Source organism: Sycon ciliatum, chromosome 8 (genome assembly GCF_964019385.1).
Source record: "Sycon ciliatum chromosome 8, ocSycCili1.1, whole genome shotgun sequence".
In the NCBI taxonomy this organism is placed as follows: Eukaryota; Metazoa; Porifera; class Calcarea; order Leucosolenida; family Sycettidae; genus Sycon; species Sycon ciliatum.
Genome location: NC_088650.1, coordinates 13,704,961 through 13,760,569, shown reverse-complemented (window position 1 = coordinate 13,760,569; position 55,609 = coordinate 13,704,961). Strand labels below are relative to the sequence as shown.

Sequence of the window (55,609 nt, the reverse complement as noted above, 5' to 3'; positions counted from 1 at the left end):
CTGGACCCGCGGAAAGCTTTGAAGGGCATTCACCTGGAACACTACCAGTACGGTGTGAAGCGCAAACGAGCCTATGCATTCGAAACGAATGATGTGAATGGTGATGACTTTGACGACACTGCTGATGACTTTAAAGTAAAAAGAAGACCTCAGGTGCTCCTTTCTGAAACGCAGGCATTCAGCAACACCGTGCAGGAGAACATCGTGCGCACGCAATCCGGGCGGTTCCAGTACAAGATGCGTCCTTTCCTTCCATTCTTCAACGTGGATGACTCTTGGTTGCCACCCGGCACACAGGTGAAGATTAAGCTTGATCTACCTCAGGCCGAACTATCTCGATACTTGATCGTCACGGATAAGGGGGGAGGTGCCAACAGTGTGGATAGCGTTGGTGACATCACCATCGAGCTCACCCAGCTTGATTTTGTCGTACCTACGTATCGCATGGATCGTGCGTACGTCGATCAGATGCGCCTCTCCAAGCAGTTGTATTTCCACACGTGGTGTGCGCGACAGATCCAAAAGAGCATCACGGACGACGCTGGAACCATCGAACTCCTACACAACGCAGACATTCCACGCAAGTTCATCATTTACTTTGAAGATTTGAAATCCCGAGATCAGCCGGCTTTCGGTACGGGTGCTGTCACCCACTCCCACAACCGTCTGGCCATGATTCATGCAGGTTTATCGCAGCTTCGCATCATGATCAACGACGAGACGCTCTTCGACAGCCCTCTCAAGTTCGAGTGGACTTGCACCGAGAACGAGGATGATGGGACTTACTTCTACGACTATAACAAGTCATCGTACCTGCGTGGTTACAATCTAGTTCGAGAGTTCCTGGGCAAAACGTATGGTATGGAGATCCCCATCAATGCAAGTGACTATTGCAACCATTTCTTCATGATACCAATCAACTTGAACCTGGATCGACAGGTGGACAATCAAAAAGCTCGAGGTAATCTCACGATTGACTATCAGTTCAGCGCGGTGACCAACTCGCCCATCAGACTACCCAGTCATGCCGACACCTCGATCAAGATCAACATGCTCTGTATGGATCAGTACGTGTACACCATGGATAAGGAGAGGGGGATCAAGAGCGAAGTAGTTTGAAGAATTTCTCTGTGTTAAGATAAAGATACGGTGCACATGGAGATGTCTGTGAGACATGGATGGTGGTGATTTAGCTACGCATCAGCGATTCGCTACTGGTGGTGACTTGAGCACAGTTCAGCGCCAGAGTGGTAGTGGTTTCATTAGCTGGCTCGGTAATCTGATTGGACTCGGACCTGAGTTGCAGAAGCACATGTCCCAACCTGCAAAGCGTGAGCTGTCGATGCAACGTGGTGGATTTCCCTGGGCCCTAGCTGGACTCTCTCTACTACCGATGCTGCTGGGAAAAGGTAAAAATGGTGAGGGTGGTGGCAACATCATCGTGAGACAGATGAAGTCGATGCGTGACCCCATCATGCAACGTGGTGGTCTGTCCATACCCCCTGGTCTCTTGGCCAAGGGTCTGTCACTGTTGAAATCCATGGGCATCCCATTGGCCATGGGTGCACTTGCTTCTGTGGGTGACAACGTGGTGGATAAGGTCTTTGGTGATGGAAAGGCAAAGCAGAAGAAAGCACGCACGCATCATACTATGCGAAAAGGCAATCGGAAGACATCTCGCAACTCATCGCGAGTCTCAGGGAGAAGAGCCCACCCCACAGTGCGAGGTGCGACACGTGGGAAAAGAACAACAAGGTCTAGGAAGAAGCGTACAGCGAACCTGGTGAGTGAGCAACTTCAATCCACCGGAAGACGCTTGTTTCAAAAAATCAAGTCGAAGGCCAAATCCAGAGTGAAATCCAACATCCATGCAAGACTGTCGAGGAAATCATCTCCGAGACGACGTGCCACCACCACCACCACCACTAATACACACAGCTCACCATTCGCAAGTAAGATCAGAGAGAATCTGAACAGAGCAAGCAGCAGCAACACCAGCAACTCGGCACACATTGCACCCACATTCAACATTTGATCACATATTTCTCCTCCTAGAAGTAGTAAGCAATGGACTTCAAATCACTGTTCGCACCTAGTCGAGGGGCTGTAACTTCTACAGCGACGAGGCGTCATGCTACCCACCATCGTCATCACTCTCCTCCCCCTCCTGCTCCACCCGTAATCCAACCGGCGAGGGTGCATCGAGATTCTCACGCACCACCACCCATATCGGGATTGGAGTACAAACGAAAGGGGTGGTTCGAAGAAATCCTACCCGCTCTCCGCGGGTGGGGTCAGAATGTGTTGTTCCTGGGTCAGAGCAACATGGGCAAGACATACTTCCTGAAAAAGCTTCTGAACAAAGTTCAACCGGAGCGACTGGTGATCATCAGCAACACACCTGCAGAGCAGTATCGTCTGGAGGGGGTGAAGAGCTTCAAGCACTACAGCACCCTCCCTGAGAACATCGAGGAAATGAACATCGAGCCGCACACGTATGTGATCATTGATGATATTCGGGTCATGTCACTCAAGCACGGTGATCAGCGTGAGTGTCTCTACAAGTTCTTCACCATGTACAGTCATCACTACAAGCTGAACGTATTCTTTCTCTCACAGAGCTTTGATAATATCAAGGATATGAAGATCAATGCCAACTTTCTCTATCTATTTCGCTTTACCGACAAGAGCAACATCAAGCGCTACCTGAACACTCTGTTTGGTGGGCAGTGCATCAAGTCTGGTCTCGTGTTTAGACTGTACGAAAAGCTTCTCACTGCATGCCAACGCCCTATACTAGCCATTCACTGCTCACGCAACGAGTATTCCACCTATTGCAATGATGATACATACAAGGTTCTGTTTGAATAGTAGATTCTCTGAAGCCAAACGTACGTGTGATAGTTAACATTGCCGATTGATGAATTATTTTCTACATCTGCGATTGTGTAAAATACACCTTCCTAACCCACCGCCCCATCCTTGTCAAATTTGGTGTGTGTTTACCTCGCATGTGAAATGTAAGGGTGATTTTGGGGTGTGTGTGAATAGACTGGTGAACAAAGCAGAAGGGGATTGATTTTTGAATAATAATAAATTCTCCTTCTAGTTAGGGTAATCATGGAGCGCCTCACCGTTCGATTCAGTAAGGGTCTCCCGAAGAGTATCACCCGTACTGGAGGATCTGACGAGAGTGCTTTCATGATCCCGAAAACGAAACGATTGAAGACCCTCGAATACATGCAACGACACTCGCAGTACATTGTCAAAAGAAGAAAATCATCATGGGATGTTGTGGGTACACTACCATCATCATCATCAACCCGACGCCGTCGCGGTGTGTTTGAGGGTCGTGGTGGCGGTAGCAGCTATGGTGACTTTTTGAGAAATGCCAAGAAGGCATTGGAGTACATACCGGATCACACGTTGGTTAGACTATCACGCGGGGAGCTTCAAAAGCACCCACACATCAAGAGCCTGTATGAGCGTCACTTCAAGAACAACCCCGACCTCATCAGCTATGATTCCGTTCTGAATGTGATTGCGTCTGATCTTCTCAACTACGATGCAAGCACTGGGGCGGTTCGAGAGTCCATCGCCGATGTGAGGTTGAAGAAGAAGATGCCCACCTCTACTCTCTCGTTAAGCATCACCAAGGACTCCGACTTTGATCGCATCCTTCTACAGAGTCTCTCAGATGAACTAGCACGGCGAAACATTCCCATGGTGTTTGTGAAAAGCAGCTACTTCACCGCTCGTGCGCAACTGCAACAGCTTTTCCAAGACAACCCAGCCACGTTTGCAGGTGCTTTGGAGTCTGCACGACAACGTGTGGAGGCCGTGATCAGGAGAGATTACATGACGCTGGTGAATGAAACGAATCGCATCTATTTGTCAAAGTATCCTTTCGAGAGGATTGCCCTGCGTGATATCGGACTCTCTACACTCATGCCCGGCTTCTCCAGCTTCCAACCCAAGCTGCAGACTATCATTCAACTATCTCTCGCAACCCCTGGATCGGCAGGTCACAAGTTCAAAGGATTGGAAGAAATGTGGCAGACATATGCCGCCACACTGGAAGCACAGCTTATGAATCCGGACCACTTCATGCATGGTCTGCACAAGGTGTTCACTAACGATACAGATTTTGTGATCTCAGTCTTGAAAAACAGTAGCCGCTCCCTGGCTAAAGTCTCCAATATACTCAAAGGAAATTCCTTGTAATAGCAATAATAGGAGCACACCCAACCTCGTGGAATGGATGTACCGCTGAGCAATGTGCACATCGAGGATTGCCTGCGACATGTGAGTGGTTTTCGAGGAGTGTCCAGCTACGATCTTCTCCCTCACGCTCTCCAGGATGGAGAGTTTTGCATTGTCAACACAGACAACGTTATACCCGTGTATGACCCACCTCAGGGTGGACACCACTGGTTGACAGTATGCCGAGAGCGAGATCGCGTGCTCGTGTTTGACAGTTTTGGACGCACGCTGAAAAGAATGTCAAGTGGAAAGGCTATCCGGATAAGTTCAACACATGGATCAGCACCAATCAATGGGAAAAACTCTAAAGAAAACTACTTGCTGATTATTCTAACAAATAATTCATTGGATATTCTAACATGGAGATTCATTGCATCATCATCACTATCTCAATATGTATGGCTATAGCTGTATGAAAATCAAGTCAAAATCTCAATGCTCAGTTCATTGTTTACTGTAACGCGTGCGAGGGTTCAATGCGGCGATGACCGTATGCCAGCGTGGATACACCATCGGGCTGAATGTATCTTTTACTGTCGAATGGCGAGAGTGAGGTCTTCGTAACTGTTTCGGTGAAGATGCGATGATCGTGGCTTCTCAGCGCAGTCATAGGGTGAGCAGAGGTGCGTCTTTCTGTTAGACAACGCTCGTAGTCGCGGATGGTGAACTTCTTCGTCACGCTTCTTTTGACGCCCTTGGCCCGCTGTCCGCTTTCCTCACCGTTGTATGAGTAAATCTTGGAGCGTAAAGCTACGAATTCACTCATCATTTTTCCGCCTAGCTCGTCTTTAAATTTACCTACTTTCTTCTTATTCACCTGGCTGTATAGCGGGTGATCTGTGGGGTAGTTGCTGGTGTCGTACGCATCCAAGTCGCTCATCATGTCCGCGTACAAGTCATCCGTTTCCAACTGGAGGATGAGGGAATCCGTATCGGTGTACAGCAGTCGCACACGCTCGGCATAGTGAGACTTGTGATTGAAATAGTAGTAGCGATACATCAACTCCTTGCTGAGATCTAGTACACTCATTCCGATGTACACGGGCTTGTTGAGGGAGACGCGGATTTTTCTGTTTTCAACGCCGACGAGGTCATTGTCAAACATGACGTGTCTAACATACGTCGGCTTGGCTACGGCTGTGAGGATCCTGTCCTCATCATCGTCTGCTCGCAGCAAGCGGATGTTCACTCTCCTTCGCACATTCTCCATAGTTTTGCCAAATACGGCATTGTTCATCAGCTTGAAATAGTCTCTTTCAAAGTCGTTGGCAGCTTGTTTGCGAAGCTCTGTGTTTAGCTCGATGTACGGCTTCATCCAAGCTTCCTGCTTGAAGCGTAGTACACGGTGTACACAGTCGATGGTTAGTCCAAGTTTGGAATAAAGCTGTAGGTTGCGATAGTGGAGCACATACCGTTGCTTGCGCATGAGATGAGGGACCAGTTTAGGTGAGGATAGTCCGGTGATCGACATACTCTTCATCAGGTCGCGTTGGTATGGGGAGAGCATCTCCTCGCTGATGGTCATCTTCTCCGGTGCTGGTGGGTAGTCGTTGAGCAGGTCGTGCAAGTGATCTGGTACGGTGAGATCGCATTCAATCATGTAGCCTAGCGAGGCATCGTCCGCTTGAGTGAGGATGCTATCCAGGAGCTCGCGTGTCGGTGGGCACCACTCAAAGTGCGATACTGGTAGATGCTGTGACATCGCCCAGCCATAAAGATTATTGGCATCTAAATACTGGAGATAGGTGGATGGTTTGGTCTCATCATAACTCTTCATGTACCTGTTGCATGTGGGGGGTATAAATACGCATGCACGCACACATACACATACAGACAGATAGACACATAATGAATATACACACAATGTAGAAGAATGACTCAACTGACTACACACACATACTTTACAAAAACACATACATGTAGCCGATTGTTGCGAAAAATCAGCGATTTCCCGATATTATCCACTGTGCAGCTCGTAATGCCACTCAAACCTTACATAATGCTCCTTTTGTTCCAATCTAATGCTCCATAATGCTCTGGTGCTCGGATACTCTAAGTCTCGTAGTGCCGAATATAATGCCGCCATTATCCGCTGGACCCTACTCGATAGCCTCCCGCACGTAATCATTTCGAGCTGTGCGCGATCTCTGTGCCATCCGTGTTATCCCTCGATTGATATAAAAAGCCAAAGTGGGCTCAATATCTTCATTTCCAGTTTACTTTCGGATGAGGAAAGTTGGGATTTCATTTCTTCTTGCATTAGAATACCTACAATTCAAGCTGTAGTGAGACGTCCGTGGATGATGGCGACATCTGGGCACAGTTCTATCTTGGGGAACCTTCATTGGCTACCGCCCGGTGCTGAATTATCGTTCTCTCAGCAATCTACGCAACTACCAGCATCGGCTTCAAATTTCCAGAATCTTGGAGGCGGACATTCTCCAGGCAGGGATCAGCGAGAGCCACTGTCAGCAACACAGACGACCGGTTCTTATGAATGTTTCGACAAACACTGCGATGCCATATTTCAGAGTGCGGATGAGCTAAAGCGTCATGTCCGAGGAGTACATGCAGAACGGATACACCATTGTGAGTCGTGCCCGTTTAGTTGCACCCGAAAAGACAACCTAGTAACCCACAAGCGTTCTCATACGGGCGAGAAACCCTACCCCTGTGGTGAATGTGAGAAGTCTTTCGCACGGAGTGACAAACGGGCGCGGCACTGGAGGAGTCACTCTCGACAACGTATTGCTATGTCGGCGAACGAACATCTGACCACCCCACTGTCAATGCAAGCGGGTAATACGGGCGGCAGCGCACGATCCCAAACCTTTTCACAAGGTGTGTCTTTTCACCCTTTCCTGGGCGTAATGTCAGTGAATCAAAGTGCAGGGATCAACGGTGAACTCTTCCATGGTTATGAAGGCGGAATCTGTCCCACAAGTTTTGCCTTCCATCCACAAATCTGTCAACACACAGCCTGGATCACATCCCTCACAATGTAGGAGAAAGTGGCTAAGGTAGTCCCTCAGCTGTGCAACGATGGGTACTCACGGCCCATGACCAAGCGGCGATAGCAGGTACATGCATGGAGCACTGTAGCTTGGACTTAAATGCCGAGCTTGTGAACCACTTACACAAAGAGTGCCAAAGTCCGAGGATGAAGGCTGATGAGAGCAGTGTCTTAGCTGTTTGCTCGGCAGTCTCGGCCTTGGTGAATCCATTTGTTGTGGATGATGGTACATACTCAAGCCTGATAAGCATTTCATCGTGTGTCGAAGCCTCCGATAAAGCTGCTAAAGATCTGCTGAGTGCGATGGCTATTGGCGAGGAGTCATTCAGGCTGTTTCTTCATGAGCGTCTGACCTCCAATCCACCACTCAAGTTCTTTCGTAATCCCGCCAAGAAGTTGAGTCTGTCAACCTTCACCATTGAGAAGAAGAAATCGAGCGGAAAAGCTACAAAGAAAGCGGCTGACTTGCAAGTCCTCCAAGCTGATCATTCGGTATTCAGCCGCATCGCCCTCATTGCGCAGACACGTCAGATGGATCTACGAGAAGTCCTCAGGTATCCTCTTGGATCTCTCCCTTGGTCTTTAGCAACGCAAAGCGGTGCCCTTAATAAGACGAACAAGGCAACAATGATGCATCGATGCAAGTTCCATTAACTGTGATGCGCTGAGTTCGATCGGAGAGATAACTAGTTATCCAGGCGAGTAGGGAGCCGGAGACACCGTGAGCACGAAGTTTGGCGATGAGGCCCTTGTGCCACATGGTGTCAAAGGCCTTGGAGAGGTCAAAGAAACAGATGCAGGAGACCTGCCGCTGGTCTTTTAGAGAGCAGAGGTCTTGGATTATGTGGGACAATTGCAGGGATGCGTTGTCCTTAAAGGGGAAGTATACCCTAAAATCAAATTTTCACCAGTTGTAGTCTTCGGGGTGCTGAGTCGAATGGTCTTGGTCCGAGGAAGCTGAGACGCTCCCTTCCTACTTGAATCCCAATCGAACTCGCGCACTTCCACCGAAACTGGGTGACTGCGCCCTACTAGATGGGGATTTGTATGCAAAATGTCACTAAAAGCGCCATTTTGTTCTTATAAAAGCACGGATGACCGCGATTGGCCCATATGTTGTAGTCTTTTGGACGCTGAGTCGACTGGTTTTGGTCCGAAAAGGCTGCGATGCAGCGTTCCTCCTTTATTCCCAATCGAACATGGTTGAACAAGCGGTCACGTGCTCCTGCGTACACCAGTCAGCTGGTCACCGTGCCTGCAGGGTACAACTTACTAGCCTGTTTGACCTTTTTTGGGTGCAGTCCTGTCACTCGAGTTGAACTCGAGTTGAACCTTGGTGTGAAAGTTGTCGCCTGCTGGCGCGGTGACCAGGTGATTTGGGCACCCAGGAGCACGTGACCGCTTGTTCAACCATGTTCGATTGGGAATAAAGGAGGAACGCTGCATCGCAGCCTTTTCGGACCAAAACCAGTCGACTCAGCGTCCAAAAGACTACAACATATGGGCCAATCGCGGTCATCCGTGCTTTTATAAGAACGAAATGGCGCTTTTAGTGACATTTTGCATACAAATCCCCATCTAGTAGGGCGCAGTCACCCAGTTTCGGTGGAAGAGCGCGAGTTCGATTGGGATTCAAGTAGGAAGGGAGCGTCGCAGCTTCCTCGGACCAAGACCATTCGACTCAGCACCCAGAAGACTACAACTGGTGAAAATTTGATTTTAGGGTATACTTCCCCTTTAAGACGGAAGCCAGATTGTGAGGGGTGAAGAAGAGGAGAGAGATGGTCATATAAGCGGTTGTACACTTTCCTCTCTAGCCTTTTGGAGACACAGGACAGGAGGGACATTGGTCGATAATTAGACGGGTTGTTCTTGTCGCCTTTATTCTTGTACACTGGAATGACAGTGGCTGACTTCCATAATGACGGGAATGTTGCAGAGAAGAGGGATAGGTTAAAAGGAATGGAGAGTGGGCGGGCAATTAAAGGGGAAGTTAAGGCAAAAATTAAAATTTCACAAGTTGTAGTCTTCGGGGTGCTGAGTCGAATGGTCGTGGTCCGAGGAAGCTGAGACGCTCCCTTCCTACTTGAATCCCAATCGAACTCGCGCACTTCCACCGAAACTGGGTGACTGCGCCCTACTAGATGGGGATTTGTATGCAAAATGTCACTAAAAGCGCCATTTCGTTCCTATAAAAGCACGGATGACCGCGATTTGCCCATATGTTTTAGTCTTTTGGACGCTGAGTCGACTGGTTTTGGTCCGAAAAGCCTGCGATGCAGCGTTCCTCCTTTATTCCCAATCGAACGTGGTTGAACAAGTGGTCACGTGCTCCTGGATGCCCAAATCACCTGGTCACCACGCCAGCAGGCGACAACTTTCACACCAAGGTTCAACTCGAGTTCAACTCGAGTGACAGGACTGCACCCAAAAAAGGTCAAACAGGCTAGTAAGTTGTACCCTGCAGGCACGGTGACCAGCTGACTGGTGTACGCAGGAGCACGTGACCGCTTGTTCAACCATGTTCGATTGGGAATAAAGGAGGAACGCTGCATCGCAGCCTTTTCGGACCAAAACCAGTCGACTCAGCGTCCAAAAGACTACAACATATGGGACAATCGCGGTCATCCGTGCTTTTATAAGAACGAAATGGCGCTTTTAGTGACATTTTGCATACAAATCCCCATCTAGTAGGGCGCAGTCACCCAGTTTCGGTGGAAGTGCGCGAGTTCGATTGGGATTCAAGGAGGAAGGGAGCGTCTCAGCTTTCTCGGACCAAGACCATTCGACTCAGCACCCCGAAGACTACAACTGGTGAAATTATATTAATTTTTGCCTTAACTTCCCCTTTAAGTACCTCAGTTTCCTGAGAATCTCACTGGTGATCCTATCTGCTCCGGGGGATTCGTTCAGAAGCAGCCTTGCGATATACTTGTAAACAGTCGATGAGGTGATCATCAGGGAGTGCAATGTAGTTGCTGGTGGAGGTAAGGAGGAAATAGTGGGAATAGGAGCATCAGGCTGTGCCCGGGGAAAATTGCGGAAAAAATCGCAAAAAACGCGGGGAAAAACGCGGCATAATATGGCATAATTTGCGGTGAATTTGCGGTAAATATGCGGTAAATATGCGGTGAATAATATTGATGTGCGGCAATTTTCAGTGAGTATGTAGTGAAATCAATCAGTTACAAGTCTCTGGTGTAAGCACTCGTCATATTTGAGTAAAAAGCCGCCACGATGAGACGTTGCTGACCGAACAGTGCACTGTGTGTACGTGTAGTGTAACAAAAAAGTTCAAAAAACGCGGGAAAATCGCGGAAAACGCGGTCTTTTAAAAAATCGCAAAAAACGCGGAAAAAAACGCGGCCGCGGAATTGCAATTTTCCCCGGGGACAGATCAGGGTCAACTTCATGACAGTTGACCCCAACTGTCATGAAGAATCATTTTTACTTTGACTGGATTTCAGTACAAGTTTAGGGTTCACGGATTGGCATGCTAGCGTCGCCAGCTACATCATGCAAGTGACAGGCGCGTGCATATACTGTACCACACAATCGGGCAGTGCTCAAATCGCATTTTCCCATCAATATCACTCACTTTCAACTCTACGGGATTCATTACGGTTGGCTCAAACTGCCTGAATTTTTGAATCCACACGCACGAAAGTCGTTCCAAGACTTCCACCGTTCGTATTTTTTCAAACGAGTTTCGGGTTTTCTAGTAACTTTGGCCAAAGTTCGGCTAAAAAAACAGGGGGAGCCGTTGCGTTTCCGTAAAATATTGAACGGTAGAAGGATAGCCAAGGTCGAGAGCAAAACAACAAGCCATTATTTGTCAAAATCGAACAAGAAACGGCTCAGCGCATCTATTTTCCGTGCACGCGCGCGCGCGCGTACTTTGGCCGACAAGGTGTGCAGAATTTCTGAAGAAGAATAACAAGAGCAGTAGCGCTCGGAACAGCCGTGCTGGATACTTCCAATCCCGACACGATGAAGCGTGTTGGCTGTCGTGAGCTGCTGAAACGACCATGACATTTCTTTTTCTTTGTATACCCTACATATCTTGACGTGCCCTTGCTCAGTTTCGGCCTCTTTACAGGAAGAATATTTTCTTCCTTGGCATCAGCGGCCAAGCAGCAAGAAGAGAAACAGATCGAGATTTGCAGGGCAAACAAAGGATGCGTGCAGCTACATCTAGTCAGGTTCGATGCAGCTGCGCTTTGCCAGAACCTCAGCAGATAAGAAAAGACGACAGAGTGTCTCAGATGGAACTGGATCTTTCGCCAAGACCGCCACCGCCGCCATCATCAAGTCCAGGTCAGTCAGAAAAACCGAAGCAAAAATGCAAAGCCCGAGTGAAGTGAAGCCACTGAAGGCTGAAGCCAAGGAAAAATTCAAAAAGTACGCTCTCCGGCTAGACTTCGAGTCGATATTTTTTTACTTCGATAGGCGCTGTCGCGGCCTGTAGCGCGCGTCCATAATCCAAAATGGAGGCGCACGTGATGGGTGCTTTTAGTGGCATGCCGTGAACCCTAAAGTTGTAGAACTGCAGAATCAATTTTGTAGTATTTGGGCAACCATTTTTCTTCAAACGCTCTATTTGGAAAATAGATTTTTTTTAAATACATGTCGAAATTGTCAACAGATACGTTGACCTCATGCAATGAGTGATATGCGAACTGTCATTATTATTACCATAATTAAAGTATCATTATGTCCAAATTCCACATCTACCCAAATCGGAATACTTGATCACGTGTTCAGTACTACACGGAATGTTTAGAAAACGGCAGGGAATAGGAATTTTATAACGAGAACTCCAGGCCAGGGTACTAGCATACGAACAAAACAAGATAAAAACTCACCAATATACTTGTAGTAATTCATATCGGTGTAATATTCACGACAAGCAACGAGGCATTGGTCAAGCTGCTTTGAAGTCTGGTTGTTCAGGTGATACAAACGGGCTCCCCGTTGTTACTTCCAGCAGCTTCGCTCTCCCTGCGACAGCGGCTATCAGCCTCTCTCTCCATCGTCGACAATTATCACAGATTCAACATTCTACATTTATCAGCACTTCACTGGGTGAATATGTCTCGAGACAAATTAAGCGGATCAACAACGCTTTGCCGGAGATAAATTCTACTCTGGAGGACCTTCAGGCTGAAGGGGTATAGAAGACGGGATCCCTCACGAAGTTGGGAGAACATAGAAACAACCTCCTCTTCGATTGAAAATTAGCCAAAAAGTGTGTGAAATGTAGGTGCGCAGGCGCATTTCCACTGGCCAGCTAATCCCTTATTACGTCACAAGAATCGCTAAGAATCGCACTTCGTCAATCAAGCTGCAAGCAACATCTGTCAGCCCCAGGGAGTCGTAAAAGCCCTGGTCAGCCCGTACCAATCCGCGATATTCATGTTAAAACAAAATGGCGTCACGATTTATTGAAAGTGGTATAGTTGGTGGTAGATCGTTTCTGATTCGAGCACCCGGCCGGGTGCTCGAATCAGAAACGATTTGACAGGTGTGGAATTTCTCATCTGTAAATCTCAACAATGTCAGAAAATACTTTTGGAGAGGCGATGGAACAGGGAAGGGAGTCTGGCTTGACCCACCCAGCAGGAATTCAGAACCTGGGGGCGCTACAACACAAGCTACAGTACGCAGTAAAATGGTCGTATTTCCTTCGGATTTTTTATTTGAAAATTGGGTGCTCGAATCAGAAACAGCAAACTCGTCAGATCGTCTCCGATTCAAGCACACGGGTCTACCATCGTCTACGCTTGGTGTGGCAGTTGAGGGCAGGGAGTAGTTTACTTACTACTTTATTTTTGAGAGCAAGATGGTCAGCGGAGCCGCAGATTCGGCAGGTCGTTGGCAGCACCGTACAGGAGACCCACATCCTCGAAGGACCCAGCAAAAAGTTGGTCGCGAGTATTTCAAAAACCGTTTACCGGGCAGCGCTGAAATTTGGCATACCGTTAGCGGGCCGTATGTTGATGGTATTTGTGAAAACTAAACGAAATCGGAATAAGTTTTAGAAGGCATTGGCGCGTCGTCCAGTCCGACATTTTCTTGTAACTGTGGAGTACCGGCAGGGTTTGAGAGGTTGCTCGTGCTGTGAACCCATCTCTACTGCCTGTCTCGTCCTGGAAGTGCCGTCTCGCCGCTTCCTTGCTCTACAGTCACGCCGTTATTTCGCTTTGTTTCGTGGTGCAGCTCAAAACCTGCCCAAACAACTGTGAGCTCGCAACATGGTATGGACAAATTGCACCACTCATGCTGGTTCACTAAAACCGGGATAGTCGAGTAAGCGAGTTCACTCCCTGGGCCATGGCAAGATCTTGCAGCATACAGGATAGACTCATCACCGTAAAGTCCACTACTGTGCATTTCTAAACCTTCCATATAAGTCAGATAAAGTACATCAAGCAGTGAATAAAGCAATCAGAAAGTATAAAATTCCGGTTAGAGTCGTATATGAGCACACTGGTAGCCTGAGGCGCACATTGTGTCGCTCCGCCCTCGTTCCTCCTCTATGTGTCAAGGCTGCAAATCCGCTACAACCGAAAAAGAGAGGTCGCCCAAAGGGGCCGTGTATCTCGTGTTTATCCGGGGGACAGGATGTATGTATGCAGAAGAATGTTGTATATCAGCTGAAGTGCAAAGAATGTCCGGAACAATATGTTGGTGAGACTGGCCGCTTTCTGGAAACTCGCCTGGAAGAACATAATGGTGAGGCAAGACGCCAGGAACTCGACAAGCCATGGGGCCAACATTTTCGTACCACTCACCCTGGATGTAAGCTTAACTATGCGCAAAGTGCATTCTCTGCAGTTGAAGTAATAGGAAGAGAGCCTGATCGAGCCCGTCGCAAACTGCGCGAGGCGATTGAGATTCATGATGCCAAGCCCCATGTGAACATAAGCACCGGATGGGATTTGTTGTGAATTTTCTCAGCTTCCCCTGCTGCTACTTCAATATCACTGAATAATTATAATCTGAGGCGGGTCACCCAAATCCATTCTGTTCCTGATGCCTCGTCGCGTCCCTGGTGGTAACAGTTTGGCATGGAAGTTTAACCTCATAGTGCATTGACTCATGGGGCTCCGTGCTCCCCTCCTGTGCTAGAATTAACACCATAATTATTTGGCATGTACCCTCACTTCGTAGAGCACAACGGCGCGCTCTTCTTCTCCGTGATGTGCACAGTTGCACCTTCTCTCTCCCCCCCCCTCTGTATAGAGGTGACATAACTCGCATCATTTTATTTTTTGGCGCTACACTCTGCGTAACGCCATTCACAGAGCACAATGCGCGCTACCTTCTGCTGCTTCTCCTCCGTGATGTGCTCGTTACGCCTTTTCTCTCTCTCTGCCCCCCCCCCCTCCTGCATACTAGGTGACATAATTCGCATCTTTTTTGGCGCTACACTCTGCGTATATACTGCTCTTGTGTGGCTTCCACGGTATTCATTGTTATAACCTGACGATGGCCAAGTGCCGAAACGTTGTAAAAATAACGGAACTGGTTCGGATGTGATGTGCAGCGCTATGGGAATGGGTGTGTCCACCCAAATTCTTTTCACAGATGAAGCTGCAGGAAACCTCAGCCCTTCTTCAAAATTAGAATACCGGTACCTACAATTCAAGCTGTAGTGAGACGTCCGTTGATGATGGCGACATCCGGGCACAGTTCTATCTTGGGGAACCTTCATTGGCTACCACCCGGTGCTGAATTATCGTTCTCTCAGCAATCTACGCAACTACCAGCATTGGCTTCAAATTTCCAGAATCTTGGAAGCGGACATTCTCCAGGCAGGGCACAGCGAGAGCCACTGTCAGCAACACAGACGACCAGTTCTTATGAATGTTTCGACAAACACTGCGATGCCATATTTCAGAGTGCGGATGAGCTAAAGCGTCATGTCCGAGGAGTACATCCAGAACGGAAACACCATTGTGAGTCGTGCCCGTTTAGTTGCATCCGAAGAGAAAACCTAGTAACCCAAAAGCGTTCTCATACGGGCGAGAAACCCTACCCCTGTGGTGAATGTGAGAAATCTTTCGCACGGAGTGACGAACGGGCGCGACACTGGAGGAGTCACTCTCGACAACGTATTGCTATGTCGGCGAACGAACATCAGACCACCCCACTGTCAATGCAAGCGGTTAGTACGGGCGGAGGCGCACGATTCCAAACCTTTTCACAAGGTGTGTCTTTTCACCCTTTCCTGGGCGTAATGTCAGTGAATCGAAGTGTAGGGATCAACGGTGAACTCTTCCATGGTTTTGAAGGCGGAATCTGTCCCACAAGTTCCGCCTTCTATCCACAAGTCTGTCAACACACAGCCTGGACCAGCCTGGAGGCGCTAGGCTAGCCAAGCATGCTGCAAGGGCCAATTATCAAGCTGCCATGTGGAGGAAGTCGCTATCAGCTAAGCCTGAAGTTCCCGAGCCTCAAGGACGGTTATATTTATCGCCGGCGGAGCGAGTGATGCGAGAAATGATTTCTCGCGCAACAAAATTATTTTTCTTGCGAATATGGAATCTGATGTTTTCTCTTTTCGTTGCTGTTCTTTTTGCCCGACTCCTTCAGTCAGTTTTTGGTGTCTCACCAGTGTCCCCACCCTCCCACCCTTCACGTCTGCCCATCTTCTTCCATTTCTTTCTTGGCTGTAGACATGTTGTGCCTGTTTTTATGCTGCCATGTTGCCACTTGGGGTTAAACGCCCAGTTTTTTCCCTCATTCGTGCGTCCGTCGGCGCGAGGGTTTTTTCCCGGCTGGCTTGGTCCAGAGAAATTAATCTGACGGTCCCAAGTGGTGCTTGTCCTGGCTTATTTATGTTAGATAAATGAATGTACTTATTCTTTCCTCCTGAGGTCTGTCCCCCTGTTGTTGCTCCTAGTTTTCTTCTTCATTCCGGTTCACATCTGGCTGTGGCCTACTACCCTCACTCTGTGTGCTCCTGCCTCTGTTGTCTGGTTCCATGTCGTTATGTCGGTGTACGTGGAGCGAGAATGGTGAGAGATTGTCAATACAGAGGTTGTCAGAACCGGCAGTCCTAATTTGCAGCTACAATTACACATACATAGCGTGGTTTCCAAGTTGGAACAAGTACAGTGAAACTTCCTTGATGTAGACTTTATGTAGACTTTATTTGTGTGTGTGTGTGGGGGGGGGGGTGTGCATGTAGGCCTTTCCCAAAGGTGCTCTTTTAATTCGCACTTAGTACTTTTCGCATCTGTCAAAATATGCTGAAAAAGTGCTCTTTTTTCAGTTAGAACAGGCAACAAGTGCTCTTTTTTCAGTGAAGCATAGCCATGATACATGTACATGTACATGTTCAGATTTGAACCCGAGCTGAGAAGTGAATACTCACTCTTCAATTGATGGGTCCACGAATGGCAAAACAGGAAGTAAATTTCAAAAACCCACTTTTTCCACATTTTGTACACCGGGTACAACTTCAAGCTTCACCAACTTGTTACCCCAAAAAAACGGCGTGCTGAGGCACATCGAGCACTCGGAAACTGTGATCGCATGCATGAGCAAACCGATTTTAGCACTTTGTCTGCTAAAAAAGCTCAAAAAGGGCGATTTTTACCAAAAAACGCAATAAAGGGCAAAAGAAACGAGCTCTTTCAAAAAGGGCCAAAAGTGAGAAAAAAAGGGCGAGCACCTTTGGGAAAGGGCTATGTGCGTGAATGCGCGTGTGAGTGTATGTGTATGTGAGAAAAGGAAGAGAGTGTGGGTGTACGTGTGTGTATATTTTTATTTTTATTTATTTCAACATCTCAAGACTCGGTGGAAACAACGGCCAATGTTAAGAGAGTGGGTGATTGCCAACCACGGCGATAAATAAAAGTAAGGGAAGGGAAAAAAGAAAGAGTAGCAAAATGAACAGCAACAACAACTCCGTAAGGAAAGATAATGTCAAATAAAAACAGTGCAAAACACAGAGACGCAAAGGACATGTGGATAATGAGCTATTTATGTCGTAGTAAATAAGGGGCGGCACGTATCTTAAACAGGCGGAGTGAGGTCAGATCCTAAACTTCTCTGGGTAGAGTGAGCCAAACAGAATAAGCAACAAAGAGAGGGGAGCGCAAAAGAGTGGATGAGTTACACTTAGGGAGTAAGAGCGAGTTTCTAGTTCTTAGAGAAGAGAACCAATTAAAACACATGAGATGAGGTGGGCACAACTCAAGCTTAATAGAATGGACAAGAGAAGCCAGGTGTGCACTGCGTCCATGTGATAACGGGGTTGTGCGAGCGATTTTATAAAGGGCGGATGATGAGAGCATGTAGGGTTGACGGAGGAGAATTTTCTTGTGGTGTATTTCAAGCTTTGCAGCAGCGGAAGAGGATAATCCAACCCAAGACGTATCGGCATAATCAAATATGGTGGGAGGGAGGAGCAGTGGGGGGAGAGAATTCCTAAGGATATACTTGATTTTTTACAGACTAGTATATTCGATGTGGGGTACCCAAGAGAGGAATGGACAAGAGAAGCCAGGTGTGCACTGCGTCCATGTGATAACGGGGTTGTGTGAGCGATTTTATAAAGGGCGGATGATGAGAGCATGCGGGGTTGACGGAGGAGAATTTTAAGGATTTTCTTGTGGTGTATTTCAAGCTTTGCAGCAGCGGAAGAGGATAATCCAACCCAAGACGTGTCGGCATAATCAAATATTGGGCGAAGGTAGGCTAAATAAAAATGAAGCTTGCAAGAAAGTGGGAGGTAGGAGCAGTGGGGGGGGGGGGAGAGAATTCCTAAGGATTTACTTGATTTTTACAGATATATTCCACGTGGGGTACCCAAGAGAGCGCAGAGTCAATCACAATGCCAAGGTGTTTGTGAGAAGACACTATGTCAATTGGATTTGGAAAGTTGGCATGGATGAGGGTTGTGAACTCTGGCTGGGGCGGGAAGAGCATCATCTTTGTTTTTGATACATTCGGGGACAATCTCCAGGACGACATCCAGGAAAGAACTTCCTGAATGCCAGCAGGCAAGTTGTTTTTCAGGCCAGTGAGGGAAGCTGATGAGGTGAGAAGGGTCGTGTCGTCAGCAAACAGAGACGTTCCAGGGAAGACTGCAGGCAAATCGTTTACGTAATATATAAATAGTAGGGGACCAAGAATTGATCCTTGAGGAACGCCTGACAATACTGGCTCTGCAGCCGAGGATGTGCCAAGCATTGTTACGTACTGATAACGCCCAGAGAGACAAGATTTCAGCCAGGAGAGTGGTTGCTTACGTACCCTGAAAGTATGCTCGAGCCTGGCCAAAAGTCCTCGATGCCAGACGGTATCAAACGCCTTGGCCAAGTCAAAGAAGCAAATATCAGCAAGCGCTCTGTTATCCCTATGCTGGCACGCCTGCTGCACGATGCGGGTCAGTTGAAGGGAGATGGAGTCGCCTTTACGAAACCCAGATTGTGCGGGACTCAGAAACGGCGAAACATGCCTGTATAAGTGATCATAAAAGATGCGTTCACATACTTTAGACACGCAGGGAAGAAGAGAGCTAGGGCGGTAGTTTGCAGGTTCGTGGCGGGAACCTTTCTTGTGTACAGGTATGACTTTCGCTGTTTTCCATGCGGAAGGGAATATGCCCGTGGTAAATGACATGTTGAAAATATGGCACAAAGGGAATGCTATGGATGGTGCCAGGGCCTTGAGGACCCGGTTGGGGATGCCGTCGGGACCAGATGCCTTGCACGTCCGAAGCTTTGGCCACAGGGTCAGCCGCCTGCTGAGTCTCTGTGGTGAGTGACGGAATTTCCCGCGATACGTTTCGAATTCTTGCTTGTCTCACAAACTGGTGAAGCGATGGACGGTGTCTACTCTGCAAAGTAGTTTGCACTGAGCGGATATAAGCTCTGTACTTTGTCTGCGTCAGGATTTTCACTATATTTTGCTGCTGTTGGTATGCTTCATTGTTTTGTTGTGTTGGGTACTTCTTAAAAATGCTATAGAGATCATATTTCCACTTGATTGCTGTGCGGAGATGGGCATCAACCCAGGGTGGCTGACTGGGCCGTGGGCACCGTTGAGAATACGGCTGCTTTCCGAATGGCCAGAGGTGCTTCTCAAGGGCACTGTTGAGAATGGAAGAAAAGTGCGAAAGCGCATCATTGCTGGCACGCAGATGCCAGCTCCAGTCAATATCAGCGAGCTCTGCATTCACACTATCCCAGACGGAAGATGGCACGGATTTATAGTCATATTCCGGCTTTGCAGGAACATTCCGTGTAATGGTGTGGGCATGTGTGGATTTGGCATTTAAGTCCCCAGCTCTATTCTATATCATTCACGCCGGAACTGCTGCTGCATAACCCCAAGTCTGAAGCCTTGGCAACCTCACGCCTGCACCTGACTCTTGCGTTATGATACGCGTCGCCTATAATACTCCTCAGAATTTCCCACCTTGCTCCCCCTTATGTTCTGGCTGCCCGTTTTGGATCCATCCGTTGCCTGATGGTCGTAGTAATACGTGAAACTCAGAGTTGTAACAAAGCTTCTAATCTCTCTCTTGTGTAGACTTTATTGCAAATTTCAGCATATCAGTACCAATAATATGAATGCAAAAAAAGTATTTTTCACTCACAAAATTAATAATTTCGTGTTTTTGCCCTTGTTCTGCACAACTCCGTTGAACCTTCCGTCGTGGTCTTTGTTTTTCCTCGTGGTAGTTGCAGTTGCCCGCCCACCTACCCTGGTTTCTTGGTGGTCTTCCGCTGTTCATCTTGATAATCTATACCGATGTGTGTGGCTTATGATTATGACATACACCGGTTAATACATACAATTTCTTGTTGTTTCTATTCTTGGGTCCGACTGGCAGCGGGGCAGGAATTAATGAAATAGAAAGGTTTTTTTGGGCGAAAGGCGTGTTTTTCCTCTAGCCCGGTTGAGCAGTCGCGGCTAGGAATGTAGGGAGTCATTGTTTTCAGGCACTCCTCTGCTGCCTAGTCACCCAGTGTTCACCACTGGCTATGCTGTGTCACTTGATTTTGCGGTCTTTTCTCCCGCTTGCTGGCGGTTTTTTGACTGATTTAGATGGTTTCGGCTATTTATCTATTATGTGGCTGCGAGCGTGGTTTTTGCTCCCACTCATTTCTGGAAAACCACTACGGTGGTGAGTGTGATTGCTCCGGTAGCCCACTTCCCCATGTACTGAGCAGTTGCTTCGTGAGTGAAAAGTGTATCCTCATCCTACTGTTATTGAATTTTATATTTTTCGATTCAGTCAGGATAGCGCCGGGCGTGACACAAAAAAATAAAAAAATAAACATAGAAGGGAAAAGGAAATATAGATACGAGTTGAGAGTTACTCTCCATCACTGTAACCAGATATTATACAGTCAGAAAGTGCAACTATAGGCACAAAACTGACAGAGTACTGAGACATTCGACATCCTGACACCTAGCTTCAACACATTTCCGTAGCGCTAACCGACAGCCTTCCAACTTGGAAGGTTCAAGGTTATGTAAAGACCAAAGAGGGGAAGGCAAGCGCAACGAAAATGAGCAAAAGCTACAGTCCCAACGGAACAAAGAATGTCGATTGTAACTGGACTATGACGAAACCAGTAGGATATTTTGACAAAGCGGTCTCACTACAATTCGAAGCAGCAAAGCAGCACACCACCCAACTTGGGTGGGTCATAAATATCAAAGAAAAGTAAAAAAGGGGAAGCTTTGCGAAAACGAATTGAACTTCAACTCGTATCTATATTTCCTTTTCCTTTCTACATTTATTATTGGCTCAACATCCGAGTTTCAAATTGGACACCTGATGAGCCGTCACGAACCATACGGCGAAACGTACGTCGTGTTTTTTTATTATTTTTTTACTATTATTCACAAACCCAACTCGTAAAATAAATAATTATGTGGACAAAAACAAACAGCTACTGAGCAGGGGCTGCACTGGGCAGCAGTGATGGTGAGGTACCAAGGGCTCCACCGACCAAAGGTCTCGGCTTCAATGCCACAAGCACGCACCACGAAAAAAGAAACAGAAATGTAAAGCAAAGCTAGATCTAGCTATGGGGAAGTAGAATGGGTAAAACTACCGGTAGGTGTTCAGAAAAATAAAAACAAGATGAAAAGAGATTGTTTATTATCAATGTTTGGACTGATGTACAATGTACATGTCAACTTCATCAACCAAAACTTATGAACTTTTTTAATAGATCTGATACGAAACTCGCACAAAGAAGTGTAAAGAAAACAAGCTAAAAAACAGAAAAATAATAAGGCACCCATTTTGATAATCCAGGGGATGGCCCACGCCTGGTAAAAGAATAAACAGAGAAAAGAAAAGAATCATAACAAGTTTTTCCATGTATGCAAAACACAGCTGAGCACTCTGAGCAAGGCCAGGTACGCGGATTAGCGGGTCCGGCAAGCGACGAGCTCGAAAAATTACAGGGAATCTGTTGCCCAGTACCAGTTGCTGTCTCTCAGGTGTCGGTAGACCTTTGTTTTGAATGACTGAAAACGTGTTTTGTGTGGGCGCTGCGACAGCAGCCTGTCAGGAAGGGAGTTCCATGCGCCAATACAGCAGTACGGGAACGAACGCTTCACAACGGATGGAGCTGAGACAGGGAGCGTGTCTGACAGTTGATAGGCGTGGCTAGTGGCATTATTGTGCTGGTTCCTGGTTCTGGGGTTGGCTGGAGAAACGCGATGCGGTGGCAATACAGCAAATAGCTGAGGAGGACCAGTAATGAAATGCAATTTGTACATGCACGAGAGAGCAGCAACAGTCCGGCGGATAGCCAGACTGGTGAGAATTGCACCAGGGCCAATGATGCGCAGTGCGCGGCGTTGAACATTATCCAGACGTTGGATGTGGCTGGCTGGCGCGCCCATCCACACAAGCGGGGTATACTCCCTCAGGGGCCTCACGAATGCCTTGAAGACAGTCGTTCGGCCAGCTGGCGTTAGAATGTGGGCCGCTCGTCAGAGAAAGCCAAGACGCTGCTGGGCGCGGTTGCAGTGATATGCTGGTTTCCTCCGGTACAGGGGTACCACCAAGCAGAATTTAGGGCAGGTCTAGGTCAGTGCGTCGGAGGGTAGCAGTCATAGCCTGTGACTTGGTGGGCTCGAAAGCCACTTTCCACCGGCAACCCCACTCATGCAGGCGGTTCGTAGATACCTGCAAGGTGTGTGCAGCGTCCCGAGGGCACTGATCTGAGGATACTAGACTGCCATACGGTATAGTGTCGTATCGTCCGCGTAGGCCTCAATTTGATCAAGCTGAGCATTGCCATCAAGAACATCGGCAGCGTCATTCACGTATAATAGAAACAACGTAGAGCCCAATATACTGCCTTGGGGCACCCCTGCAGAGATTGGGTAGAGAGAAGAAATCTGACCGCCGACTAAGCACTGGAGTGAACGGCCGTCAAGATAAGACGATAGCCAGCTATGGAGAGTGCCAGTAATGCCGAGCTGCCGGACCTTGTAGAGGAGGTTCACGTGTGAGACCCGGTCAAAGGCGCCGGCTATATCGACTGCGAAAATCTCCCACAACTCATTCGTACTTTGGTACCTGAAATCAACCCTGCCACAATCGAGGTAAAGCGAATTGGCAAGCCATCTGGGGACAAACCAAGGTTAATTCACGTTAAAACCAATGCAGATACGAAGGCGCACCTCATGAAAAATCGTTTTGGCCTGAAGCATGGTGCACATAACGTATACGTTAATCATGACCTGACAAGAAAGCAACAGGAAACTCGACGCCGTACCTTACCAACATTCAAGAAACTCCGCGCCAATTGTGTCAAATGCTCCCTTCCACTTGACAGCATACTTGTGGAAGGTAAAACAGCTTCAGATGCAGAAATTCAGAGGTTACTGCAAACCAACTCGGCATAGGAACCCCGGGGATCTCCGAAGCAAAAAGCATGGCGAATATGTATTACCAACTGGTATAGACTCCTGAGTAAACAAGCCGAAGTATTGAACCTATTGACACAAGAGTCTCTGGATATTCTTTGTCTAACAGAAACGTGGCTAAATCCCACCATTCCTGATAATGTTGTAACCATACCAGGTTATAAACTATACCGAAAGGACAGAAGCAGTACATCCCTACCATGGTCACAGCTTGGTGGGGGTGGCGTAGCAATCTATGTTAAGGACCACTGGAGCTGCGAATTTCACCCAGAATTTACGTACCGTAGCTGCGAAATGATGACTGTTGAGATCAAGCATCCAAGCCGACCTTCGTATCTGTTTGGTACCGGGCCCCAAGACAACCTATAAGTTCTTTAATATCTACGCTCGATCAGCTCTCTGATCTGTTTGACCGACAAAATAGCGTAATTGTAGGCGACTTCAATGCCAAGAACCGAGCCTGGAAAGACACTGACACCACAGACTGCAATGGTAGGGCTCTGCAGTCGGCTTTCGTGAAGTTCTGTTTCAATGTGATGAATGAAGGGACTGGTACACGACCTAATCTTAGAAGCGGTCAAAACCCGTTGCTCGACATCATAGCAACCAACATACCAGACATTATACTCTACACACACACTTGAGCCCTTATCTGATCATTGTCCTGTCATTGCCTCGCTATCTCTCTGCACACCAACCCAGCGTCGAGAATGTCGACTACGCAGAACAACGGATTTCGCTAGACTGCGCATACTAATAGAACAGGAACCGTTTCTTGAGCGCATAATGGGGACTGAACTTGTGGATTCAGCTTGGAAAGCGTGGAAATCTCTTTTTCAGAATCTAGTAGACAGATCTTCTATCTTGACCAGTCAACAGGAGCGTCGAAAGCAGAGCTGGTACACGCCAAATCTACACAAACTGAAGCGGAGACAGAATGTACTGTACCGTGCCTACCTGCGCAACCCTCAGTGTATTGAGGCGAAAGCAGCTTATTGCTTATCGCGGAACTTTGACAGAAAGAATCTTTGAGCGGCCAGACACGCTTTCCTTGACCGTGAGGCTGCTAGTATATCAAAGAATTGCAGTAAGGGCGGATATGTATGGTGGAAAAATGCCAAGCAGTTTTGTAACATTGCTGGCAGCAAGTCGTCAGTCCCTGATCTTACAGATGGTGACGCCAGCGCCACCACAGAGCATGAACAATGCGATCTTCTTGCTCAACATTTTGCAGCCCAGCGTTCAGTGCCACCGGCAATGAATGGGCAACCCTCTCGAGCGCCATCATTAGGTGCTTGCACCACTTTGTACAGCATTTCTAAATTTAGTCCTGGTCAAGTCCATTACGACCTAACACACCTATCCCCCCGGAAAATCCACCTCAGCAATTCACAGGATACCGGTACTACGCTCAATGGCAGATTTACTGTGTGAATCCCTCTCATTCCTGTTTAACTTAAGCTTATCTACTTCGTGCTTCCCCAATTCCTGGAAATCGGCCTCTGTTACCCTATTATATAACGGCAAAGGAAGTGCCTCTTCACCAACAAATTATCGTCCTATTTCACTGCTGCATCCCGTCAGTCGCCATTTCGAATCCCGGATAGCACTGAGTCTCAGCAGCTTCCTGCATCGCAACAAATTAATATCACCGTCCCAATTTGCATATGTTCCACAGCGATCAGCAACGGACCAACTTATCCTGCTTACTCACCAGATGGCCCGTGTCTCGGATAAACACAACAGATAATTATGATTGTGCATTTCTTGACTTCAGGAAAGCCTTCGATAAGGTTCATCATCCAACACTGATTGAGAGGCTGAGTGCTATAATATGCTCGAAACTCAGTGAAATAGTTTGATTGCTACCTCAATCAGAGAACGATAGCTGTCATGGTTAAGGAGATGACCTCTCCCCAATATCTTTTGAATTGTGGTGTCCCTCAAGGCTCACATCTTGCACCCCTGCTGTTTTTAACCTACATGAATACCCTTCCCGACACATTGACCCACAGTGCTCCTTATCTATTTGCTGATGATGTTGCACTGCTCAACACTCATAACATCGGTTTACCTGTTGGTGAGAATTTGGCCAATTTCCAGTTGGATTTAACAAGCTGCCAGCGCTGGGCTAGAGGCATTCACGGGGAGTTTTCTGCGGCCAAGACCACCATGTTCTCCAACTATGCTCCTCCACCCTCTTCGTCTGTCCAAATGGACAACGTGCCACTCATGCAATGTTAAAAGTACCGTAATCCATCTAGGCGTAGAGATCAGCACTAATCTTAAATTCCAAGACCATTTCACTACTGTGTTCAAAAAGTTTCGCCAATGTGCAAATTTGTTATGCTTTATGGGCCGTCATCTATCGCATGCACATACTGCCCTACTCTACAAGTCATATGTACGGCCCACAGTAGAGTACGCTATCCCTGTCTGGTGCTTCAGACTTACTGCTAACCAGCTAGAATCGCTTGACATTTTACAAGCAAAGATCTGCAGATGCCTGCTGCGGTCTGCGAAGATTGATTTTGATCGCTATGAATCGAAGAATAATTTAAATAGGCTGTGTAATTTGGAATCCCTTCACTTGCGACGCACTTACATTTCCATCACCGTTTTGTTCAAGTATATCCATTGGCACCCAGATTATCTTTCCCGCTTTGACATCAATATCTCTTCTAGCACACGCCGACCAAACAAACTGATTTTCAATTCTCATTGCCGCATCTCTTCCTCTCTCTTTCGGCATAAAATCGGAAAGCTGTGGAACTGCCTTCCACCATGGCTGACATCCCAAGATTCACTTTCTAAATTTCAGCAGCAATATCGCTTGCACGTGAAAAGTTTTAAATTTGACTGTAGTGGTATATCCCTGGACATTTAAATTAATTGTTTTATTTTGAACAATCCAGCCCTGTGTTTATTGCTCATTTATGTAGCATATACTGTAACACGTGTAGTTTTCCTCACTGTTTATTTCTATTGCATGATTTGCATCAGGAGATCCCTCGACAGGCCATCGCCTCTGGGAGATCCTTTAATAAAGATTATTATTGAGAATTCGTGCCGCGCCACCTTCGCCAACGATGCCCACCCAGGCGTTATGAAGCGCCTGTAGTGCGTGTGCCGTGCCGAGACCTCTACGGAACCCAAACTGGTGGGGAGTGAGGAGCTGCTGGCGCTCAAGATGGTTCAACAGTTGGCGATTGACAATAGTTTCCATTACTTTGGACATTATGCATAATAACGGGACTGGGCGGTAGTTCTCCAGAACAGAGCGCTAGGACCGTTTGTGGATCGGTACCACGTTAACGGTCTTCCAAGATTCTGGTTGAACTCCGCACCTGAAACAGAGAGCGAATAGCTGGGACAAAGGCTTCGCAAGTTCTTTGGTACACTCTTTCAGGACCCGGGCGAAAATGACGTCAGGACCAGTCGCCTTTGATATGTCGAGTCGCGCTAGCAGACGGTAGACAGTGGCGGGGCGAAAATGAACGGCTGCGAGTGCCGGTGTACTATAGTAGAATGACCCCCCCCCCCAGCAGATGGACCCCGGGCATTGTACTATAATAATTATAGTAGAGTGACCCCGGGGGCAATCTACTATAGTACAATGACCTGGGGGTCGTTCTACTATATAGTAGATTGCCCGCTGTCATTCTACTACAGAGTCCACCAGACTTGTCGTTTCGCACGTGCAGGTAGAAAGGGATGGAGTTTATACCACAGATTCCACGTGGACATTATGGATTGTGGCAAGAGTCCGGGGTTATGTACTCTTGATTGTGAGAATATGTGGTGAAAAGTCCACAACATTTGTACATAGGTCGCGCACTTTTCCTCTTTAGGAGACATGAACATCCCACCTTGTGTTGGATTGTTTTTGTTTTGGAGTTGGAAGAAAGTTTGCAAGTTCAGTGTTCCTTTGCGTTTTCTGTGTGCTCCTTGCTCCTTTTGGATTATTCAGGAGTTCAGGAGTTCACGAACCTCTACTAAAATAGCGGCCGAGGGGGGTCGTTGTACTATATAGTAGAGTGACCCCGGGGGCAATCTACTATATAGTACAATGACCGGGGGGGGGGGGGGCCTTCCACTACGGGGGTCATTCTACTATATGACACCGGTGCTCCGGTTGCAACAAGGTCAGGTAAGTCGTCAGAAGTAAGATCCTGGCCAGTGACACTGCACTTTACATGAGTGTGTACTTTTACCGGTACGTATAATGTACGTAAATGCATTGCTACATACAGCGGACAAAGACTTAAACTTAAAGTGCTAAAAGTGTTACGTGTCCACAAAGCCATGTACCCGTACAATGCCTTCCACTTAATAAAAACTTCCAGCTGCACCAATTTCAGACCATATGAGGGTCGGATCTCATGAATCATGACTTCATGTACTGATGTAGCCGATTGTTGCGAAAAATCAGAGATTTTCCGATATTACCCACTGTGCAACTCGTAATGCCACTCGAACCTTACATAATGCTCCTTTTGTTCCAATCTAATGCTCTGATGCTCGGATAGTCTAAGTCTCATAGTGCCGAATATAATGCCGCCATTATCCGCTGCACCCTACTCGCTAGCCTGCCGCACGTAATCATCTCCAGCTGAGAGCCATCTCTGTGCCATCCATGTTATCCCTCGATCTATATAATACGCCAACGTGATCTCAATATCTTCATTTCCAGTTTACTTTCAGATGAGTAAAGTTGTGATTGCATTTCTTCTTGCATTAGAATACCGGTACCTACAATTTAAGCTGTAGTGAGACATCCGTAGATGATGGCGACACCCGGGCACAGTTCTATCTTGGGGAACCTTCATTGGCTACCACCCGGTGCTGAATTATCGTTCTCTCAGCAATCTACGCAACTACCAGCATCGGCTTCAAATTTCCAGAATCTTGGAGGCGGACATTCTCCAGGCAGGGCACAGCGAGAGCCACTGTCAGCAACACAGACGACCGGTTCTTATGAATGTTTCGACAAACACTGCGATGGAATATTTCAAAGTGTGGATGAGCTAAAGCGTCATGTCCGAGGAGTACATCCAGAACGGAAACACCATTGTGAGTCGTGCCCGTTTAGTTGCACCCGAAGAGAAAACCTAGTAACCCACGAGCGTTCTCATACGGGCGAGAAACCCTACCCCTGTGGTGAATGTGAGAAATCTTTCGCATGGAGTGACGAACGGGCGCGACACTGGAGGAGTCACTCTCGACAACGTATTGCTATGTCGGCGAACGAACATCAGACCACCCCACTGTCAATGCAAGCGGTTAGTACGGGCGGAGGCGCACGATCCCAAACCTTTTCACAAGGTGTGTCTTTTCACCCTTTCGTGGGCGTAATGTCAGTGAATCGAAGTGTAGGGATCAACGGTGAACTCTTCCATGGTTTTGAAGGCGGAATCTGTCCCACAAGTTCTGCCTTCTCTCCACAAATCTGTCAACACACAGCCTGGACAGCCTGGAGGCGCTAGGCTAGCCAAGCATGCTGCAAGGGCCAATTAATTGAATTATCAAGCTGCCATGTGGAGGAAGTCGCTATCAGCTAAGCCTGAAGTTCCCGAGCCTCAAGGACGGTTATATTTATCGCCGGCGGAGCGGAGCGAGTGATGCGAGAAATGATTTCTCGCGCAACAAAATTATTTTCCTTGCGAATATGGAATCTGATGTTTTCTCTTTTCGTTGCTGTTCTTTTTGCCTGACTCTGCACATCTTCTCCCATTTCCTTCTTGGCTGTAGATTATGTTGTGCCTGTTTTTATGCTGCCATGTTGCCACTTGGGGTTAAACGCCCGGTTTTTTCCCTCATTCGTGCGTCCGTCGGCGCGAGGGTTTTTTCCCGGCTGGCTCGGTCCAGAGAAATTAATCTGACGGTCCCAAGTGGTGCTTGTCCCGGCTTATTTATGTTAGATGAATGAACGTACTAATTCTTTCCTCCTTAGGCCTGTCCCCCTGTTGTTGCTCCTAGTTTTCTTCTGCATTCCGGTTCAAATCTGGCTGCGGCCTACTACCCTCACTCTGTGTGCTCCTGCCTCTGTTGTCTGGGTCCATGTCGTTATGTCGGTGTATGTGGAGCGAGAATGGTGACAGATTGTCAAGACAGAGGTTGTCAATACCGGCACTTCTAATTTGCAGCTACAATTATACATAGCGTGGTTTCCAAGTTGGAACAAGTACAGTGTTACTTCCTTGGTGTAGACTTGATGTAGACTTTATTTGTGTGCGTGTGTGGGTGTGTGTGCGTGTTGGCCTTTCCCAAAGGTGCTCTTTTAATTCGCACTTAGTGCTTTTCGCGTCCCTCAAAATATGCTGAGAAAGTGCTCCTTTTCAGTTAAAACAGGCAACAAGTGCTCTTTTTTTCAGTGAAGCATAGCCATTATACATGTACATGTACATGTTCAGATTTGAACCCGAGCTGAGAAATGAATACGCACTCTTCAATTTATGGGTCCACGACAGGCCAAAAAAGGACTATAGTTCAAAATCCTATTTTTTCGCATTGTGTACACCGGGTACAAGCCTCACCATCTTGTTGCCCCCCCAAAACGGCGTGCTGAGGCACATCGAGCACTCGAAAACTGTGATTGCATGCATGAGCAAACCGATTTTAGCACTTTTTCAGCTAAAAAAGCTCAAAAAGGGCGATTTTTACCAAAAAACGCAATAAAGGGCGAAAGAAACGAGCTTTTCCAAAAAGGGCCAAAAAGGACGAAAAAAGGGCGAGCACCTTTGGGAAAGGGCTATTTGCGTGTATGCGCGTGTGAGTGTATGTGTATGTGAGAAAAGGAAGGGAGTGTGGGTGTATGTGTGAGTATATTTTTATTTTTATTTATTACAACATCTCAAGACTCGGTGGAAACACCAGCCAATGTTAAGGGAGTGGGTGATTGCCAACCACGGCGATAAATACAAGTAAGGGGAGGGAAAAAAGAAAGAGTAGCAAAATGAACAGCAACAACAACTCCGTAAAGAAAGATAATGTCCAATAAAAACAGTGAAAAACATAGAGACGGAAAGGACATGTGGATAATGAGCTATGTATGTCGTAGTAAATAAGGGGCGGCACGGATCTTAAATTAAACAGGCGGAGTGAGGTCAGATCCTTAACTTCTCTGGGTAGAGTGAGCCAAACAGAATAAGCAATAAAGAGAGGGGAGCGCAAAAGAGTGGATGAGTTACACTTAGGGCGTAAGAGCGAGTGTCTAGTTCTTAGAGAAGAGAACCAATTAAAACACATGAGATGAGGTGGGCACAACTCAAGCTTAATGAAATGGACAAGAGAAGCCAGGTGTGCACTGCGTCCATGTGATAACGGGGTTGTGTGAGCGATTTTATAAAGGGCGGATGATGAGAGCATGCGGGATTGGCGGAGGAGAATTTTAAGGATTTTCTTGTGGTGTATTTCAAGCTTTGCAGCAGCGGAAGAGGATAATCCAACCCAAGACGTGTCGGCATAATCAAATATTGGGCGAAGGTAGGCTAAATAAAAATGAAGCTTGCAAGAAAGTGGAAGGTAAGAGCAGTGGGGGGAGAGAATTCCTAAGGATTTACTTGATATTTTACAGATATATTCCATGTGGGGTACCCAAGAGAGCGCAGAGTCAATCACAATGCCAAGGTGTTTGTGAGAAGACACTATGTCAATTGGATTTGGAAAGTTGGCATGGATGAGGGTTGTGAACTCTGGCTGGGGCGGGAAGAGCATGATCTTTGTTTTTGATAGATTTGGGGACAATCTCCAGGACGACATCCAGTAAAGAACTTCCTGAATGCCAGCAGGCAAGTTGTTTTCAGGCCAGTGAGGGAAGCTGATGAGGTGAGAAGGGTCCTGTCGTCAGCAAACAGAGACGTTCCAGGGAAGACTGCAGGTAAATCGTTTACGTAAATTATAAATAGTAGGGGACCAAGAACTGATCCTTGAGGAACGCCTGACTATACTGGCTCTGCAGCCGAGGATGTTCCAAGCACAGTTACGTACTGATAACGCCCAGAGAGATAAGGTTTCAGCCAGGAGAGTGGTTGTTTACGTTACCTGAATGCATGCTCGAGCTTGGCTAAAGGTCCTCGATGCCAGACGGTATCAAACGCCTTGGCCAAGTCAAAGAAGCAAATATCAGCAAGCGCTCTGTTATCCCTATGCTGGCACACCTGCTGCATGATGCGGGTCAGTAGAAGGGAGGTGGAGTCGCCTTTACGAAACCCAGATTGTGCGGGACTCCGAAACGGCGAAACATGCCTGTATAAGTGATCATAAGATGCGTTCACATACTTTGGACACGCAGGGAAGAAGAGAGATAGGGCGGTAGTTTGCAGGTTCGTGGCGGGAACCTTTCTTGTGTACAGGTACGACTTTCGCTGTTGTCCATGCGGAAGGGAATATGCCCGTGGTAAATGACATGTTGAAAATATGGCACAAAGGGAATGCTATGGATGGTGCCAGGGCCTTGAGGACCCGGTTGGGGATGCCGTCGGGACCAGATGCCTTGCACGTCGGAAGCTTCTTCAGTTGACGGCGGACAGTGGCAGTTGTGTCGATGACGGACGTGAAACAAGCTGAGGGCTCCGAGGGGGTGAGAATAAGGGGAATAGAGAGCAACGGGTCATCTGGCCGAGTCACAGAGGCAAACTGGGCGTTTAATGCGGTAGCTTTGGCCAAAGGGTCAGCCGCCTGCTGAGTCCCTGTGGTGAGTGACGGAATTTCCCGTGATACGTTTCGAATTCTTGCTTGTCTCACAAACTGGTGAAGCGATGGACGGTGTCTACTCTGCAAAGTAGTTTGCACTGAGCGGATATATAAGCTCTGTACTTTGTTCGCGTCAGGATTTTCACTATATTTCGCTGCTGTTGGTATACTTCATTGTTTTGTTGTGTTGGGTACTTCTTAAAAAAGCTATAGAGATCATATTTCCACTTGATTGCTGTGCGGAGATGGGCGTCAACCCAGGGTGGCTGACTGGGCCGTGGGCACTGTTGAGAATACGGCTGCTTTCCGAATTGCCAAAGGTGCTTCTCAAGGGCACTGTTGAGAATGGAAGAAAAGTACAAAAGCGCATCATTGACGTTGCTGGCACGCAGATGCCAGTCAATATCAGCGAGCTCTGCATTCACACTATCTCAGACAGAAGATGGCACGGATTTATAGTCATATTCCGGCTTTGCAGGAACATTCCGTGTAATGGTGTGGGCATTTGTGGATTTGGCATATCAAGTCCCCGGCTCTATTCTATATCATTCACGCTGGAACTGCTGCTGCATAACCCCAAGTCTGAAGCCTTGGCAACCTCACGCCTGCACCTGACTCTTGCGCTATGATACGCGTCGCCTATGATACTCGTCAGAATTTCCCACCTTGCTCCCCTTTATGTTCTGGCTGCCCGTTTTGGATCCATCTGTTGCCTGGTGATCGTAGTAATACGTAAAACTCCGAGTTGTAACAAAGCTTCTAATCTCTCTCTTGTGTAGACTTTATTGCAAATTTCAGCATATCAGTACCAATAATATGAATGCAAAAAAAGTATTTTTCACTCACAAAATTAATAATTTCGTGTTTTTGCTCTTGTTTTGCACAACTCCGTTGAACCTTCCGTCGTGGTCCTTGTTTTTCCTCGTGGTAGTTGCAGTTGCCCGCCCACCGACCCTGGTTTCATGGTGGTCTTCCGCTGTTCATCTTGATAATCTATACCGATGTGTGTGGCTTATGATAATGATATACACCAGTTATTACATAATAATAATAATAATAATAATAATAATAACAATAATAATAAATGGTTTGCTCCCCACACCGGAGCTCGCGCTATTCCGCCGACTTTACTTGACACTTGACTGACTCACGACTGCCATCCAGAGCACACGAGAAGTCCATCGAACCTTCGACTCGGCAAACCTGCAAGAAAGCACCACTCCCTGCTCAATACACAGTGTTTAATAATAATACTTTAAAACGAAGGTAAGTTATGGGTCGCAAGTATCCACGCAAACACACATCCAGTCATAATAAGGCACTTGTCATAAGTATCCGAACGTGTTCGGTCCCTTCTCATCAAGGATTATACAGGGAATGGCTCAAGTTGGAAAGACTAAAACTTATAATTATAGCGTAAAGATAATTAGATAACAACACTCGTGACAAGGTGGAAAATTATCAAGTTTAGCACGACACAAAACTCGAAGGAAAATAATAATAGTGACAACAACATAGTGAGCAAATTAAGTTACATTGATACCACCTCGACGAGGAGTAATACCAAACAATTGTAGCGACAACGCATTTTCTTTCTGTACTCAAAGTTCAGGATCTAACTTACGGATATACAAAGCTTCTAACACAGCCAAATGCAACGCACATCTACCACGTGACAATATTGAGAAAACATTATCACTGTACAACTCACGACGTGACAAGAACAGTCAATAGTCAACAACAGTCAATATTCGAAAACGTGGTAGACCGCGAAAACTAACCTCAATATCTGACACCGGACAAGTTGGAGTAAGAAGCTCAATAGAAATCCGCAATGGAGGAGACGTAGCTGAAAGGACACTGGGTATCGCGCACCCAACGGTTAGTGTCAAGAAACGTGGAAGGCCGCGGAAACGCGAAGAGACGGATAGTGGTGATGCCACGAAGAGGCGAGATGACGGGACATTGGAGGAGACAACACCCAATGGAGCTAAGAATCGCACTTCGTCAATCAAGCAACATCTGTCAGCCCGTACCAATTATCACAGATTCAACATTCTACATTTATCAGCACTTCACTGGGTGAATATGTCTCGAGACGAATTAAGCGGATCAACAACGCTTTGCCGGAGATAAATTCTCCTCTGGAGGACCTTCAGGGTACCTGAAGGGGTATAGAAGACGGGATCGCTCACGAAGTTGGGAGAACATAGAAAACAACCTCCTCTTCGATTGAAAATTAGCCAAAAAGTGTGTGAAATGTAGGTGCGCAGGCGCATTTCCACTGGCCAGCTAATCCCTTATTACGTCATCAGCGCTCGCTCGGTGAAATTCAAAAGTTAAGTCGTCTTCCTGCTTGACTCGATCGCTTCTGGAGACTCGTTCTTGTTCGTGAGGTCTTCTCTTTCACCTACCTTCGTCTTGGCATCGAAAACTCGGTGTCGACAATGAAGCCGGAGTGCCCCTTTAACCAACAAATCAGCGTGAAAAGCCTCTTGTACGGGCAAAGCAAATGTGCTTACATAATTATTATTATGACACAAACTCTCAATACAAAAAATGAACAAAACGCCAAGAATCTGAAGAAAAAGACTCAATCCAATTCTTTGTTGCCATAACGAGAACTGAAACCCAACACATATCTGAGAAGATGGCAGTTGGCGGTCACGCGGCAAAACGTGTTACGTGTCTACACAAAGGGATCCACGATCCAGTAACCTGGTCACCGCGGAAATCAAGACCACTTTGCAAGGTCAAATCAGTGGTCGCAATTTCCACGTTGCTCGATCGGAGTCAATAGTGACGTTTGCGCTTGATTGGAGTCAATAGTGACGTGTGCGCTGATTGTGCTCGTGTTCTCACTACTCACGCACTTGTAATTTGTAGAAAGTGCTGTACAGCTGAGTTCACAGTTGGAGGCAAGGTTATACATGTATGTTATTAATTTGCCTATGATGTGAAGGTCTTTGGAGGCTTGGACCCCCACATATGCTTGCCTGTTTGAAACTACATGGTTGTATGTGCATAGCGAAGGAGATTTTTTGTGAAACTGTTGCTTTCATTATAGCTTTATTATTGTTGCAGATGAACATAACGTTAGTTTTCGGGGTAAGCAGAATGAAACTTCCTATTGCCCTACACATTTATACAGATCTTTCGTACTTTCACCATGCCAACAAATTTCTAAAAAGGCAACATTGCCTGTTGGGAAATCCCTAACAAAATAAGAAGAAAAAAATAATAATAATAATAATAATTTTTACAAGAGGTCGGAGGCGGATAATATTTTAATAACGAAGGTACGTGTTGGGTCGTAAGTATCCACGCAAACACACATCCAGTCAAAATAAGGCACTTGTCAAATTATCCGAAAGTTTTCGGTCCCTTCTCATTAAGGATTTTACAGGGAATGGCTCAAGTTGGAAAGACTATAGCGTAAATATATGAGATAACAACACTCGTGACAAGGTGGAAAATTATCAAGTTCAGCACGACACAAAACTCGAAGGAAATAATAATAAGTTAGTGACAAGAACATAGTGAGCAAATTAAGTTACATTGTTAACACCTCGACGAGGAGTAACACCAAACAATTGTAGCGACAACACATTTTCTTTCTGTACGCAAAGTTCAGAATCTAACTTACGGATATGCAAAGCTTCTAACACAGCCAGATGCAACGCACAAGAATCGCTAAGAATCGCACTTCGTCAATCAAGCAACATCTGTCAGCCCGTGCCAATTGTCGTGAGTTGTACAGTGATAATGTGTTCTCAATATTGTCACGTGGTAGATGTGCGCCAAAAACTTATAACGCTGATTTAATGCTTTCGAAAGGGCTATAATGCTCTTGGTTTGAGACCAAATGGTAGAATGGCTGCAAATTGTCACATTTCAAGGAGGGAATGCATACATTAGTAGTCCATCTACCTCTAAAGCTGCCGCAATATCTCTCACTAGCTCCACTGCCTGTTACGCTTCTCCAGTGGCTGCTCTCCAATGTAAATTGATACAGGGCTGTGGCAGAATAGTGGGTGCATCAAATCTTGCCCCCTGATTATGCAGGTAGTGAGAGATGAAAATTATTATTGCTGGTGGTCCTTGGGATGCTTGAAGCTTATCATTGCAAGTAAGGGGTATTCCTGCCTGCAGACAAGCTGTCACTGCTTCCACTCTGTGAAAACTGTCTCACTAAAAAAAGCAGACATTATGCCAGTTCATGAGGCGTGATCACGGATGGAGATCCCGTCCATTTGCGGAAAGCCTGAAAACACGTGGTCCGAAGTTATTTTGCCACTCTACAGCCTTTGCTTGTGCTGTCTTCTTCTCCTCTTGGTGTTGTGTAGATAAGTGTATGGGCACCATACTCTTCTTCTTCTTCTTCTTTTCATTTTTATAGCACTTGACTGTATTCTTGGCATTACTTCCTGGACGTGCTTCATCAGTAAAGTCAGACACGCGCTGCTGAGATTTCATATACATGTAGACCTGGTACGGAGTCCCTGAGTAATTCTACTTTTTTCCAGCCTGCTGGCTTGGGCTGGACTCGGCAAAGGCAGTTATTTGGACCGCGGTCTGTTCGTAGCCGCTCCTTCATCCTTGTCCAACTTTAGCAATGGATATGTCTAGTTCAATATCGCTACATGTTGTGGAGACGCTATCGTCAGAGCCTGAGGCACAACGAGAAAACTCTTCTTCGCCTGTTTCCTTCATGATCCATGGCTCTCCATGATTTCTAACAAAAACATCTGCTCCATGTAAATTATCGCTTCGGATTTGGTGAGCAGCTTTGGTTGACCCACGAGTCAAAATTCAGACCAAAGTAGTGCCACGTTTCGAATTCAAATCCCTATAAATTATTTAAAATCTGTACATTTTGCACCGTCCAAAACCCATCCGAGCGCGGCATGGGTGCTCCTATTGGCTTACTATTAATTATACCGGTCGGATTTCTTTGGCTCCGACTGTACATGAGTCTGTATTTTTACCGGTACGTATAATGTACGTAAATGCATTGCTACATACAGCGGACAAAGACTTAAAGTTAAAGTGTTAAAAGTGTACCGTGTCCACAAAGCCATGTACCCGTACAATGCGTTCCACTTAAACTTCCAGCTGCACCCATTTCAGACCAGATGAGGGTCGGATCTCATGAGTCATGACTTCATGTACTGATGTAGCCGATTGTTGCGAAAAATCAGGGATTTCCCGATATTACCCACTGTGCAACTCGTAATGCCACTCGAACCTTACATAATGCTCCTTTTGTTCCAATCTAATGCTCTGATGCTCGGATAGTCTAAGTCTCATAGTGCCGAATATAATGCCGCCATTATCCGCTGCACCCTACTCGCTAGCCTGCCGCACGTAATCATCTCCAGCTGAGAGCCATCGCTGTGCCATCCATGTTATCCCTCGATCTATATAATAAGCCAACGTGATCTCAATATCTTCATTTCCAGTTTACTTTCAGATGAGTAAAGTTGTGATTGCATTTCTTCTTGCATTAGAAAACCGGTACCTGCAATTCAAGCTGTAGTGAGACGTCCGTGGATGATGGCGACACCCGGGCACAGTTCTATCTATGGGAACCTTCATTGGCTACCACCCGGTGCTGAATTATCGTTCCCTCAGCAATCTACGCAACTACCAGCATCGGCTTCAAATTTCCAGAATCTTGGAGGCGGACATTCTCCAGGCAGGGCAGAGCGAGAGCCACTGTCAGCAACACAGACCGGTTCTTATGAATGTTTCGACAAACACTGCGATGGAATATTTCAGAGTGTGGATGAGCTAAAGCGTCATGTCCGAGGAGTACATCCAGAACGGAAACACCATTGTGAGTCGTGCCCGTTTAGTTGCACCCGAAGAGAAAACCTAGTAACCCACAAGCGTTCTCATACGGGCGAGAAACCCTACCCCTGTGGTGAATGTGAGAAATCTTTCGCACGGAGTGACGAACGGGCGCGACACTGGAGGAGTCACTCTCGACAACGTATTGTTTTGTCGGCGAACGAACATCAGACCGCCCCACTGTCAATGCAAGCGGTTAGTATGGGCGGAGGCGCACGATCCCAAACCTTTTCACAAGGTGTGTCTTTTCACCCTTGCCTGGACGTAATGTCAGTGAATCGAAGTGTAGGGATCAACGGTGAACTCTTCCATGGTTTTGAAGGCGGAATCTGTCCCACAAGTTCTGCCTTCTACCCACAAATCTGTCAACACACAGCCTGGACCAGCCCGGAGGCGCTAGGCTAGCCAAGCATGCTACAAGGGCCAATTATCAAGCTGCCATGGGGAGGAAGTCGCTATCAGCTAAGCCTGAAGTTCCCGAGCCTCAAGGACGGTTATGTTTCTCGCCGGCGGAGCGGAGCGAGTGATACAAAATTATTTTTCTTGCGAATATTGAATCTGATGTTTTCTCTTTTCGTTGCTGTTCTTTTTGCCTGACTCCCTCAGTCAGTTTTTTTGTGTCTCACCAGTGTCCCCACCCTCCCACCCTTCATGTCTGCCCATCTTCTTCCATTTCTTTCTTTGCTGTAGATATGTTGTGCCTGTTTTTATGCTGCCATGTTGCCACTTGGGGTTAAACGCCCGGTTTTTTCCCTCATTCGAGCGTCCGTTGGCGCGAGGGTTTTTTCCCGGCTGGCTCGGTCCAGAGAAATTAATCTGACGGTCCCAAGTGGTGCTTGTCCTGGCTTCTTTATGTTAGATGAATGAATGTACTAATTCTTTCCTCCTGTGGTCTGCCCCCTGTTTTTGCTCCTAGTTTTTTTCTTCATTCCGGTTCAAATCTGGCTGCGGCCTACTACCCTCACTCTGTGTGCTCCTGCCTCTGTTGTCTGGGTCCATGTCGTTATGTCGGTGTATGTGGAGCGAGAATGGTGAGAGATTGTCAATACAGAGGTTGTCAATACCGGCACTTCTAATTTGCAGCTACAATTATACATACAATGTAGTGTGTGTTCCAAGTTGGAACAAGTACAGTGTTACTTACTTGATGTACACTTGATCTAGACTTTATTTGTATGTGTGTGTGGGTGTGTGCGTGTATGCGCGTACGCCTTTCCCAAAGGTGCTCTTTTAATTCGCACTTAGTGCTTTTCGCATCTGTCAAAATATGCTGAGAAAGTGCTCCTTTTCAGTTAAAACAGGCAACAAGTGCTCTTTTTTTCAGTGAAGCATAGCCATGATACATGTACATGTACATGTTCAGATTTGAACCCGAGCTGAGAAATGAATACGCGCTCTTCAATTGATGGGTCCAACAAAGCAGGAAGTAAAGTTCAAAAAACCCACTTTTTCCGCATTGTGTACACCGGGTACAAGCCTCACCATCTTGTTGCCCCAAAAAAAAAACAGCGTGCTGAGGCACATCGAGCACTCGGAAACTGTGATCGCATTCATGAGCAAACCGATTTTAGCACTTTTTCAGCTAAAAAAGCTCAAAAAGGGCGATTTTCACAAAAAAAGGAATACAGGGCGAAAGAAACGAGCTTTTCCAAAAAGGGCGAAAAAGGGCGAAAAAAGGGCGAGCACCTTTGGGAAAGGGCTACATGTATGTGCGTGTATGCACGTGTGAGAAAAGGAAGAGAGTGTGGGTGTATGTGTGTGTAGTGGTGTGGGCATGTTTGGATTTGGCATTTAAGTCCCCAGCTCTATTCTACATGTATATTATTCACGCCGGAACTGCTGCTGCATAACCCCAAGTCTGAAGCCTTGGCAACCTCACGCCTACACCTGACTCTTGCGCTATGGTACGCGTCGCCTATGATACTCCTCAGAATTTCCCACCTTGCTCCCCTTATGTTCTGGCTGCCCGTTTTGGATCCATCAGTTGCCTGATTATCGTAGTAATACGTGAAACTCAGACTTGTAACAAAGCTTCTAATCTCTCTCTCTTGTGTAGAATATATTGCTAAGTTCAGCATATCAGTACTAATAATATGAATGCAAAAAATATTTTTCACTCACAAAATTAATATTTTCGTGTTTTTGCTCTAGTCTTGTTCTGCACAACTCCATTGAATCTTCCGTCGTGGTCTTTGTTTTTCCTCGTGGTAGTTGCAGTTGCCCGCCCACCCACCCTGGTTTCATTGTGGTCTTCCGCTGTTCATCTGGATAATCTATACCGATGTGTGTGGCTTATGATTATGACATACACCGGTTATTACATACAATTTCTTGTTGTCTCTATTCTTGGGTCCGACTGGCAGCGGGGCAGGAATTAATGAAATAGAAAGGTTTTTTGGCCGAAAGGCATGTTTTTCCTCTAGCCCAGTTGAGCTGTCGCGGCTAGGAATGTAGGGAGTCATTGTTTTCAGGCACTCCCCTGCTGCCTAGTCACCCATGTTCACCACTGGCCATGCTGTGTCACTTGATTTTGCGGTCTTTTCTCCCGCTTGCTGGCGGTTCTTTGACTGATTTAGATGTTTTCGGCTATTCATCTATTATGTGGCTGGGAGCGTGGTTTTTGCTTCTATTCATTTCTGGAAAACCACCACGGTGGTGAGTGTGATTGCTCCGGTAGACCACTACCCCATATGTACTGAGCAGTTGCTTTGTGAGTGAAAAGTGTATCCTCATCCTACTGCTATTAAATTATATATTTGTCGATTCAGTCAGGATTGACACAAAAAAATACAAAATACAAAATAAAATATAAACACCAAATATTAATCCCATAGCTATGCAACAGACGTTACTTCAGTATCGTTTGGCGCTAGCCAGGGTCCACACAGCTTTGACACATTACACGCATGATGAGCAAGCAAAAAAGCATTGCGTAGGGCCTGAGCTTCCAAGCTCTCTCGTTTTATTAATATTGCCGGTGTATAGGCCTGGGCGGATAATGTTATTTTGCGGGATAATGCTAATGGCAATGCGAGAAAAACTGTCTCATAATGCTACTTATAATGCTGCTGTTCCTCTGTAATTCCAGCCATTCACCAGTAGTAAGTATGGAAAAATGGCTTAGTTTGGGCAGTATTATGCACGTTTCGTAGTTCTACGTAGACGGCATGGAAAATGCTAGAAAATCATGATCATAATGCTAATTTTATGCTGCTATTGCTCCATAATGCCAGTAAAACGCCAATAGTATGCATGGAAAATGGCTTACTTTGGACAATGCTTTGCAGGTTGTGCAGTTCTATGTACAAGGCATGCAACGGTCCATGCACTAATGCTACATGACTGTACAAATATCAGCTGCTCCCACCCCACATTTGACTTGTCGTGGTCCAAACTTCCATTATTTGAGTACAATGCCACTTTTGTGGAAATGTAGTGTTGTAATGCTAGCATAATGCTCGTTGCAAATCGCACACTATAATGCTACTTATAATGCTAGCATTATCCGCCCAGGCCTACCGGTGTAAGTTTTAAAACTTTTTATTGCAATCCTTAAGTAAAGAACATGCCAACTTTAGTGGAGCTGAGAGCGAAAGGTAGGTATACAATGTAGGTTCTGGTCAAAATACTTGTCACAAGCAAAGAGATAAATCAACAACTAAGGAATGCATGACAAGACATGGTAGACTACATTCATGTAGAGTGTTCATGTAGATGGCATGCATGGTAGACTACAGACCTAGTACATCTGTCAAAGCATTCGTCTAGGGATTGAGTTGAATCTTTTACACAACCTTGTCTTATCTGCCTTGAGTTTCTTTGGATTAGACTTTTCAAATTTTCATTTTGATTTCATCGTCGAGATTCATCCCTTGTATGTTTGGTGTTCTTCCTTCTTTCCATGTCGTATTGTTTGAATAAAACCGTTTTGACACATACCTAGTACCTGCAGTAACTGTAGTTACTGTGTTCGACTAGTAGAGTCTAAATTAAATTTTATTAGTCTGTGTACATGTACTGTCCCAAGAATCGCTGTTTTTATTCAACGTGACATGGAAAAGGAAGAACACCAAACGGGTGAGATACCAAGAATAGAGTCACAGTTTGACCCGGTGATTCATTACAGTCATGTGCCAGTACACTGTATCAGTCTGTATGTCTGAGGCTACCAAAGGCAAAATACCAAGACACCATGGCATGTGTACGGAGAGCCCTACATGTCATCTACATGTACATGATTCATGTTCTGTCCGCAGATTGTGTACATGAATGACGTTGTTGGTTGACAGCATGTAGCAAGGTTGAGACCACCGTGTTCGGAAACAGTGACCTTACTACGACTTCCATGGTGGGTAGAGCCCCGGTCTTCACGACCATCTGAACCATATGGGTGTTAGACCCGGTTCTGGCCCTCTTTATTCTAGGGAGTTGGCTTAGTTTTTTTCTTGTTGTTGTACCTTCAGTCGTGTATACGTTGTTCGCGCCTGCATGTCATCTTGATGCTCAGAAACAGAAACACAAAATAAGAAGAATGAGTGCAGAGCTCAAAGAAGGAGACAGAGGCATGTCAGTGACTCCGAAACAGGGACTGCGAGGCTGTGGCTCTCAGGTCTGCTGGCAAGGCATTCGAGACGGAATGGTTAACCAACAAATCAGCGTCTGGGTGCGAGGGAGTAAAGTCACTACCAAAATGGAAACTACAGCGTTTCACCATGCTCAACAACTGACACTCCGCACAAAAATCAAAGAGGTTTCCCAGTCTCGGATCACGTGACCCTTGTTGTGCAAAGGGTCTATACACCATGTAGTCATTGCTACATGTACATTAAGACTTAGTGTGAAAAGCCTCGTGCACGGGCAAAGCAAATGTGCTTACATAATATTATGACACAAAATCTCAATACAAAAAAATTAACAAAACGCCAAGAATCTGAAGAAAAAGGCTCAATCCAATTCTTTGTTGCCATAACGGGAACTGAAACCCAACACAAATCTGAGAAGATGGCAGTTGGCGGTCACGCGGCAAAACGTGTTACGTGTCTACACAAAGGGATCCACGATCCAGTAACCTGGTCACCGCGGAAATCAAGACCACTTTGCAAGGTCTAATCAGTGGTCGCAATATCCACGTTGCTTGATCCGAGCCAATAGTGACGTATGCGCTTGATCGGAGTCAATAGTGACATGTGCGCTGATTGTGCTCGTGTTCTCACTACTCACGCACTTGTAGAAAGTGCTGTACAGCTGAGTTCACAGTTTGAGGCAAGGTTATACATATTATGTTATTAATTTGCCTATGATGTGAAGGTCTTTGGAGGCTTGGACCCCACATCTGCTTACCTCTTTGAAACTACATGATTGTATGTGCAGAGCGAAGGAGATTTTTGTGTGAAACTGTTGCTTTCATTATAGCCTTATTATTGTTGCAGATGAACATAACGTTAGTTTTCGGGGTAAGCAGAATGAAACTTCCTATCGCCCTACACATTTATACAGATCTTTCACCATGCCAACAAATTTCTAAAATTTATTTCGTTACTAAAATTTGCCAGTTTCTCGATTTTTATTGTTTGTACTGTTGAGGCAACGAACTGAAATAATAATAAACCAAACCAAACCAAACCAAAGCAGTGTCTGTCAAACGTTCTCGAGAAAGAAACGGGATAAATTATGAAAATAATGTACATGGAAAGAGTACAAAACAAAAACAAATATCGTCACAACGAATAGAAACTATGCAGTAACCATTCTTTATTGTTGATGCAAATGTGAAAAAGAGATTTTTGTACAGTATTCGTCACAACACTGTTGTTTTCATGCATCAGCAATAAAGAATGGATATTGGATACCCGACAGTTCGTCTTCCTGGTTGCGATATTGAAGTTGTTGCACTCGAACTGCGTATTTCGTTCTCGTTTTGGAGAACACGTTATTTCTGTGCTGTAGCCTCACAACACTACGGCATTGACCAACATTCGAACTCAATTTCAAGACTCACAGTTCTCGATACATACCGGTAGGCCATCTGTGGATAACGGCTGAATTACGATCTCCTTCGAATCAGATTCTGTAGATGGAGCTGAGGCAGGATCCAAAGTTTATTTGATATTGAAAGCCTTGGGGTGAGAGAAAAGAACAGAACAGTATTGGCAGTGTCGATAGCTGGTATAACAGTCATAATGAATTTAGAGTGTTTGCGACAGATACGTGGCAACACGTATTGATAGTCCGCTGAGTCGGTTCCAATTGTTAAACTCGCTAGTAGGGTCCAGCGGATAATGCTCCGAAAACGTTCATATAATGCTAGCCATAATGCGCCAAAAACTACCTTAAAATGCTGATTTTATGCTTTCGAAAGGGCTATAAGGCCACACTTTGTTTTTTCTATGTTTCTCGTCATCGCCCGCGTAGGTTTTCAGAAATTTCGAAGAAAAAAAAAGTTCATACTACGTACATTGTACATGTATGTACGCTGCACATGCTGCAGCAGCTAGATGAGTCAATCAAAATCGTAAATGTTTGCACCACAGCAGCAAAGGAGCGCTCCGGCTCCCCGTCCTATCTGTTCTCTGCGATGAAGGCTGCCATGACGAAGCTTTCAGTCGTGCACTGCCTGAGCCTCGTGGGTCCCAGGAATACCGTAAGTCGGACGAGTTCCGTGGCAACTGGCGTCTGTGGAACGATGTCGTGGGCAGGAAATCCAAGCAATAGACGCGTGGCGAGGAAAAGATGAGCAGCGTGGAGACAATAGTTTGATAAGCGGACACAAGAACGTTGAAGTAACAAAACCAAAAAAGACCAGTGGGAAAGCGTTTGTTGATGCGATAGCAGATAAATGTACGTTCTCTTCGCCATCTCGTATTCATCAAACTTTATACTCTCATTTGTTGCAGTTTGCCTGATATTCGTGGGCTGATGTGATAGTGCAATCAGGTACATGACATTGTATGGGACTATATGTACATGATTGTACAATGTAGTACTGTATACATGCAGGCGCGTACTCGGCGATGGGCACGGGGGGCACGTGCACCCCCCAAGAATTTTCAATCTGGGTAATTGCAATTGTAATGTATGCAAATATGCTCTAAAATTCAAGAAAGGTTGCAAACAAATAATCCCCTCGGCTCCCGTGCACCCCCCTAGTTGGGGGGCCGAGCACGCCCCTGTACATGTACATGGTATACATGGCAGGGTCTTGTATGAATCACGCATACCGCTGAGTCTGCTACATACCGGTATACATGTAAAATGTATACAGTTTTCAGTAGAAATTGTTCTTGTTTTTTCCTTGGCTTTTGTTTTTTTTTCCGCCCGCCCGCATACCTTTTGTTAAAATTTGCCGACGAGAAACATAGAAAAAAACAAAGTGTGGCCTAACCGTTTATGCTCTTGGTTTGAGACCAACTGGGAGAATGGCTGCAAATTGTCACACTTCAAGGAGGGAATGCGTACACTTGTAGTCAATCTTCCTCTAAAGCTGCCGCAATATCTCTCACTAGCTCCACTGCCTGTTACTACTATAAGACATGGTCGCTTCTCTAGTGGCGGCTCTCCAATGCAAATTGATGCAGGGCTGTGGCAGAATAGTGGGTGTATCAAATATTGCCTCCTGATTATCCAGGTAGTGAGAGGTGAAAGTCATTATTGCTGGTGGTCCTTGGGATGCTGGAGGCTTATCATGGCAAGTAAGGGGTATTCCTGCCTGCAGAAAAACTGTCACTGCTTCCACTCTGTGAAAATTGTCCCACCAAAAACAGCAGACATTAGGCCAGTTCATGAGCCGCGATCACGGATGGTCAGAGTCTGAGGCACAACGAGAAAACTCTTCTTCGCCTGTTTCCGCCATGATCCATGGCTAGCCCTTTCCCAAAGGTTCTCTTTTCATGTAATTTGCACTTAGTGCTTTTCGCGTCTCTCAAAATATGCTGAAAAGGTGCTCTTTTTTCAGTGAAAACAGGCAAAAAGTGCTCTTTTTTCAGTGAAGCATAGCCATGATACATGTTCAGATATGAACCCAAGCTGAGAAATGAATACGCACTCTTCCGTTTATGGGTCCACGAAAGGCAAAACAGGAAGTAAAGTTCAAAAACCCCACTTTTTACAACATTGTGTACACCGGGTACCGGGTACATATACAAGCTTCAAAAACTTGTACATATACAAGCTTCAAAAACTTGTTGCCCCCCCCCCCCCCCAAAAGCGGCGTGCCAAGGCCCATCGATCGAGCAATCGGAAACTGTGATCGCATGCATGATCTGAGCAAATAGATTTTAGCACTTTTTCAGCTAAAAAAAGCTCAAAAAGGGCGATATTTACCTAAAAACGTAATAAAGGGCGAAAGAAACGGGCTTTTCCGAAAATGGTCAAAAAGGGTGAAAAGAGGGCGAGCACCTTTGGGAAAGGGCTATCCGTGGCTCTCCATGACTTCTAACAAAACATCTGCTCCATGTAAATTATCGCTTCGAATTAGTGGAGCAGCTTTGGTTGACCCACGAGTCAAAATTCAGACCAAAGTAGTGCCACGTTTCGAATTCAAATTCCTGAATCCGTACATCTTGCACCGTCCAAAACCCATCCGAGCGCCGCATGGGTGCTCCTTTTGGCTTACTAGTATTATTATGGGTCGGATTTCTTTGGCTACGACTGTACATAAATCTGTACATTTACCGGTACGTATAATGTACGTAAATGCATTGCTACATACAGCGGACAAAGACTTTTAAAGTGCTAAAAGTGTTACGTGTTCACAAAGTCATGACTGTACCTGTACAGTCCGTTCCACTTTAACTTCCAGCTGCACCCATTTCAGACCAGATGAGGGTCGGATCTCATGAGTCATGACTTCATGTACTGATGTACAGTCAACTTCGCTAATAACGACTGCGGATATAACGACAATTCGTGAATAACGACAGAATTTCCATGCCCAGAGCAAAGTCCCATCTAACTGTATACATTTGACTTCAGATACAACGACTATCTGAATAACGACAATTCGCGAATAATGACATGCTTTTAGTGCCCCGAGGTCATATTCACTGCTTGAATAACGACTTTCTTGGCTTTTGACAACTATTTCAAGTACCTGTCATGCAGAAGTACCAGAACCCATGACGATGGATAAAGGCACACATGCAAGAAGATGCAGCCAGGGGGGGGGGGGGGTGATTTTATTTTTATTATTTTTATTTTGCTTCTGAATACATGCAGTTGGATTGATCAGCACAGCTACATGTACATATACTTGTACATGTATGGTGTACAGTCAACTTTGCTTATAACGACACTCGGCGGGGCAACAGAAAAGTGTCCTTATTCGCGAAGTGTCGCTATACCCGAAGTCTCATTGTATGTATTACAGTGGGATGGGACTTTGCTCTGGGCACGGAAATTCTGTCGTTATTCGCGAATTGTCGTTATATCCGCAGTCGTTATTAGCGAAGTTGACTGTACATGATTGTACAGTAATCATCATACATCTACATCTACATCTACATCTACATCTACATCTACATCTACATCTACATGTAGATGTAGATGGCTCCAAAGGCTAATTTTTTATCAATTTCCCTTCCATATTGACTGTATAGTTCCTTTCAATTGTAATAATTATGAAAATAAAGTATACATTGGCATAGAGCATGAAAAGAGCTTCATTTTGATATCCATATCAGACTATACAAAATATTGGTTCACATACATTCAAATGGGACTTCGGGTATAAGGACACTTCGCGAATAAGGACACTTTTCTGATGGCCCGCCAAATGTCGTTATTCGCGAAGTTGACTGTAGCCGATTGTTGCGAAAAATCAGCGATTTCCCGATATTATCCACTGTGCAGCTCGTAATGCCACTCAAACCTTACATAATGCTCCTTTTGTTCTAATCTAATGCTCCATAATGCTCTGGTGCTCGGATACTCTAAGTCTCGTAGTGCCGAATATAATCCCGCCATTATCCGCTGGACCCTACTCGATAGCCTCCCGCACGTAATCATTTCGAGCTGTGCGCGATCTCTGTGCCATCCGTGTTATCCCTCGATTGATATAAAAAGCCAAAGTGGGCTCAATATCTTCATTTCCAGTTTACTTTCAGATGAGGAAAGTTGGGATTTCATTTCTTCTTGCATTAGAATACCTACAATTCAAGCTGTAGTGAGACGTCCGTGGATGATGGCGACACCCGGGCACAGTTCTATCTTGGGGAACCTTCATTGGCTACCGCCCGGTGCTGAATTATCGTTCTCTCAGCAATCTACGCAACTACCAGCATCGGCTTCAAATTTCCAGAATCTTGGAGGCGGACATTCTCCAGGCAGGGCACAGCGAGAGCCACTGTCAGCAACACAGACGACCGGTTCTTATGAATGTTTCGACAAACACTGCGATGCCATATTTCAGAGTGCGGATGAGCTAAAGCGTCATGTCCGAAGAGTACATGCAGAACGGAAACACCATTGTGAGTCGTGCCCATTTAGTTGCACCCGAAGAGAAAACCTAGTAACCCACAAGCGTTCTCATACGGGCGAGAAACCCTACCCCTGTGGTGAATGTGAGAAATCTTTCGCACGGAGTGACGAACGGGCGCGACACTGGAGGAGTCACTCTCGACAACGTATTGCTATGTCGGCGAACGAACATCTGACCACCCCACTGTCGATGCAAGCGGGTAATACGGGCGGCAGCGCACGATCCCAAACCTTTTCACAAGGTGTGTCTTTTCACCCTTTCCTGGGCGTAATGTCAGTGAATCAAAGTGCAGGGATCAACGGTGAACTCTTCCATGGTTATGAAGGCGGAATCTGTCCCACAAGTTTTGCCTTCCATCCACAAATCTGTCAACACACAGCCTGGATCACATCCCTCACAATGTAGGAGAAAGTGGCTAAGGTAGTCCCTCAGCTGTGCAACGATGGGTACTCACGGCCCATGACCAAGCGGCGATAGCAGGTACATGCATGGAGCACTGTAGCTTGGACTTAAATGCCGAGCTTGTGAACCACTTACACAAAGAGTGCCAAAGTCCGAGGCTGAAGGCTGATGAGAGCAGTGTCTTAGCTGTTTGCTCCGCAGTCTCGGCCTTGGTGAATCCATTTGTTGTGGATGATGGTACATACTCAAGGCTGATAAGCATTTCATCGTGTGTCGAAGCCTCCGGTAAAGCTGCTAAAGATCTGCTGAGTGCGATGGCTATTGGCGAGGAGTCATTCAGGCTGTTTCTTCATGAGCGTCTGACCTCCAATCCACCACTCAAGTTCTTTCGTAATCCCGCCAAGAAGTTGAGTCTGTCAACCTTCACCATTGAGAAGAAGAAATTGAGCGGAAAAGCTACAAAGAAAGTGGCTGACTTGCAAGTCCTCCAAGCTGATCATTCGGTATTCAGCCGCATCGCCCTCATTGCGCAGACACGTCAGATGGATCTACGAGAAGTCCTCAGGTATCCTCTTGGATCTCTCCCTTGGTCTTTAGCAACGCAAAGCGGTGCCCTTAATAAGACGAACAAGGCAACAATGATGCATCGATGCAAGTTCCATTAACTGTGATGCGCTGAGTTCGATCGGAGAGATAACTAGTTATCCAGGCGAGTAGGGAGCCGGAGACACCGTGAGCACGAAGTTTGGCGATGAGGCCCTTGTGCCACATGGTGTCAAAGGCCTTGGAGAGGTCAAAGAAACAGATGCAGGAGACCTGCCGCTGGTCTTTTAGAGAGCAGAGGTCTTGGATTATGTGGGACAATTGCAGGGATGCGTTGTCCTTAAGACGAAAGCCAGATTGTGAGGGGTGAAGAAGAGGAGAGAGATGGTCATATAAGCGGTCGTACACTTTCCTCTCTAGCCTTTTGGAGACACAGGACAGGAGGGACATTGGTCGATAATTAGACGGGTTGTTCTTGTCGCCTTTATTTTTGTACACTGGAATGACAGTGGCTGACTTCCATAATGACGGGAATGTGGCAGAGGAGAGGGATAGGTTAAAAGGAATGGAGAGTGGGCGGGCAATTAAGTACCTCAGTTTCCTGAGAATCTCACTGGTGATCCTATCTGCCCCGGGGGATTCGTTCAGAAGCAGCCTTGCGATATACTTGTAAACAGTCGATGAGGTGATCATCAGGGAGTGCAATGTAGTTGCTGGTGGAGGTAAGGAGGAAATAGTGGGAATAGGAGCATCAGGGTCAACTTCATGACAGTTGACCCCAAATGTCATGAAGAATCATTTTTACTTTGACTGGATTTCAGTACAAGTTTAGGGTTCACGGATTGGCATGCTAGCGTCGCCAGCTACATCATGCACGTGACAGGCGCGTGCATATACTGTACCATACAATCGGGCAGTGCTCAAAACGCATTTTCCCATCAATATCATTCACTTTCAACTCTACGGGATTCATTACGGTTGGCTCAAACTGCCGGAATTTTTGAATCCACACGCACGGAAGACGTTCCAAGACTTCCACCGTTCGTATTTTTTCAAACGAGTTCCGGGTTTTCTAGTAAATTTGGCCAAAGTTCGGCTAAAAAAACAGGGGGAGCCGTTGCGTTTCCGTAAAATATTGAACGGTAGAAGGATAGCCAAGGTCGAGAGCAAAACAACAAGCCATTATTTGTCAAAATCGAACAAGAAACGGCTCAGCGCATCTATTTTCCGTGCACGCGCGCGCGCGTACTTTGGCCGACAAGGTGTGCAGAATTTCTGAAGAAGAATAACAAGAGCAGTAGCGCTCGGAACAGCCGTGCTGGATACTTCCAATCCCGACACGATGGAGCGTGTTGGCTGTCGTGAGCTGCTGAAACGACCATGACATTTCTTTTTCTTTGTATACCCTACATATCTTGACGTGCCCTTGCTCAGTTTCGGCCTCTTTACAGGAAGAATATTTTCTTCCTTGGCATCAGCGGCCAAGCAGCAAGAAGAGAAACAGATCGAGATTTGCAGGGCAAACAAAGGATGCGTGCAGCTACATCTAGTCAGGTTCGATGCAGCTGCGCTTTGCCAGAACCTCAGCAGATAAGAAAAGACGACAGAGTGTCTCAGATGGAACTGGATCTTTCGCCAAGACCGCCACCGCCGCCATCATCAAGTCCAGGTCAGTCAGAAAAACCGAAGCAAAAATGCAAAGCCCGAGTGAAGTGAAGCCACTGAAGGCTGAAGCCAAGGAAAAATTCAAAAAGTACGCTCTCCGGCTAGACTTCGAGTCGATATTTTTTTACTTCGATAGGCGCTGTCGCGGCCTGTAGCGCGCGTCCATAATCCAAAATGGAGGCGCACGTGACGGGTGCTTTTAATGGCATGCCGTGAACCCTAAAGTTGTAGAACTGCAGAATCAATTTTGTAGTATTTGGGCAACCATTTTTCTTCAAACGCTCTATTTGGAAAATAGATTTTTTTTAAATACATGTCGAAATTGTCAACAGATACATTGACCTCATGCAATGAGTGATATGCGAACTGTCATTATTATTACCATAATTAAAGTATCATTATGTCCAAATTCCACATCTACCCAAATCGGAATACTTGATCACGTGTTCAGTACTACACGGAATGTTTAGAAAACGGCAGGGAATAGGAATTTTCTAACGAGAACTCCAGGCCAGGGTAGAGGGGACGGCTCGATACCGGGACGCTTTGACAGCCAAATTTGTATAGACCCAAACCGATCATCAGCGTTGATTTTTCACTCGAAATATGTTTGTGGAAGGAAACTGGCATGTTGAAGTTTGCACTGGGGCCAGAGTCAATCGAACTGAGCCACTCCTTTGTGTTGACCCATTGCCTCCAAGTTGCCCAATTTTTCGCTTCAAAAAGTTCAAATCAGAGGTGGCTCCAAACCGGACACGTTTTAGAGTGCACGTCAAATTCACTCTGGGACTGAAATTAGGTAATTGCTATCGCTCCACGACGGCGAGTACAGAATAACAATAAGCCTTGTGTGTGCTTCCATTAGTTTTGATTGGTATGCGGTGCTTTATTGGCGAGAGGCGAGCTGCTGTTTACCTGCGACAAGAAGTTGATTTTTCGAAAGTCGTAAACTCTAGTCGCAGTGCGAAGCAACACGTCAAAAACTCACCTGCTTGGTATGGCGCTTCTGGTCATCGAAGAGCCATGAAATTTTGGCTCGGAGTATAACACATCGTAGTCTCACTGTGACATATGTTTTCTAATCAAAATACCAAGAGAGAAAGTGAATATTGAGTCCGTTCCGGTTTGCAACCTGTGTCCTATTTGAAACCGTCCCCTCTACTAGCATACGAACAAAACAAGATAAAAACTCACCAATATACTTGTAGTAATTCATATCGGTGTAATATTCACGACAAGCAACGAGGCATTGGTCAAGCTGCTTTGAAGTCCGGTTGTTCAGGTGATACAAACGGGCTCCCCGTTGTTACTTCCAGCAGCTTCGCTCTCCCTGCGACAGCGGCTATCAGCCTCTCTCTCCATCGTCGACAATTATCACAGATTCAACATTCTACATTTATCAGCACTTCACTGGGTGAATATGTCTCGAGACAAATTAAGCGGATCAACAACGCTTTGCCGGAGATAAATTCTACTCTGGAGGACCTTCAGGGTACCTGAAGGGGTATAGAAGACGGGATCGCTCACGAAGTTGGGAGAACATAGAAAACAACCTCCTCTTCGATTGAAAATTAGCCAAAAAGTGTGTGAAATGTAGGTGCGCAGGCGCATTTCCACTGGCCAGCTAATCCCTTATTACGTCACAAGAATCGCTAAGAATCGCACTTCGTCAATCAAGCAACATCTGTCAGCCCGTACCGATGACTTGCACAAAGATCCGAGCCGCGAGTGAGACGGGGCAAGTGTAGTAGTATTCTTATATTAGTAGTATTCTTATATTTTCCATCGGAAGCCTCAACAGTGATGAACACAACTCTTTTAAAAGAGGGCCGATAACAGGGTAGAGGGGTGTGGGGTGAGAAAAAAAATAAATAATAATAATAATAAGAGATATTTAAACTAAACTAAACTGATACTTGGAACAATAAAGCAGCAGTAAGCAGTAAGCAGTAAACACAGGTATACAATACAAGCGATGCAGATCAATGAGGCCGTTTGCTGAAAAGAAGATCTAAATACTTCTGAAAAGACGCTGCGTCTTTAAGCATGGTCATAATGGGATAGTGCAAGAATTAAAGAGATGTTTTTAAAAACGAATTTAAACTAGGAACGCAGTAAACACAGTTATACAATACAGGCGGTGCAGATCAATGAGGGAGTTTGCTGAAAAGAAGATCAAAATACTTCTGAAAAGACGCTGCGTCTTTTAGCATGGTCTGAAGGTGCTTAGCAAATGTAGTGCGGTGCTGGGTGCGCCACTCCACAGGCAAAGAATTAAAGAACAGGGCAGCACGATTTGAAAAGGAATTGACACCGTCAGTCGTCCGGAATTTAGATATTGCAATAGCAGCATTAAAAGAGCTTCTTGTTGTCCTAGGGCCGGTTGAAACTTGAGGGAAAAGGTCCGTCAGATTTGGGAGAGGGAAAACGACATGATTAACATGGATAAATTTAGCAATGCTACGAATAAGGTAATGTTCAAACGGATCAATCGACAATCTAGCTAACAGCGGCATGACGTCCTCTTGTAGTTTCGAGCCACAAGCAGCGCGTACAGAACGACGATAAACGGACGAGAGTCGCTGTCGGTCCTTGGCGGATAGCTTCATTGCAAAGCAAGAGCAGCAGTATAATAAGTCAGGCAGGATAACCGAGAGGATAAACTGCCGTGTTGCCTTCAAACTTAGTTGCCGAAAACACCGTCGAAGAGCGCCAATTTTCGTGCAAGTCTTCCTAACGATAAAGTCTATGTGACCAGACCAAGAAACATCACTGTCTACAATGACTCCCAGGATTCTCGTGCTAGACACTTGAGTCAGAGGCTGTTGGTTAAAAACGATTGGAGTTGAGAGGGGTTGAGAAGACTTAGAAATCATCAAAGTTACAGTCTTTGTTGTATTAATGCGCAGCCCAAGCTCGTCTAGATCCACAGAAATTGCAGATAACGAATCAGTAACGGTAGCGACGGCCTCAGCTTGTGTACGTCTGCTGGCATACAACGTCATGTCGTCAGCGAACATCGGGAGCTTGCAAGAAAAGGCCTCTGCTGTCAATGGGAGCTTCCGTACATATATGTTAAATAGCACCGGACCCAGAATGGTGCCCTGTGGCACGCCACTAGTGATTGCCACCAACGGAGATGTTCCAGTGTGGGTAACCACCCGCTGTTGTCTGGCACAAAGGTATGATCGGAACCAGGCCAGGGCCACTCCCGAAATACCGACAGCTGCGAGAGCAAGAAGAAGCTGTTGATGCTTCACCATATCGAACGCTTTTTTCAAATCAATACAGACAACCGCCGTATGCAGTCCAGCGTCGCGCGAGACAAGCCAGTCGTTCGTAACCTTGGTGAGAAGCTGTCCGGTAGAACGGTGCTTCCGAAAGCCAAACTGGTCCACATGGAATGGGCAACGATCATTAAAAAAAAGATGTATACGAGAAAACACAAGCCCCTCCAGGAGCTTGGCTAGGATAGATGTTAAAGACACTGGGCGGTAGTTAGAAGGGCAGTCGCGGGGGCCTTGAGTTGACTTCAGAATTGGTGTAATGTTTGCAATTTTGAACAAGGATGGGAATTGACCAGACGAGAGGGAAGTGTTGAATAAGATAGTAAGTGATAGAGCAAATTACGTCTTTTGATATTTTAAGTAGACACGGAAGAATGCCGTCCGGTCCAGGGGCTTTATTACTTTGGAGGTCACCGATCCGAAGCTTCACCTCTGCTACTGTAACGGCTGAAAACGTAGTAAGGTCGTCGGATTTAGCAGGTCCCATTGGGAGCTTGTAATTCGCTTCCTTATCTGTGACAATCGAGTGAAAATAGTCGTTCAATCGCTCAGGTGGGATGGTAACCGTTTGCTTCGGAGAGGAACGCTTTGTGATCATATTCAAGGCTTTCCAGAACTGCCGAGGCTCCCGTTCATACCGCTGGCACTGGTCTGAAAAGTAAAGATTCTGTAGGTGTCGATACAAGTTATTGCACTGGTTGCGCAGCCGCTTGAATTGTACAGATAGGCTCTCGTCTCGAAAGTTAGTAGCTTTTAGTTTCTTGAAGACCGATTTGCGCTTTCTAATCAAGGCAAGGAGGGGCGAGGTCATGAACGGGCAATTTTTCCGACGGGACTTCCTGTGTTTCCTGGTTACGTACGGTGCGATGATATCAAGCACAGCATTGACTTTCCCTGTCCACTCGTCCAACATCAGGTCTGGGGTACGGGATGTAAAGATATGAAGATCGGAGGACAGCAGCATATCGCAGAAACGCTGAGCGTTGAAGTTCCGGTAGTCTCTGCGTGTTTGATGGGTAGTAGTATTGCTCCGCGCATCCATGATGGGCACTGGGACGGGAGTAATGACGAGGCGATGGTCTGAAAACTCACAGTCCACGACAGAGGCTGACGGAACTCGATCAATGTTTGTGAGAATACAGTCAATGGATGTACGGGTAGAGCCTGTTATTCTTGTTGCTTCAGTTACTTTATTGGCCAGTCTGCACGGAAGTAGCAACGTGTCTTTGAGATGGTGGAACGCACTGGACGTCTGACGCAGAAAGTCCACATTTATGTCACCTAGCAACACAATATTCTCGCCGTCCAGCTGCTCCGTGGATGTAGCGAGCCGATTCCAAAACTCTACCGGCTCGGATGGGGGACGGTATATGCAACCAAACAAGGTACTATCTTTGCCTGTGCCAGCTCTAAGCCACATCAACTCTAGACTGGAGTGTGAGTAGTCCAAGATGTGCTTAGCCTTAACATGTTCCTTTACGAAGATGCAGATCC

General features: G+C 46.3%; 1 protein-coding gene across 4 annotated transcripts; it reads right to left on the bottom strand.

The window, feature by feature from the left end:
* Nucleotides 1-4,484: 4,484 nt before the first annotated feature.
* On the bottom strand, nucleotides 4,485-52,344 carry LOC135823747 (uncharacterized). Of its 4 annotated transcripts, none has more exons than XM_065336587.1 (3): nucleotides 52,023-52,344; nucleotides 43,743-43,860; nucleotides 4,485-6,044 (listed from the first exon to the last, which is right to left on the bottom strand). In XM_065336587.1, the coding sequence occupies exons 2-3, from the start codon at nucleotides 43,754-43,756 to the stop codon at nucleotides 4,715-4,717; spliced, it is 1,344 nt and encodes a 447-aa protein (XP_065192659.1). In that variant the 5' UTR covers nucleotides 43,757-43,860; nucleotides 52,023-52,344; the 3' UTR covers nucleotides 4,485-4,714. The 4 variants fall into 4 exon arrangements, with proteins under 4 accessions (XP_065192659.1, XP_065192660.1, XP_065192662.1 ...); XM_065336588.1 differs by lacking the exon at nucleotides 52,023-52,344 and adding an exon at nucleotides 47,891-47,953; XM_065336590.1 differs by lacking the exon at nucleotides 43,743-43,860.
* Nucleotides 52,345-55,609: the final 3,265 nt, after the last annotated feature.